The sequence below is a fragment of the Trichophyton verrucosum genome, assembly GCF_000151505.1.
Source record: "Trichophyton verrucosum HKI 0517 chromosome Unknown contig00272_1.f1.exp, whole genome shotgun sequence".
NCBI classification, from domain to species: domain Eukaryota; kingdom Fungi; phylum Ascomycota; class Eurotiomycetes; order Onygenales; family Arthrodermataceae; genus Trichophyton; species Trichophyton verrucosum.
In genome coordinates, this window is record NW_003315473.1 from 1 (window position 1) to 55,978 (window position 55,978).

At 47.9% G+C, this 55,978-nt stretch overlaps 17 protein-coding genes across 17 annotated transcripts; 7 read left to right on the top strand and 10 right to left on the bottom strand.

Annotated features, from left to right (window-relative positions):
- Positions 1 to 1,669: 1,669 nt before the first annotated feature.
- TRV_03184 (uncharacterized protein) lies at positions 1,670 to 14,831 on the bottom strand (the record flags this gene model as incomplete). Its single annotated transcript, XM_003022617.1, has 3 exons — positions 1,670 to 2,125; positions 2,183 to 14,487; positions 14,552 to 14,831. 3 exons carry the CDS (start codon positions 14,829 to 14,831, stop codon positions 1,670 to 1,672), a joined length of 13,041 nt encoding a protein of 4,346 aa, XP_003022663.1.
- A 500-nt stretch (positions 14,832 to 15,331) lies between these two features.
- Positions 15,332 to 20,692, bottom strand: TRV_03185 (uncharacterized protein; the record flags this gene model as incomplete). The annotated part of the gene is made up of 13 exons (XM_003022618.1): positions 15,332 to 15,787; positions 15,847 to 16,032; positions 16,086 to 16,596; positions 16,660 to 17,060; positions 17,112 to 18,182; positions 18,231 to 18,410; positions 18,497 to 18,729; positions 18,868 to 19,532; positions 19,588 to 19,692; positions 19,754 to 19,974; positions 20,073 to 20,176; positions 20,230 to 20,426; positions 20,490 to 20,692. The coding sequence occupies 13 exons, from the start codon at positions 20,690 to 20,692 to the stop codon at positions 15,332 to 15,334; spliced, it is 4,533 nt and encodes a 1,510-aa protein (XP_003022664.1).
- Positions 20,693 to 21,597: 905 nt separating this feature from the next.
- TRV_03186 (uncharacterized protein) lies at positions 21,598 to 22,809 on the top strand (the record flags this gene model as incomplete). The annotated part of the gene is made up of 3 exons (XM_003022619.1): positions 21,598 to 21,812; positions 21,879 to 22,205; positions 22,251 to 22,809. The coding sequence occupies 3 exons, from the start codon at positions 21,598 to 21,600 to the stop codon at positions 22,807 to 22,809; spliced, it is 1,101 nt and encodes a 366-aa protein (XP_003022665.1).
- Positions 22,810 to 22,991: 182 nt separating this feature from the next.
- Positions 22,992 to 23,633, bottom strand: TRV_03187 (uncharacterized protein; the record flags this gene model as incomplete). The annotated part of the gene is made up of 1 exon (XM_003022620.1): positions 22,992 to 23,633. The coding sequence occupies one exon, from the start codon at positions 23,631 to 23,633 to the stop codon at positions 22,992 to 22,994; it is 642 nt and encodes a 213-aa protein (XP_003022666.1).
- A 1,081-nt stretch (positions 23,634 to 24,714) lies between these two features.
- TRV_03188 (porphobilinogen deaminase Hem3, putative) lies at positions 24,715 to 25,798 on the bottom strand (the record flags this gene model as incomplete). The annotated part of the gene is made up of 2 exons (XM_003022621.1): positions 24,715 to 25,454; positions 25,543 to 25,798. The coding sequence occupies 2 exons, from the start codon at positions 25,796 to 25,798 to the stop codon at positions 24,715 to 24,717; spliced, it is 996 nt and encodes a 331-aa protein (XP_003022667.1).
- Positions 25,799 to 26,698: 900 nt separating this feature from the next.
- TRV_03189 (uncharacterized protein) lies at positions 26,699 to 29,513 on the top strand (the record flags this gene model as incomplete). Its single annotated transcript, XM_003022622.1, has 2 exons — positions 26,699 to 27,173; positions 27,250 to 29,513. 2 exons carry the CDS (start codon positions 26,699 to 26,701, stop codon positions 29,511 to 29,513), a joined length of 2,739 nt encoding a protein of 912 aa, XP_003022668.1.
- Positions 29,514 to 30,199: 686 nt separating this feature from the next.
- On the bottom strand, positions 30,200 to 30,691 carry TRV_03190 (uncharacterized protein; the record flags this gene model as incomplete). The annotated part of the gene is made up of 2 exons (XM_003022623.1): positions 30,200 to 30,434; positions 30,492 to 30,691. 2 exons carry the CDS (start codon positions 30,689 to 30,691, stop codon positions 30,200 to 30,202), a joined length of 435 nt encoding a protein of 144 aa, XP_003022669.1.
- A 633-nt stretch (positions 30,692 to 31,324) lies between these two features.
- Positions 31,325 to 32,401, bottom strand: TRV_03191 (uncharacterized protein; the record flags this gene model as incomplete). The annotated part of the gene is made up of 1 exon (XM_003022624.1): positions 31,325 to 32,401. One exon carries the CDS (start codon positions 32,399 to 32,401, stop codon positions 31,325 to 31,327), a length of 1,077 nt encoding a protein of 358 aa, XP_003022670.1.
- Positions 32,402 to 32,911: 510 nt separating this feature from the next.
- On the top strand, positions 32,912 to 34,544 carry TRV_03192 (uncharacterized protein; the record flags this gene model as incomplete). Its single annotated transcript, XM_003022625.1, has 4 exons — positions 32,912 to 32,925; positions 33,097 to 33,650; positions 33,727 to 34,298; positions 34,356 to 34,544. The coding sequence occupies 4 exons, from the start codon at positions 32,912 to 32,914 to the stop codon at positions 34,542 to 34,544; spliced, it is 1,329 nt and encodes a 442-aa protein (XP_003022671.1).
- A 1,202-nt stretch (positions 34,545 to 35,746) lies between these two features.
- TRV_03193 (uncharacterized protein) lies at positions 35,747 to 36,801 on the top strand (the record flags this gene model as incomplete). Its single annotated transcript, XM_003022626.1, has 2 exons — positions 35,747 to 36,075; positions 36,162 to 36,801. The coding sequence occupies 2 exons, from the start codon at positions 35,747 to 35,749 to the stop codon at positions 36,799 to 36,801; spliced, it is 969 nt and encodes a 322-aa protein (XP_003022672.1).
- A 2,537-nt stretch (positions 36,802 to 39,338) lies between these two features.
- Positions 39,339 to 41,390, bottom strand: TRV_03194 (protein kinase, putative; the record flags this gene model as incomplete). Its single annotated transcript, XM_003022627.1, has 1 exon — positions 39,339 to 41,390. One exon carries the CDS (start codon positions 41,388 to 41,390, stop codon positions 39,339 to 39,341), a length of 2,052 nt encoding a protein of 683 aa, XP_003022673.1.
- Positions 41,391 to 41,477: 87 nt separating this feature from the next.
- Positions 41,478 to 41,860, top strand: TRV_03195 (uncharacterized protein; the record flags this gene model as incomplete). The annotated part of the gene is made up of 2 exons (XM_003022628.1): positions 41,478 to 41,584; positions 41,737 to 41,860. The coding sequence occupies 2 exons, from the start codon at positions 41,478 to 41,480 to the stop codon at positions 41,858 to 41,860; spliced, it is 231 nt and encodes a 76-aa protein (XP_003022674.1).
- A 569-nt stretch (positions 41,861 to 42,429) lies between these two features.
- On the bottom strand, positions 42,430 to 42,778 carry TRV_03196 (uncharacterized protein; the record flags this gene model as incomplete). The annotated part of the gene is made up of 2 exons (XM_003022629.1): positions 42,430 to 42,734; positions 42,763 to 42,778. The coding sequence occupies 2 exons, from the start codon at positions 42,776 to 42,778 to the stop codon at positions 42,430 to 42,432; spliced, it is 321 nt and encodes a 106-aa protein (XP_003022675.1).
- Positions 42,779 to 43,116: 338 nt separating this feature from the next.
- Positions 43,117 to 45,817, top strand: TRV_03197 (SH3 domain protein, putative; the record flags this gene model as incomplete). Its single annotated transcript, XM_003022630.1, has 6 exons — positions 43,117 to 43,144; positions 43,228 to 43,617; positions 43,677 to 43,829; positions 43,889 to 43,962; positions 44,035 to 44,440; positions 44,496 to 45,817. 6 exons carry the CDS (start codon positions 43,117 to 43,119, stop codon positions 45,815 to 45,817), a joined length of 2,373 nt encoding a protein of 790 aa, XP_003022676.1.
- Positions 45,818 to 46,696: 879 nt separating this feature from the next.
- Positions 46,697 to 48,715, bottom strand: TRV_03198 (uncharacterized protein; the record flags this gene model as incomplete). The annotated part of the gene is made up of 3 exons (XM_003022631.1): positions 46,697 to 46,839; positions 46,931 to 48,229; positions 48,316 to 48,715. The coding sequence occupies 3 exons, from the start codon at positions 48,713 to 48,715 to the stop codon at positions 46,697 to 46,699; spliced, it is 1,842 nt and encodes a 613-aa protein (XP_003022677.1).
- Positions 48,716 to 51,562: 2,847 nt separating this feature from the next.
- On the top strand, positions 51,563 to 52,813 carry TRV_03199 (PQ loop repeat protein; the record flags this gene model as incomplete). The annotated part of the gene is made up of 1 exon (XM_003022632.1): positions 51,563 to 52,813. One exon carries the CDS (start codon positions 51,563 to 51,565, stop codon positions 52,811 to 52,813), a length of 1,251 nt encoding a protein of 416 aa, XP_003022678.1.
- A 1,981-nt stretch (positions 52,814 to 54,794) lies between these two features.
- Positions 54,795 to 55,903, bottom strand: TRV_03200 (uncharacterized protein; the record flags this gene model as incomplete). The annotated part of the gene is made up of 3 exons (XM_003022633.1): positions 54,795 to 55,199; positions 55,291 to 55,370; positions 55,555 to 55,903. The coding sequence occupies 3 exons, from the start codon at positions 55,901 to 55,903 to the stop codon at positions 54,795 to 54,797; spliced, it is 834 nt and encodes a 277-aa protein (XP_003022679.1).
- Between the last annotated feature and the right edge of the window lie 75 nt (positions 55,904 to 55,978).

The following is a 55,978-nucleotide window of genomic DNA, read 5'->3' on the forward strand; positions in this document are numbered from 1 at the left end:
GGAGAAAAAGAAACGAAGGAAAGAGAACGGCCAAATGGAGTCGAGCGCACCAACCCGATGGTATATATATGGGTATTCGTTATAGAGAGATCCCTTGTTCAGCCTCTCGCTCGCCCGTCAGGTCCCCTCCATGCCATGTCCGGCGAACGGGCTAGCAAGCCCACTCGTACTACTAAGCTCGCTTGGCCGGGATCTTGCAGTTGATGCCAGTAGTGAATTGATAACCGGCATCCGTCCCCATCGTCTAGCGTCAGCAGCAGCCGAATCAGATCCGCTCTGCGTGGACGAGCTATCATCAAACGATGATGACGCTAGGGGGAAGATGTTGGCGTTGTCACTCCACCACCCTTGGGCGCGGAAAAAGCAACAAGCAGCGCAAAACGACAGGGAAGAGAAGAGGGCGAAAAATGCCCGTCCGATGCCACAGGAGGCCTGAAACGCGATCTTGGCTTTCTCCTCCCTTGCGCCTGAGCAGTCGATCAGGAGCTTTTCGTGTTTGAGGTTCGCTTCCTGGTGGTTCTGTGCCGCTGGTGATGACGAAGGGGCGCCGGGATTCCTGCTCGATGGCGGGGGATCAACGCTGACATGACAGAAAGGCAGAGCTGGGCTGAGTGAGTGAGATATGATATCAAGTCGGCACCGCGTAGGCAGTGTCTGAGAAGATGCGATTAGCAACGAGGTGCATTTGCCTCAGACGCAATCAGGCCATCCCATCTCTGTGTACCCCGTAGTTACGCGTCCGACGTACTCTGTTCACAGTCAGTACTCTGGACCCTCCACACCTCCGCGTAGTTAAGCATGTACTCTGGTTCCGCCGGCCACGTCGGGGGCAGGGTGTCTGGGATCTGTTGGACTTGTGTCGAGGCACATTCAACGGTGAAGGAGAAGTCCATATAGGCCTTTCCTGGCAAGCAGACAGCATGCTGTGTGCGAGTGGACAGGCCCCGGGGAAAGAAATTGACAGGCAGGTTGGTCTTGGACACAAGCAGCCAGCCTGGCCGTTTGAGGTGCTGAGCCTCGAAACACGTAACGTCTGGCTTCATCTCGCTCGATCCAGCCTATCAACGGGCAGTTGGGCGCTGCTAAGAGGGTGTAGGGGTGGGAATCTGGAGTGAAGCCATGTATATAGTTTGGGTGGTGGGCTGGACGGCTGCGATACGGAGAATATGGAGCACGGCAGCCCAGAGATGGAGCCGGGATCTGCGGTGGGTAAAAGAAGACAGATAAATTACCACAGCTATCAAGATGGAACGAACTCACTTCAATTAAAGGCGACTTAAAGCAAAAGGTAGCGGGAGACAATTTGGTATTATCTAAAAGGCTGTGTGCGCGCGGTTTCTTGTAATACATGGGGTGAATAAAGAGGAGTAAAAGATTAAAAGAATGATATATGTACCGAGCAATTGGCAGGAAGAAGAGATAATAGAATCAAAGTAGCTCCCATGACAGATATTCTCCCCAGGCCGGACTACCGATAGGAAAATAAACAAGTAAATAGCAAAGGTTCGAAGCAAAGCCATGAGAAGTCATGACGGCTAGTCGAAGAGCATTACAAAGAATAGGATAACATAGGAAAATAGGGGGAAAGGATCAAATCTGCATAGTTGTAAAAGAAGTTTTGAAGGCGGTATCAGATGTGGAGAGAGGAAGGAATGTAGATGATGTCTTTCTAGATGGCAGCTGTTTCGACCATTAGTTGTTCGCCTTCGTCGAGAAGGGTGGTGATCTTTGACAGATTCGAGATCATCCTCTTTCCGTGGCCGACTAGAAGGAGTTTTTCAGCGTTGGCAGGCAGGCCAAGGTATGTAGGTGGCTCTCGCTCGGGTAGTCGATTCACCCATGCAAGGAAATCCTGGATGCCCGTTGATGTTGGTAGGATAAGAGCCTCGTCGTTTTCCACGTCAGGAACAAGTTTATGGTCGTCCTCGAACGCTGCAGGAGTCAGGAAAGTATCGACGAGCTTGGCAAGGAGTGCAAAGTCCCCAGCATCGTCGATCTTTCCGCCATATGTTTCTGTGATCAACGTCCGGATCAGGTCCCAAGGAATCTTCTGTGGGGCGACATTTGAACGGCCCTGGGCGATTGACGCAACCCAGGTATCAATGATAAATGCAGAGCATTCGTACTATAGATTGACGTCAGTTTCTTTTCTCCTCTGCTGTAGAGTTTTGGAAGTACTTACATCGCTATCATTGAACTCCCAGAAGCCCTTCCATCCTAGACTTGGTGCGTACCGCAGTCGTTCTTGAATAACTGCGTGAAGGAACGAGAGCAGGAGGTACAGTCGTGTTTTCTCGACAGGTGGACTGGCTGCCCTCAGGCTCAGAGATGACAGGGAATCCTTCACATTTGCACGAACACCAGCTGGCTGTTCATACATCAACACTCTTGATGCTCGAATCAAGTTAACAGGAATCTTTGGACTTGACTCCATAGACAGGAAGAGTCTGAAGTCCTTATGTGGCTTAAGCGATTCTAGACGCTTTTCGAGACTCTGAAGCCATGAAGGGGCCAGATGGACGTTCTTGACAAGAACCCAGCTTCCTGTTGCTGCTGCGTTGCTAATAGCTTTGTCCGCACTTTCAAGTCCTTCGTTCGAACCCATGGCAATGTTGGCACAGCTCCTGTGTGTTCTTTCAACAAGGCCGTCGACTTTATAACTTGCATCGAAGCCGGGGCTTGAACTAAGGGCAATCGGGGTGGTTGAAGTGACTTGTTCGACAACTTCCTTCAGATCACCGTTGTCATCAAGCAAGCCTTTACCGAATACAGTCACAACAAATCGCTCAGCAGCCGGCACAAATCGATCAAGCCGTAGAAGTTTAACAAGTAGCAAGGATCGTAATTGTTGGTCAAGCTGGCTTGTTCCCTCGTCCCAAACGTTGGGAACGAAGTTCTCTGCAAATTCCTCTGAAAGGAACAACTCCCATTGCTCAGCCGAGATATTTGGCAAACTTGACTTAAATACCGACATCTGGGCGAGTGCTGACATTGCAGATTCTCTGAGGTTGCCATCTGTAGACACATCGCAGCCCTCGACAGTGGTATCTAATATCATATCTATCAATCCCTTGTCCATTGGATATGGAGAGGCCTGGGCAAGAAGAACGGCCAAAGTCACGCGGTCCTTTTGGAGCAATCCAAGTGACGTCCGTTGGAAGGCTGCAATAAAGAGGTCACGAAGTATTATGTTGACTCGCGCAGTATAATCGCGCTCTTGCGCCAGCCTCTTGTTATTGTGAAGGACGTCATTGAAAATATCCACAAAGTACTGAAGAGAAAATTGGTAGAAGTGATTAAGGTGGTGAAGCTGTTCAAGGACTGCAAAAACGGCACTACACGACCTTGCGATGATGTTGTATTGTAGTGTGATATTGTCAACTTCTGCCATCACTCCCTCAGTCTCAACCATCTTGTTGGAAATTTCCCAGGCTTCTTTCTTAAGTGTTTCAAGTGTTTCAATGACATTGTCATCATCAAGAATGTTTCCACGAGATTCGTTTAGCGCCTGGAGCAGTTTCTTTTCTAGTTGGCGAAGATGGATCTTGAACTCGCCCTGTACCTTGATGAGGTTCGTGCGACGTTCGTCAACATCTGGACGTTCAGATTTCAACACTTCATTAAGAGATTGTGTTTGCAAGCTGCTTTGAGTAACTGTAAAGTTTACAAACGTCGTTCGACTGCAGATGTCCGGTGGGAATGAGGCCGAGGGATCACGAGTGGAGAGGAATAATTTGAAAGATGGCGAGAAATCGATTTCTTGCTTGCCTAGTTGGATGAGCACACGACCACCAGTTTTCTGGTACTCCTTATTGAGAACATGGTTGAGAATTGGGTCTAAGTGCTCAGCATCTTGAATAAGTATGGGGTTGCCAAATCGAAGAGCACTCTCGAGCTGTTTGACAAAGGAGTCATCCAAGAAGCTGGTTACGGTAAGTTTTCGATCTCTGTTCTCCTTCTCTAGGAACTCCGTGACACGGCCAGAGGGGTCAATGATAAGAGGGTATCTGTTGAATCGGTTCAGGATAATAGCATTCTCTGTGCACAAATCGTCAACAGGGAGTGAATTGCCCTGCCACGAGAGTCTCTCGTCCGCATTTGACAAGTACTCTGTTACGGGGTTGTGTGGCTTCAAGTCGATGTTCGACTGAGATAAATGATGCATCCAGTCGTCAATCATTGCCTTTCTGAACTGTTGATCGTAAAGACCACCATAGGCAAGGAATGCTGCCGCAATGAGAACATCGCCGACAAGGGTTGATATTTGCGTCTCGAACGTCTTGCTTCCCTCTTCCCACCTAGATCGTTCGGAAGATAAACTGTCAAGCAGACGGACACTTCTGTCAACCTTGAACTCAACTCGGGACATCTCGCTCTTGATGGCTTGTGTCTCACTAATGAGGGCGGCGTATTCGACCTTGTAGGTTGCAATGCTGTTCTCAAGGTCATTTATTGTGTTTTCAATTGCCTGAGCTTCCGCCTTAGTCTGCAATGCCTGTTCCTCCAATTGGCCAACTTCTTCTCTAAGTGGCCCGACACGGTCCAAAATCGAAGAGTAATGAACTTGAGCTTGTACCCATTGTACTAGAGGTCCACAAGCCTTGCTGGCATGGTTGACGCGCTCGAACGAAAATTCTTCTTTGGAAAGGAACTCGTTCAACATCTTTGCCCTCAGCTGACGGGTCATTTGCCTTTCATTGTCATAGTTGACGATGCTTGCAATGAAATCGTCCTTGCGAACGATGCCTTGTATCGTTTTCCAGCTCTCTACTTTATGACCTAGGAGTGCACACACTGATTCAAGCGCCAACCTAACACCGGATGGAGGGTTGCTCATTGACCTCACTTCAGTCAGGTGTTGCTTTTTAATGTTGCTGACGCTCTTCTGTGCCTCAAGAACTGCTGGTTCGGCATTAGCAAGGTCATTAAGCACAATTTCTTTCCGAGTAGCAACCTCCTTCTCTTGCTTCTCCAATGCTGTCTGGATTTCGAGTGATGCCGATTTACGCTGTTCGGCTTCCCGTTGGTCAGCAACCATTCGTTGAAGCTTTTCGTTGGCCTCAGCATCTTTCTTTTCAAGCTGATTCTTCTTTTGAGCCAAGCTAGCCCTTAGATCCCGCACTTTGTCAACGGTGTCCCGAAGTTTTTCAAGACCCACATTGAGATGTCTCTGTTGCTCTTCGAGATCCTCACGTTTTTCGTTAAAGAGCTTAACGTAGTGCGCCACGAAATCAAGATAGTGACGAGGGGTAAGATATGTTGACTTGTCCTGCTGTTTTTGGAGTCGTTGGTTGAACCTATGTAACGAATAGTGAACATAAACCATCGCATTGACCACAGTGTCGCGGTGAGATGCAGGGAGGGAAAGACCACGGTATGCAACCGGTATGCTATCTGGAGCAATGAAGTTCGGCTTGTCAAGATCGACAGACTGCGTGAGTTCGTATCCAACTTGGTATAAAGCTTGATCGGACCAATCTCCCATCCAGTTGAGCACGCATCTGTTGAAGAGAGCGGGACTAGTTGCCGCTTTGGATGATAGACCGTCTTCAGGGGGGTTCATAGTAAAGACGACATGAAGGTTATTGACGATTTGTTGGGTGAACCATTTATAAAGCTCCTCCTGAGAATCAAGGAGTAGGCCTTGTCGTTGGGCGCCCTCTTTACAAGCCGTCATCAGAGAAGCAAATTCGTCACCTTCAAACAGACCAGGGACTTCAGCGTTTGCAAGAAGAGTGTTCATCCGCTCCAAAAACCCGGAGTCCAACACATTTGCTTCGTCCATGATGAAACAAATCTTCTCGCCTTTGCATCCTGCCCTACGAAGGACACTCCTGAGATCCTCGTCGAAGTCCTCACCGGAATATTTCCCGTGCACTTTGATCTGAAAGACTTTGAGGCCATTCATCCAGGCAACAAACCGAGACAATGTAGTTTTGCCACTGCCACTTACTCCGATCAAAATAAGATGTCCCTGGGGCTGACGGAATACTCTGTCGATACGCAGAGCGTGCTCCAAGACGTCATTGAAAAGTACGAGAGGAACGTCGACCTCTTCCTCGCAGAACGTGCGTAATCGCGCCTTGACAAAATCTCGTAGTTGTTCTTGCTCGACAGGAACATAGTTTTTAGATAACCAATTTGAGAATAGAATTGGTGAACTCAAAGCGGCATTTTCATCAATATTGGGGAAATGCTCCAGAGCAATCCGTTTGACCGACTCAGCAGTCCACTGTTGCTCACTTTCGTCCACGAGTCGATCCTGGAATAGTCGCAGGGCTTCATGTGCCCAAATTCGGACCAGACCCTCGATGGAAAGGTTTTCAAGCGGCTTTATTGCTTCATATACACCACGGACCCATCTAGTCAATTCTCGCGGGGAATAAACATAATGTGGTTGAATCTTGGTGGTGAATCTAGCTTGGGATTCTAAGTAGAACTGCACCATAGCTTTTGTAAGGGCCTCAGAGTATCCACGGAGCATTGGTATGATTTTGAGAACTGCAGAGTTGAATGTACCGTAAATCTGCAACAAGGATATTTCGCCGGGATAGTCGACCATAACCAATGGTGCGTGGCGGAGGAACCGCTCGCCCAAAGGCGTTCGGCCTGCATCGGTTGGAGGGTTACAAGCACCGACAAACTGGATTCTATCGAGAGTAATCCATGTCTTGTCCGACGTTCTCCAAAAACCATTCTGTTCTACTAGCTGCCTCAAGAATGAGATTGCACGCTGAGTTCCATATTGGTCACGAGCTGGAAGGTTTATTTCATCACAGAAGATGACAAGCCAGCGACCAATTTGGCTAGGAGACATCACCACGCCATTTAATGTCTTCTTATATTCACAGTATTGTTCGAACGTTTTAATAAGCAAGTCGGGGGTTGTAGCACTGGAAAAGTTGAGGCCAACAACCTCCATATTCGGTAGTTTTCTCAAGGCGGAGAACAAAGTCATTGTCTTTCCAGAACCCGGTGGACCGCAAAGAAGTAGTGGCTTATGCTCAGCAAGCCAAGAATAGAGAACGTCTTCGTGACGAACTGTATCCAGGGTTGGGATGATGACATCTGTTTGTGTGACTGAGTGAGTATTGATCTCAATGGAAGGTACCTGAGACTGCCATGGGATCCATTCAGCCTTGGGTAGTGAAACATCATAATCAATCAATGATGCAGAATCACCTAGCAGAGGGGTATCGGTGGATGAGAAAGCAACCACATATTCACCAAATTGTTTCCGCTCACCAAGAGGACAATCACCAGTCAATGACCACACAAGGGCTAGAAGAAGTTTTTTCGACATGTAAGACTCTGTTTGCTCAAGTTCTAAGGGGAAGTCGACATGTTGGATGTTATACTCTAGGATATTACGACAAGCTTTGTTTAGCAAGCTGAACAAAGTGCCGAGGGCCCGAATATCACTGTATTCCATGATATGTGTATATTTCCTAGCCTCTTGCAGAGCATTGAGTATAACATCGTCCCTTGATAGGAGCTCTCCAAGGAATGTTGCAATGGAGCCTTGAGTTGCCATAGTTTTTGCAGAAGACTGTCCAGCAGGTACACTGTCATCATCCAAGTCTTCAAATATTTTCTCCTTGAGCGACTCAACGTAGTTTGTGATCATCATAGTTGAGGTCACAGTGTCATCATTGAACCATACCATGCCACAGCGACTTACAGTAGCGAGAGTGGCATACTTGAGATTCTCGACCTCGAACATGACTCTAACATTTGGAGGAAGATTTAGTCGCTCGCCATTGGGTAGAGTAAGGAGCTTATTATCGTCCAGAACACTGTTGAGATTTTCAACCCATTCGGGGTCTACATCACCGTCGAACACAATCCAGTGGCGTTTTGAATCTTCACCGCGAAGATTATCCACAACTTTTCGGAGAATCCCGGTGAAAAGACCGTCTGTCCATTCACGAGTGGTATTGTCGAGGTTTCCATATAATGCTTCTTTAGACATAACTTTAGAGTCGATGATATGGGAAACACCTTCTACTCCTTCAACTCGTTGAAGAGCTTGTAGGAGAACTTTCCATGCCGCACTCTTACCAGCTCCGGAGCTTCCTACCATCATCACACCATGATGGATGCCCTGAATCTGGTATAACTGCAGGATTTTGGCGATCCAAATATCTGAGGCAACGTAATGGTTTTCAGCAGCAATATCCTTAATAGCTTGTGTGAGATTCTCAAAGTTTGCTGGCACATATTCAACTCCGGGGAAATCACTAGCCTGAATCTCTAACAGAGTTTCAACGTCTTCCCGAATGAGTTTTGGCGCAATTGTCTCCCGGATACTTTGAACAATAATTTGTGGTTCAATGTATTCATCAGGCCCAATATCTCCATCTGAATTTGCGAGTCTTAGTCGCTTCAGGCCACCCGAGCTGACTAGAACGCTCTTCAAAGCACGGAGGCCGAAATCATAATGGGCTTGCTTTGAAAGGCGGCTGGCGCAGTGATCGAAGAAGGGTACGGTTTGTCTGGAAAGGGGTTTTGCTTGTTTAAAGCCTTGTGAAAAGAGCATGACTTCGGCTATGAGCTCTTTATCAGGCTTTGACATGGCAACACTTCGGAAGAGTTTCTTCAAGTTATCTGGCAAGTTTGAACGCCCAGCATATCCAGGGTTCATAGTAATGAAAATCCCGGTGTTCATGTTGACTCGTAATTGCCGCCCAACAAGATCAATCTGAGCCTTCGTTTCGTCTTCACTATTCTTCAAGCCGATCTGGATATTTTGAATTTGTTGTGAGACTGCGGATAGTATTCGTTCTTCAAGACGATTAAACTCATCGAAACAGCCCCAGGCGCCCACCTGGCAGATACCAAGGAAGATTCTGCCCATTGCCTGGAAATCGAAGGTGTCGTCGCAACAGAACACAAGAGTAAACCGACCAAGCTGCAAACCAAGTGCTTTCACGGATTCCGTCTTACCAGTTCCTGCTGGACCATACGGAGACCCACCTAATCTTTGGCACAATGCTTGTGTAAGGGTCAGGAAACACCGGTCTGTAAGTGGTGTGCGGACAAGGCGTTCCGGAACACCTAGGTACTCAAAGCCATAGCTTAGTTTTGCATTCGCCATATGGATATAGAGTCGCTGTAAGAAATCTCCAGTTGGCTGGTAGACATAGCGCATTTGCAGGAGCCACAGGTAGTGGGTTGGCGAGGAGGCGTTGACACTCATGAGTTTTGCTATGGCATCTCTTTGATGAACGAATTCCGTAATTAGATGTTCACACTTCTTGCGCGTAATCGGGTCTAGGTCGCCAAGGACAGTGAGAGCAAGTATATCGAGGACCCTCACTTCTGCGTCATACAATGCTGATAATCCACCGCCGCCGGCTTCGAGGGCTTTTTGAACAGCATTGGTCCACACAACCTGACTGCCCAGGACCACAATCTGAGCTGGGTAATTTGCGATATAGTCCTGGAAAGCGGTGGAGTCAACTTCTGAAGCGCTGTAGATGGGCTCAAATTGCTCAATTGCCTCTGTCAACAGTTCCGCCAGCGTCAATTTGACGTTGTTGTCTAGTGCAGTAAGCCAATCGTTGATACGAGGCGTCTTCACTAGTGACACTTCACGCTTTAGTATAACTTCTTCCCCTTCCTTAGAGCTAACGCCAATGATGTTACCATCATCGTCAATGAGAAGACCCGAGAGTCCCGCGAACATCTTCTTGAAATGTTTTGCAACTCGGAGGGTATCATTGCTATTACCAATTATCTCAAGGAGATCTTCATCTCCAACAAAATAGAAGCGCGGGAACGACACACGTTCCTTTTCAAGGTATTCACCCAGTGCCTTTTGAATCTTGTGGAGGAGCTCTGCGAGTCTTTCAAGCGACTTCTGGACACCAGTAATGGCGAGGACATCGAGTACCAGAGGGGATTTGTAGACCTTTTTCATGACTGCAAAGAATTCAGAGTTGATATTTTGGAACCTTCCAGACTCAAGGGGAAGGAGGTGCTTGATATCAGCATTCCCAGTAAATACTCCTTCTAGATAAACCCATTGTCTTTGGACATCGATCCAAACATCAAATAGGACATGTACCCTGGTGAGTTTGTCCTCCCAAGTCGTGGCCTCTTCTTCGAATTCCTTGTAATATGGAGAATGTCTCATTGCCTGGAGAGAGTTCAGATTTTCACTACACTTCGCAAAAAGATCATCAAACCCACGAATCAAGCGACACTTGTTTTGGTAGTTCACCAGGTCCAAAGTATAGCTTTGCCAGGTTTCGCGAACGCTTCGCAAAAATTCCTCCAATGCCATCTCTCCCTGAGCTTGTGTAATAATGTCACGAATAACAGATTCACTGGGTCCAAGTTGAAGATCCCAGACGTCTCCTAGGGTCATTGATATCTGTGAGAATCGCTTGCCTGGCTTAAGAGCCTTAAAGATCTTTTGCCAATGACGCTCCCTGACAGCCTCGGATTTCATGTCTGCAAGCAATGGGTTGACTTTTAAGAAGCCACGAAGAACATTTTGTATATGCTCAAAAGCAGCATACTGGCGCATTCGACTTGGCATTTCCTTCGTCATTTTGATCAATCCATCCAGGGACTGGCGAAGTTTTCGTGGTTGGATGCTATTCCAGAGCGTATCGCGCAATTCATTTAAGCTCTTCCAGATTGTAGACAAGGCAGCCCATACAGCCATAAAATCTTGTACTTCCTCAAGAATAGCAGCGAGTGTGGTTTCAGGGCTGCTAGGAAGATCGAGAGCTTCCTTTGCCTTTGACACCATTTCAGATTCAGACTGTAGCTTCTCGAGACGTGATTGGAAATAGCTAAGTGTGGCAGAAGCCTCTTCAGGAGGAGTTGATCCTGAAACAGGCTTTTCTTCATTCCATTGGTTGACAGCTTCTGCAATCTTCTCGTTAATGACTCTGTCTTCTGCAGATATTTTGGCTCTAAGAGCATCTGTCTGATCTTGCACAGTTTTACTTCTGCGCTCCAAGATCTCATTGAGAGCATCCCACTCTCCAGAAACTCGATCAGCAGGAAGCCAGTCGCTAGGTGCCTGATATCTTTGTCGGATAAGTGTTGCTTGACCTTGCAAGAACAGGTCAATCTCAGGTTCCCACAGTTTTGCTTTTCTCTTGCATTGCTGAACAATTGTAATAAATGAAACAGCTTGGGCGGTGGATGAGGCCTCGAGTGACTGTCCTTCCAGGTCCCGTCGTGCCGCTTCAAGTTCAGCATGAACATCTCGCATACGGGCTCCTAGTTTTCCTGCAAACTTAAGCAGAATCTCCCGTTGCCATTGGTCGTACTTTGCGTTGACTTTGGTCTGAACTTGCTCATAATCGATGCGAACATTTCCAAATGAGCGGCGAACCTCGGATGTGTCAAATGTACCACGGCTTTTGCGAATTTCATGCAGTAACTGAAGCCATTGAGATAGGTCCTCTCCGAGTATATCGTAAACATGGGATGATTGCAGGTCCCATAGCGATTGGAACTGAAGCCATTTGTCCACATACTCCGAGATTTCCTCCAATCGAGCTTCTATAAGCGAGTACACTTCGCTCAATTCTTCAGAGCAGTATTGAGGGATGTCGGAGAAGTGGGTTTCAGAATAAGAACCATTATCGGCATGGATTGACATTTTATATCTCGAAGACTTAATCTTCTCCAAGTTACAAAGGACGCCGACCCATTCATCAAAATGAGCAAACCACGAAGCTCTAGCGTACTCCAGCGGTGGATCGAGATGCATGACCTGGTTTTTCATGGAAATTTCGTGGAGAGACTTTGGGAACTGAATATATGATGTGTCTTGTTCCTCTTTGTTGCCGCTCGCCTCGATAGTGTGGCCCGTTCCAGATTGTTCATCTCCGGCATGTTGAAAGGATGCAATCCAGCGTCTAATAGCACCCCGAAGTCGATCTTGAAGAATGGTTTCGATTTTGGTATTGAGGTTTGCAACCCAGTACCCAAGATTAGCATAGTTCTCGAGGTTGAGTTTATCGATCGCAATCTGAATCTGATCAATGCGGTTACGGAATACAGTCACGTCGTAAGGGCAGGTTTTCAAAGCAAGAATTGCCTTCTGAATGTTATCATCCATGGTGGCCAGAGTCGCCGTCTTCGATTGCAATACAGATGTGGAAATTGCAAATTCACGGACAAATTGAACATGCTTGCTCTCACCACGGCCGGAACTGACAGAAGGATCTGCAGATCCATTCGCAAGACCTTGTTTGACATGGATCTCATAAGAATGTATGAAAGACTCCCATCGCAAAGGGAGGCCCTTTACTATTAGGGCTTGGACATCGTTCTGATACCCATTGAGTAAGATGGCAGACTGTGACATGGATGCAATCGCCCTGATTGTTTGATATAGAGTGCGAACACTCTCCATCAAGCTAATCGCAAACGGATAGACGCGTTTGGCTTCCTTCGAAACGCTAGTAATAGCGTGTGGGATTTGGAAGTTCAGCCAAACTAGATTCCGCACTTCCTTAAAAAGAGCAATGATTTGGGCATCAAAGTTGACGGCTAATTCAAGAGAGTTTCCAGCAGCGCGATTTCGAGTAATAACGAACAAGCGGCCAGAGATGGCAATATTCCGTCGTTTGACATCCTGTACCCAAGCTTGGAATACAGGTCGAGTATCTAATTTCTTGCGGAACATATTGCTCTCGGCCTGTAGCTTTTGGCCATCCGCATGAAGATCCCAGTCTTCACCAAGAACATCTTCGACTTTTCGCATATAACCATCTAATTGACGTTCTATTTGTTGAGCCCAGATAATAGCACCCGAGACAGGGGGTAGATCTCGGAGTTGTGCCATTGCATGGGCTTCTGAGTGTCCATACTGCTGCTTAAACCGTTCATGCAAAGCCGCAATATCTTGCTTTACATTATCAATAAGCTTGGTCTGGTACTCGCCAATAGCACTCCTAATCTTTGGTCGAACCAGCAACGCATTGAACTTTGAAAAGACTCGGAATTTCTCATTGGCATTCTGTGCTGTGGCAAGCTTATCACGGAGCCGAGCAATCATCAGATTTTCAACACGAGAAGTACGCTCGTTGTAGGCAGACTCAGCTTGGATCCATGCCTGTGTTCCTTCAGGACTGACGTCAAGAACATCCACATCCTTTAGAGCATTATATGCCTGGGTAACTTGCTCTACAGCATCAACATCACCAAATTCTTCTAAGGCAGTCGAGTTATCCGCTCCGGCAGACAGGGATGCGCCCCCCTGGTTAGATTTCGTGCCGAGAACATTGATGATAGTTCGCTGAAGCTGCTCATGGTTCGTGCGGAAGGTGTTAATGAATTTAAGTCGGTCCTGGGTTTCCGCGTGTTTTGGTTTAACCTTGATCGGGATGAATTTCTCGTTGCGTCTCCTCATAGCATCTCGCGCGACGTTGGTAAATTCTTTGATGTTCTCGTCCCAGGTTCGCCAGACGATCTGGGCAGCACGCATAAGTGAGTGGAACTCGGTGTAGTCGTAATGCATGATACTCCGTCCCGGTATCAGCTTATGAATAGTCAAGTCCAGGTCTCCAGAAATTGCTGCAACGAGAGATAGGGCACGTTTTATTGGGTATGGGCAAATACGCAGTTTCTTGTTCAAATGCGAGAATATCAGATTCAGGGCTTCTTGGACCTTCTGAAGGGAGGTTGCAGACTCCAGTTCATCGAGAGGGAAATCACGGAGTAGTTGGTTATACTTCTGCACTGTTTCCATCGCTTCCTTCAATCCAGTATCGGCAGAGAAGCTGAGAGTGGTGGAAAAGCGCTTTGCATGTCGAAGAACGTCCATAGTAAGTTGCACTCCAGCATCTCGTAACGCAGTCTCAATGCCTTCGAGTGCAGTCTCCATGGATAGCCAGAAATTGATCTCTTGAACCGCGGATCCATTATCAGGGTCTCGAGACATTTTCGTAATCGCTTGAATCGACTTTATCCATCCATTCACATTATTCTGTATACTGTTTATAACTGCATGGTTGTCCAAGACTGCTGCGGGCACCAGCTCGACCGACGGTTCGATACCCCGGCTTTGAGCTTCATCCAAAGCTGCCTGCACAATTTCATGCAACGGAAGGCTAAGCGCAGGTATCTCGATGTTCTGCTGCAAATGTGATAGAGCAAGTTCAAGCTCTGCAAACTTCTGCTTCGCACGAACTTCTCCGGTCTTAGGGTCGGTGTCATTCCTCCCTTTGGATCCTTGAGCACCATCATGCCCACGCGTGCACGCTTCGTAGTACGGTGATAGACCATGATGGACAAAGGAGTATATGATCTCATACGGCGAAATCGGCGGGTCCTGTGGGGTGGTTGAATTATTTAATGAAGCAAATCCAGGCAGTGTGAGGACCTGTATCTGTGAATAGAGAGGAACAGCGGGGTCGATGGGTTGTCCTGGCTTGAAGACTGCCATAGCCGCCGTGGTGGTAGGGGATATGGATAGCTCTGAGCTGAGTGTGTAGACATAGTTACTATGCTCCGCTGCAGTACTGTTAGCCAGCCGAACCGACATCTAAATCCTTCCTCGGACGTCTGTGACACCTACTGTCATCGTCTGATCCATTGGTTTGCTCTGGCACAACGGTATCTTTATGCGCATACAGGGCTATCTGCGACTCAGAGGCAAAGCGTCCGCAACGCTGGAGTGTCTCGGAGTACTTTGCTTGTGAAAGTAAACTTCCACTGCTCTCAAGGTCTCTCCTTAAAGCTCCAAGCGTCCCCTGGATGACTTCAGCTAGATAGTGAAGCACGACTTCAGGGTCGACAGTCATCGAGACCGTCGGTGATGGGACGCCATTCGCCGCCCCTGGAGAGATGACCTCCATGCTCGCAGACTTAGAGTACGCGACCCGTTGCTGTCATCGAGAGTTATGGTAAGAGGAAGAAGGCAAGACTCGTGGGAAGCATCGACCTAATATGCGGTGGCCGTGACGTGTCGTGTATTAAGGGAAAATAAGATAATTACTATGAGCTCGACACCCTTGGGCTCTCGGGTCTTTATCTCGTCCGCCTTCAACTTGATTTTGGGCTCCAAAATATCCAGCTTCACCTTTTTTTTTTCTGGCCTGCAACGCGGCGATGTTTACACGTGTCACATGACTAAGTACAGGGGCCGGGGTCGGGATCAGGGGTAAGATGACTAAGCACAGGCCTTTAATTTTAACATCAGATTCAAGCGTAGGCTTTCTTTCTAGCTTTGTTCCTGGTTTCTAGCTATGCATGGGGGGGGGGGGTAGACATAGATGAATAGGGAAGAGAGTGCAGGAAGAAGTAGTGCATCCACGTTGAATGCCGTGTAGGTGGCTTGGCCGTTCACGTCGGATCTTCACTCTTCCGCTGTCTCTGGCTCCTCTTCCTCGTGCTCCTCCTGTCTCTCGCGGCAGTCGCACTTGTACTTTGCTCGGAAGTCCGCCGCACTCATCTCCTCCAGGATCTGAAGGGCATTCTGGCTCGCCTTCAACTTGGCATGGCGAGGAGATGAGGCGACCCCTTCGGCCACGATGTCGTCGTGGACGCAAACAGCCGCGAGGGCACGCACCGTGGTGCCGTCTACACATGGTATTTCATCTGCTTTCAAGGCGTAGAACGTGCAGCCGAAATCTACGGCGAGTCGAGTGTGAAGGAAGGTGATAGGGTGCTTGTTAGCGAACGTATCGTACACACTCATGTCCTCGAAATAGTGCTGGATGAACTTTCGGAAGAAATCATCCACAACGTCAAAATTGAAATTCGAGTCCACGAATATAGCTCCGAGGTATGCTTCAACAATGTCCGGTAAACACTAAGCAGACGCATAAGAATATCTCCTCATATGATTAATTTGCAGGAGGGTTTACTCACCTTTGGTGGTTCGTTTGTGTACGTCCAGGCCTCAAGGTTTCCTTCCATTTTGATTTTCATAGCCTGCAGTTCTTCAGTGTAGCTAGTTATTTGGCCTTGGAGAGTGTTGCTGATATGGATAAGATGGACATGGAGGTTGAGGCTGACTGCAAGCGAACCAAGGAACTTGTTGGATACCATTGCCATCTAATCACGTCAGTAATGTATAGCTTAGTTAGGGGAGGAAGAGGTGTATTTACTTTGTGCTCCGTGAGCCATTGGGGGTCTTTGTCGGGGTATCTTTCAAAAAGATGATTGACGCAAACCATATCAAGTAAAGAATCACCAAGGAATTCCAGACGTTGGTAACAAGGGACATTTGCCCACTGAGATGGATACGATGGGTGCATGAAAGCCGACCGAAGGAGCTTAGGGTACTTGAAACAATAGCCGAGTTTTGACTGGATTTGGTTGGCGACGTCAATCTCAGATGCACTGGCTGATGCTGTTTGGTAGTTTGGCAAAGAGTACAGTCTTGAGTAGTCTGCCCATTTTTCCACGCGATGGTCATCACTATTGACAAAAACTGTGACTGCCTTTGTAGCCATGTCAAATTTGTGATCAGGACCTCCAGCCAGTAGAGATGCTCCAATTAGAGCCTCGCATACATCAGCAATAGTTTTGTCAGCAAGTGCATGCTCAGGACCGTTTGGACCTTCTTTCTTATCTTTGCCTTTAAGCAGTGTTAAACCCTCAGGATACCATGCTCGTCTAGGGTATAAAAGTTAGTGAGATGTCAAAACCAACAGGGAGTCAATCCCATAGTTAGCGTACCTTGAGAATGATCTGCTGCGGATGAACTTGAAAATCTCCAGAATTATTGCATTGTTGAACAAATTCTGGTTGCAGATGAGTAGCATACGTTTGACATGGTAGTCGTATTCATCATTATCTGGATTCATGGCAAAGAGAGATATGGATGTTGCCATCTTCAAGAAGCAGTCACCAAGGAACTCAAGTCGTTCATAATTCTTGCCCATTCCGCTTTGGAATCGAATTTGTTCCATGCCGTGCTCCTCTGTGTTCTCCGAGTCTTTAGTTAATGCCTCAAGCGCTAGTTCTGGAGGAATCTTCAGCTGAAGCTTTTCACAGGCCTCCAAAGCAATGAGATAAGATTCCATTCTCCAGATCATTGCTGGGAAAACGAATATCTGTGTGGCCAAGGGAACAGAGATCTAGAAGATAGTCAGCGCAGTCTTTTCAACATATCTAGAGAGAGTCCATACTGCAGAAATTTTTAATGCCTCCGCGCAGACATAGTAGTCCACAGGAGGACTTTTCTGGTTCTCATCTATATCCAGGAAGTTTCGGCGAAGCTGTATGAGTTCCGAGCGTAATACTGGCTGGTCCCAGTTGCACCTTTTCATGAATCTAGCTCGCGAGTTTTTGAACAAGCTGAGACAATAGTTCATAATGTTGTCCATGTATCGGCGTCGGGCCACGTTCTCTGGAACTGGGTCCTGAGGCCGCCGAGTTGGATCAACTTTGATTGAAAAATAACGATATCTCCCATCCCACTTGTCTACAAGGAACCTGTTCTCGAGGAATTCGTTAGGCATATCAGGCGACCAGAGAAGTTCCTCATTTTCTTGAATATATTGTAGCATCTGCCAATCGATCAGTTCGACTGGGTTTGACTTTTTGATATCTGTAACACCGTCAAGTTTTGCGGGTGCAATCAAGTAAGACACCAGCGATGAATTTTCTTCATAAATTTTGTGAAAGACATCCTCGAAGACCCTGAAGGTGAATTTGGTCAAAAGCTCCAATTCAGGTGGTATGACTTTGAGTCCTTCCTCAACTCTTATGCTGCAGCTACTGCATTTCTTATTGTGTTCCAGGTATAAGGGGAAAGCGGGGAAGTCAGGCATTGGAACTCTTGTCAACAACACAATTGGGTGGTAAGACTTTTGCAGCTTCTCGCAGTCCGAGAGTGAGAGAACAGTGGCATATAGAACCGTTGGTGACTCTCCCCTAGAGAGTTCCCACGCTGCAGGTTTGGATATCATGCTATATTTGTTGCTTTTCTTCGATGTGATGGCGAGTCGAGCATTTCTCATTACCGGGAGTCGTTTGTGGTAGGTCGAAATGAAATATTCATCGAGTAACCTGTTCTTGCGCAGCAGCAGGCACGTCTCAAAGGCTGCGGATTGCTTTGCAAGGAGCTTCCGCGAGGCCGACTTTCCCATGCATCCTCGTATTGGTGATTTCTCAGGGAGTATGGTCTCACAGATGAAAGCACCATCTTTCGGATGGATGATATAACTGACCTGAGTTGACAGTTCTTTTTCATATTGCTATGTTCGATTAGCATCAATGATTGAACCCAAGGATATAACTCTTACCAAAGTGCTTGCGTAGTGTGCAAGAACAGCTAATGAAGAAGGGTAGGTGAGCTTTGCACCCGTGCTTTTGATAGTGTAAGATTTTTGCTGCCTGTCTTTTTCTATCATCATATCAATGTCACCAGTCCCCTTTAATAATCTGTCTTCTGGAAGGGATTTGCAGAAGCGAGTGAGAACTTCCTATAAATAACGCCATTGAGTTAAATTCATTGTTATGCAAACTCTTTGCTAGGAGAAGTTACTGTTACTACCTCCGAGCGGCGAACTTCCTCGACCGCAGTCTCATGCATTAGGTTATTGCGTTCCACCATGTGTGCAAACTGAGTAAAGATGTTAGTTTGGACTAGAGAAACTTCCAGGTACGTAATGCATACCGTGGACTCCATATGTCGAGCTCTGCCTCTGCTCTGGATATATTGAATGAGTGTAGAGTAAAGATCGAATCTGAGATTGAAGTCAGTTCCAAGGCCCGGTATTAAATACTCGTTGGATTCATTCACTGTTACCTAACAATGAGATTGCAGTCTTGAATATCTAGCCCCTCCTCGGCTACGGACGTAGCAAACTAGCAACACTAGTTAGCTATTGATGAATAAAGAAAAGAAGGGAAGAGCCTATACCAAGCAATTGATCTCACCCTTCCTGAAAGCTATCACATTCAGGAACTGTTCTCTGAAAGAGATGTCTAGTCCAATTTTATCACCACCAGACCGAACACCAACCAGTAGGTTTGGCCGAATATATTGAGATCCGATTTTCTTGAAAAGATCTCTAAGAATTCTTGCTGTATGGCGTTGTGCAGTAAAGACGATGCATCGAGTATCTGGATTTTCTTTGAACCGCCGTAGGAGCTGGTCTCTCAGCAGTAGCACCTTACGGCTGAGAAGCTCCGGGTTAGCAACCGGGTCACCAAACTCATGCTCCTTGATGATGGCTCCCGCCTCCCTGATCCTTTCAGCTTCCGTATCACAAGAGGACTGGTCGGGTATACTTTTCATCAAGGGCCGGTTTGACCTAGCTTCTAGCTTAGGCAGGGTTTCCTCACTCAAACAGTAGCTCCATATCCAGTCAGAGCACCAGCTTCCTAGACTTGAGGATGTCTCACGTGAGAATTTAAATATCTTTTCCAGGACCTTGATATCACCAAACTTCTGTCGAAGCTTGCTATAAAGTGGTGTCTCAAAAGGCAATTCAAGCCTATCATATTCCCAAATCTCTTCTGTTGGCCGAGTCACGCTCTGCCGTAGAAGAGCAGGATTTGATGCCGTGGTTATCTGGCTGTCGAGCATGGCTTCAAGAGTTCTATGTTAAAATTGATTAGCCCAGATGGTTTTCCATATAGGTACAAAGTACATACTTTGCTGCCCCTACAACCTCAACCTTAGCATCCACTGGTGATGCAGTCATGCCAAATATTTTTGGCTTCCTCTCAGGCTCTTTTAGATAAAAGTCCTTGATGATTCTATACAGAGTATTTTAGCTCAATGCACTTAACATTAAAAACATCACAATATCTTACTTACCTTGCATATGGATGCTCCTTTTTAGCATGGTGAGCCTCATCAAAGATCAACAGGTTGATTTGGTCGATCTGAATAAAGGAATGAAGCAGACATTGATGAAGCACTTCTGCAGTACAGACAATAACCATATTTCTCTTGAAGTGGCCTTCCCAGGTTTCCTTGTTCCAGAGATCTGTCTGCATTGCACCACAAAATTTGTCTATCTTCTGAGGTATATTGTTCTGTAGTACAGCTGCTTGTTGATAAACAAGTGTAACACTATCAACCTACCGAAGATTTAGTATATTAGCGTATAGAGGTATTGGGCGAAGTAACCAACCAGGAAGAATGAGATACGAGGCGGCAGTCCAAGGCTACGGTCTGTCAATTCCTGTTCAATGACATGCTTGAGAAGAAGGACAGCAATAAGTGTTTTTCCAGAGCCTATATTACAATTAGTATTAGGTTAATGATGCATATCAAGATTGAATTCATACCAGTCTCGAGTACAGCAATGATATTCTTCTCCTTTGCTTTCTCAAAAAGCTCAAGCTGATATTCACGAGGGTCATGGATAATCGAGGTATAGTCCTGTTTGGCAATTATATTTGTCATTGATAGCTGAGTATCATCAGTTGCCTTGATAACGGCCTTGACATCATCCTCTGTGATGACTTCAGCCCGCCGTGACAGCCTATTGTATAGGATAGATTAGGAGCAAGTAAGATGGTTTATGTTAAGGATTAATATCACGTACAAATCCTTGAATTTACAGTTGAGTGCTCGCCGTTTCTCGCTTGGGTTGGCCGGGTTTGGTTTTTCATCTTCTGTCTCAGACTCAGTAGGAGTCCCTGATCGAGTCTCGGGGGTTGAATCAGCAGCCGGGACATTGGTGTTCTCCTCTTTCAATGTCTGAGGCACATTTGTAGTAGCCTTGTCGATATCAGAGTTATCCTCCATATTGGTATTTTCTGACTTCAGAAGGTCGGAGTTGTTAGTTGTAGAAACGCAGATTGACCAGGAAGAAGTCTGAGAAGATATAAATAGTGTACTCCGTACCCCGACGCAGCAAATTAGTGAAGGGGCCAGTTCACTTATATACTAAAAGCTGCAGAAGTGAAAGGAAATATCACAATCCACGCCAATACCTGCGTTTGATGTCTAGTTGGTGAATGGCTAGCGAGGTTGTAGACTGATGTTTGCCTTAGCTGAAACAAGACCCATTTCTAACCCGATGGATAAGTTACCAGTTAAAGTGAATGTATATAAAGAATCTGCATAGCTCGTTTCATTCATTGTTATATCAGCCCCTTGATATGATTTTCTTCGCACCAGCCATGAAAGGGCATCAACCAAACTGCATACAACATAGTTGTTGCTTGAGGGGAAACTTGACAGGGAAAAAAGGAGGGGCTGTGTGGTTAACTAGTTGTTTGATACTACCAGCATATGACCCTAAATTAGTGCTCTTCAGCTACTCCAGACCAGGCCAGCAAGTCTGAGCCACCAATAGATACCGCCAGAGAGCCATGAAGGGAGCAGAGGGAGCAGACAGGCTTAAAAAGAAGAATCCTGTCAATATTTGATATTTGATGTTTAGAAGCTTCGTATCAAACATTCAAGTTAGAGTTCAGCGAGCGTAGTGACGGTCACGTGGAACAGGCTCGAGGCAGTCTAACTAACTAGTTAGTTAGTTAAACAACCACTCAACTAGTTAAAGTCAGTTTAACTAACTAGCTGGCTGGATGATGGAGCCGGGCAGGTCAACAGGCACAAAGTCGCGGAGTCATTTAGAGCAAAGGCCCTCAAGGAGCAGCTATCAGTAAATTGACGTCAAGAGGCGCTCGAGTTGTCAGTGACTTACCATGAGTAGCTCGTCCCCAAGCCTGCAATCCTGCCTCGCTTCTGCAAAGGCAAAAAAACAAGAGCTCGAGACGGCGGCAGATACAAACAGCCCCGCGTTCCAAGAAGATCTCAGCAAAGCTATATCTGCCTTTGAGCAGTGCCAGAGACTCATACAGCAGCTATCGTTGTTCAGTCCCAATGAATCAGCGGAGGACATAACTACCGGAGATTTACAGTATGCAATATAGCCCCGAGGAAGTTACCAGATGGGAGCTAATGCCAGCTCGACGTGTAACTTTAGATTTTTGACAGTCCCATACCTACTCGCCGAACTGCTCCAACGGTCTTACGGTACGGATCGCCTTAAAACACTCCAGCAGACGCGAGACGAATATGAAAAGTTTCTTGAAGCACTAGACCAGTATGAGCTTCTCTCGCCTTCAAATAAGAAGCTCTACGAACAGTACCTTGAACAGCCAGAGTCATTCAGCCTGACTCCTACCAATGATGCATCAGCTCGCAGACAAGTGAAAATAGCGAGATTCAAGGAAGAGAAGGAGCTTAAGCAGAAATTGGAGGTTGGTTTGTTCTCAGCTATCTGTGTATTATTCAAGGAACACGACAGGCGGTTTGTTGCTAACGGAGGGAAACTGTAGTACCTTTCGCAAAACAGGGATTCGAGTCACAACGACGATGACATAGTACGGCAGGTGTACCTTGCGGAAATCAATTTTTACACGCACCAAACTTTCCAATCCCTGGATATGCTTGCGCAAGAACTATCCATGCTTAAAGCGGCTCAATCACTTCCCGCAGTTCAGAGAACAGACGAACGTAAACCAGGGCTCTCAGACAGGAAGGATACCGGATATTCCGACCGTCTTGACACGGTTGGTTCGCAGATGGGCCGTGGTCGGTATAGCGGGGTGCTGCTGAGCCCAGACGGTAAACCACTGCAGCCGTTTACCTTGACGAGTCGGAGAACCGATATTCAAAGGGGTGTATTCCGACCAGGACATAATCTCCCTACGATGAGCATCGATGAGTACTTGGAAGAGGAGAGGAGACGGGGTGGTATTATTGAAGGCGGCGGTGAAAAGTCGGGTATCCCAAAGGAGATTGACGAGGATGATGTTGAAAAGGCTGATGAGGAGACTCTTAAGGCGAGGGCCTGGGATGAGTTTACAGAGGCTAATCCCAGGGGTTCTGGAAATACTTTGAATCGGGGCTAGGCCATGTCTTATTTATGATCTTTGCTGAGGGAATGTGCCTCAATCCTGGACGCAATGCCATGTTAGCTGTGCTTTCTACCGGCACTGGCAATTGACACAGGCGTACCCGGCGGGGAAAATTTTCCCTTTTCAGCTCTGGCCACTTTGTCAGAGCTAGATCGAGCAACTCACGACCAAGAATTTCATATGCCTGAATGCTGAATTAGTCTTTTTTTTTTGTTGTTGGAAGGGAGGAGAAAGAAAAGAGAGCTGAAACAAAAAGGTATCCTGACCTTGTCTCCAAAGTGGAGTCCATCTGTAAAGTACCCCTTATCAAAGGGCTTTGCACCCGGCATGCCTGAACCCGGAAGCATCTCATCGATGTCAAGATGATAGAATGCATCGTCCTGGGTTGTCCCTTCGATCCTACAGACAGACTTTGTGAGGGAATACCAAAGGTCTAAGACAGCCACTCTGCTGGTCTGGGCTTCATACTCCTTACCAATTTCAACTATTTTCTTTGCATATGTCCGTTTCGACTCCCATGTTCTGTGGCCACGGCTCTGCGATGCCACACTGCGCAGTATAATGGCGGCATCTGGGTTATCCAGGAGAGGCTCCCCTACCGGAACTGGGACATTCACTGGGGGTGGTGAAATGAGGATCACTTTGGTCTCCTGCGTGGCAGGGTCGTCAAGTATGGTATTCAGGTAATGGCGGATATGCTCTTCATACTCTTCAAGGGGGACCATGGCTCCACTCAGCGATAGACATGCATCGTTGGCTCCCAGGAATATGGTGATGAAGAGCGGTGCTGGTGGTCCTCTTGACTTGATAGCTCCCATTAGGTATTCATTAAACTGTCTCCGCAACGACCTTGACGTTTGTCTGATCCAATAAGTCCAATGTTCGTAGACTTGCCACCGAGTGGGAAACGGATACTTAAACATACCCAGAGTAACCTATTCTTCTAGTCAATCTGCGATTCTCCAGTATAGCCGCTCTCATAGCAAGCAATTTAAAATAAAAGTCGGAAGAAGTATGAAAAAATATTCAAGATGAACTGCCTACCTTCGTTCACGACCTCCACTCTATCTGCGTAGTACTTCTGTAGCTGCCAGCCAAAGCCGACGTCTTGCGGGAAGAAACCCCTTTCGGTCAGGGAGTCGCCAAAGAGGTATATCCGTGGATAGTCGTTAGGCGTGACCTTGTCCAGCCTGCTGTCCCGCCGGAAGTATCGATAGGACATGGCTAGTCAGTTAACTAGGAAATTAGTTGAACTAGCCTGTGGGGATATAATTTAAGGTCGAGAGAGTAGGGCGACTATTCTGTCTGGAAAAGAGAGAGACAGCGGACCGTCGACGGCCTCTTCCTGGCTATATGACATGCGCGGGGCAAAGGAAAGCAGAAGAAGACGAGAGAGCTACGGGAAGATGGAAAACGGATGCGAAGGCACGCATCCCGGGGTTGGGATGCTCTTGTTCTAGGCCGGGCTCTGCGGATGCAGCGCCTGCAGGAGCCGTCTAGTTCGTTAGACATACATATAACTACGCATTGGGTTGGCGAGCAGCCTTGGTTGGGCCGACTAGTCACAGCCTCCATGCCGCCGCCCAGTGGGACAAGGGGCGGGAGCAGTTCTGATATAACTCGATAGACACTTGGACTCTTTTTTAGAGCTACGATTTCACTGCCTAGATAGACTAACAGCGCGAACTAGTCAATATCGGGCGCCATCCCCTGAGGCTAACTATGGATCATTATGGACCATGTTGTGCCTAGATCCTGGAGAAAGCAAAGAGACAGGGGCACTTAGTTTAACTATGTAGTACGACTCTCAGACTGAACCAGCCCTCCTAGCAGTCTGACTGGTTGACTATTCCACGGGATGAGGGCGGAAAGAAGGGATGAACGCGAGGTGGTTGGTGTTTACCATGCTTTCTTCTTCTGCTGGATGACTTCGAGGATCTTGCCCGCCCCTTTCTCAACCATTTCGTCTGCAACAGCCTTGCCAAACTCTTCAGCTTGCTCTGGCGCCTGGACATGGCAGTCCTTCTCGATTTCCACGGCCTCCTTGCCGTCTATACTAGTGACGATGCATCGAAGCCTCAGCATCTCACCATTCCCACTCGCATCTGGAACCCATTCAGTCTCAACGCCGAGGGGAGCACTACATCCACCTTCCAGTGTCCGCAGCAAATTTCTCTCGGCCAAACAAGCGAATGTCGTTTTCTGATCTCCAATCTCCCGCAGCATCTCAGCCATTTTCTCGTCGTCAGCCCGAATTTCAACCCCAAGCGCCCCCTGGCCCACAGCATGGAGCATCTTCCCATTTTTGGAGTCGAGATACTGCGCAATGCGATCTCCGTGTCCCGATCTCAGCAGGCCAGCGGCTGCAAGTATGATACACGTAAACGGGCCGTCTTCCGCATCCAGCTTGGCTAAACGTGTGTCGATGTTACCTCGTACATCAATGACCTTGAGATGTGGATAATGGCGGCCGAGCTGTGCTGTACGACGGACGGAGGACGTTCCAACCACCGAGCCTGCCGGCAGTTCTGCAAGTGTCATCTTTGGCTGGCCCTTCTTGACCACCAGCGCATCTCTTGGATCCTCACGTTTCATGATGGCGCTCAGTGTGCAGGCCTCGGGGATTTGCGTGGGGACATCTAGTCAGGTTAGTAACTGATTTCCCATCCGTATTGTTATCTTATAAAACGACCATACTTCAGCAGGCAAGAGGAGAGCATATCACACCTTTCAAAGAGTGCACTACGAGGTCAAGCTGCTTTGCCAGCAGCATCTCCTCGAGCTCCTCTGTCCACAGATTCTTCGACGTGAACTCCCGAAGCGGGGTAACTTTGTTCAGATCACCAGCAGCATCGCGAGTGTGAACATTGAATTCGCAGTCTGGCCATCTCGCTACCAGGGCATCCCGTACGATCTCCGTCTGTAGCACGGCCAGGTTCGATTTGCGCGTTCCGATGGTGAACGTCTTGCGCGGGGCGTCCATCTTATCTGATCGTGGCCCGTGGGGTTCCAAATGTTTAGCAAAAATCGGGTGTGTGAGAGACGCGATGCAGAGTAATCAGGCAATCGTAAAAAATTAAGCTGCGAGTTATAAAACGAATGAATCTGCCGACGGAGGTATGGTACTGCTATTCCAGACGAGAAAGCTGTAGAGATTGGTCCTTGCCGTACTCCGTAGCTCTGGATAGACTGGAGCACTAGGAGATTTTTTTTTTTGGCTTGGTTTCCCCAAAATTAGTTATGGCTCCATGCAAGCCTCCCAGGGCATAGTTTCTCAACCACAGGCCATCACTCCAACATTATTGAGCCATGTCACTTTTGTATGTAAGTACTCCGTAGGTAAGGGCAAAAAAGGACCCTGACTAGCTCTGCAACACGGCCACCAAACTAGATAATTACTCCGTACAATCAATAACAACCGATCGACCGTCGCTTTCCAAAGCGACCTCGAGCTTCAGGACGCAAACTTATGGTGGGCCGCCGCTGACATGTGACATCCAAACTGACTAAGCAATCGACATCACGTGAAGCTGGCGGAACTCTAAGGGCGCTTTCGGCTTGGCGGTAACCTCGGCATCTCGACGAAAGCGCCGCAGGACGAAGAAGGAGAGACGAGAAGAAGAAGCGAGAAGTCGACAAGACGAGAAGAAAACACTGCTGAAGGCGACGGCGGCGACGACACTGCCGAGGGCCGGCTTAGACTCCCCGGACATAAACAGCCTGCGTTGGCCTCACCCACCGGCTTTGACTGCACACCTCAATTATATCCTCCTTCTCACGTCGACAACTGCACCCGGACGACGGAATAACTTGGTGGCGACAGAGCAAACCCCCGGGACTGCCGTTTGACGTGCGGCGCTGTTATAATACCGGGAGATCGAAGATGGCCTCCAGCAGCGGTAAGAGGACCATGAAGGTCCCGCTGATACCTCTTGCCAGAGACCTGGTCCTTCTCCCAAGCGTCAACCTGCGAATCCCGCTCGCAGACCGCCCCGATATCCCGACGCTCCTCACCTCGCTCTTTAGCAGACATGCAAAGCAACGACAGAACAACACTCCGATACTGGTGGGATGCATCCCACTGAACTCGCCCTTTTTGTCCAAGGACGGCCAGTTGCTGCTTACTGATGGGGACAAGGCGAGGGCTCGGTCGATAGACGAAGAGCCCGTCAACCCTGCGGCAGCCGGAGTTAACGACCTCTTCCAGTATGGAACGATCGCTAAAGTGGTCGGAGTCCAGGGAAGAGCAAATGCGGAGCCCTTCCTACTGGTCGAGGGAGCGAAGCGGTTCTCAGTGCAGAAGATCTTGAAGGAGAAACCGTTCTTTGAAGCAGAGGTGCTGGTCTATGACGAGCCAGGTAGGATAGCTTATATTCCGCTAGGGACAGTGTACTCTGCTAACAATGGAATTTTTTTTTTTTTTTTTCTCTACAGTCCCCCACTCTATCGATCCTGAAATCCCGGAATTGTTCCAACAGCTCAAACAGCTATCTCGCGAACTCCTCACTGTTCTACGACTCGCCTCTGTTTTCTCGGCTTCGTCCAGCATGTCTCCTCTGATTGCCCGGCGGTTCGAACTTTTCATCGCGAAACGGGACATATCTCAAGCTGGTGCCTTGGCGGATGTCATTGCTGATCTGATCGATGCCGGCTTCGAGGAGAAACTCCGAGTCCTAGCCTCCGTCGAGTTGAAGGACAGGCTGGAACGTGTCATTGAAATGCTGACCAAGGAGGTCCAGGGTATGAGAAATAACATTAAGGTGACAACATTCACCACAACAATACCTTCCAACATGGGAGTTGATATCAAACAGCTCGACCCTCGACAGCGGGAGCTCTACCTTAAGCGCGGTATGCAGATGAATATGCCTGGTATGCGAGGCAACGGAAACGGAGACGACGGAGAAGACAAAGAGCCAAACGAGATAGACGAACTTCAGCAAAAGCTCCAGGAAGCGCAGCTGAGCCCTGAAGCGCAGAAGGTTGCCGACAGGGAGATTAAGAGACTTCGCAAGATGAACCCTGCGAATGCCGAATATGGAGTTTGCCGCAACTACCTGGAAAATATTGCGGAGATTCCCTGGTCCAAAGCCACCGAAGACCAGTTAGGCCCAGAAACACTAACTCGGGCTAGACAACAGTTAGACAACGACCACTATGGACTCGAGAAGATCAAGAAGCGTCTTTTGGAATACCTCGCCGTCCTGAAACTGAAGCAATCTTTGAACAATGATGTTGAGTCACAGATCACTGAGCTCTCTAACGACCTCACAGCAAAGGAAAACGCCACTGAAGACGATGACTCTTCTTCCATCGCTGAACGGGATGCCATTGAGACAAAACTACAGCTGCTCAAGTCGAAGCGTGTAGTTGATAAATCACCAATTCTCCTTCTGGTTGGCCCTCCAGGTACTGGCAAGACTAGTTTGGCCAAATCCATTGCTACATCACTCGGTCGCAAATTCCACCGCATTTCTCTCGGTGGTGTCAGGGATGAGGCCGAAATTCGCGGCCACCGCAGAACCTATGTCGCAGCCATGCCCGGACTTATTGTCAACGGTCTTAAAAAAGTCGGAGTTTCAAACCCAGTTATGCTCCTTGATGAAATTGACAAGGTTGGCGGCGCAAACTTCCACGGTGATCCATCAGCTGCCATGCTCGAAGTCCTTGATCCTGAGCAGAACCACACCTTCTCCGACCACTATATCAATATCCCCATTGATCTGAGTAAGGTACTATTCATTGCTACTGCAAACTCTCTGGAAACCATTCCTCCACCACTGCTGGATCGTATGGAGACTATCTACTTATCCGGATACACCACTGTGGAAAAGAGGCATATCGCGAAGCAGCACCTCCTCCCGAAGCAAATTCGAACAAATGGTCTATCTGAAGGCCAGGTTATAATTACGGACGAGGTTATGGACAAGATTATAACCTCTTATACCCGTGAGTCGGGTGTACGGAATCTTGAACGCGAAATTGGCGCCGTATGCCGATTTAAAGCAGTTCAATATGCAGACGCCAAAGACTCTTCGCAACTTGACCAGTACAACCCTAACGTATCTGTCGATGACCTTGATGAGATACTAGGCATTGAGCGGTTTGACGAAGAAATCGCTGAGAAGCTGGCCAGGCCAGGTATTGTCACAGGCCTTGTCGCATACTCCTCTGGCGGCCAGGGCAGTATTCTCTTTATAGAAGTGGCTGATATGCCTGGAAGCGGAAGTGTTCAACTCACTGGTACCCTCGGTGATGTTCTCAAGGAGTCTGTCGAGGTGGCCCTTACCTGGGTCAAGGCTCACTCGTATGAACTTGGCTTAACACAAGATCCTAATGAGGATATCATGAAACACCGTAGCTTGCATGTCCACTGTCCTTCTGGGGCGATCCCTAAAGATGGTCCATCCGCCGGACTCGCCCATACCATTGCCTTGATTTCTCTTTTTGCCGGCAAGGCTGTTCCACCTGAGGTTGCCATGACCGGCGAAGTATCTCTACGTGGACGGGTAATGCCCGTTGGAGGAATCAAGGAGAAACTGATCGGTGCTCATCGAGCTGGTGTCAAAACTGTTCTTTTGCCCCAGCAAAACGTCAAGGATGTTCGAGATGTCCCGAAGGAAGTCCAGGAAGGACTTAATATTGTCTACGTTACGTATGTGTCAACTTATTATACTGCAATTGAAACCAGCTGCTAACCATATCCCCAATTTATAGGCACATCTGGGACGCTATCAAACAGATCTGGCCCGATGGCCATTGGCCTGGAGAGCAACGTCACCCAGTATTTGAGAGCCGGTTGTAGTAGTACTCGCTCAACTGGGAGTTTTCCCGTGTGATACGAGTATAATGGAACGTATAATGGAACATGAAACGGTTGTTCATGGACGGAGTTATCACATACGTCAAGGAGTTCAGCAATGAATATTGCATATTTCGGTTGTCTTTTGCTTTCTCCCTCGTTACAGCGTCTAATTAAATTAACTCTATACTTCATTCATTTGTATATTTAGCAATGCATTTTGGAATTAACTGCATGACTTATTAATGCCTATCTCTAATATGCAACTTCTTGTGGGAGATGGAAATCTTCCAATCAACACAGTAACCGGGGAAATATAATAATATAATCTGATAATACATAGCAGTAAAAATATTCTAATGTACAACCAACAACCCATCCACGCTATAGCTGGTCAAACAGTGAAACATAACCCTCCAATAATATATTCGAGGAAATATCCCGGAGACACGCTCTTGTCATAGTAGAGGTCCTCCATTCCTGTCTTCAGATGAAAATTTTTATATCCAACAACTGCACGCGCCTTGCGCCGGATTGACTTCCGCAGTTTTAGCTTTCTGGTGACTGAACTGGTTCCTGTGTCTATGATGCTTCCTTTGGCTCGCGTTCTTCCTTGTTGAATAATGGTCTCTGAGAGCTCAGGCCCAGTGCTTGCCAGGTTGGCTGCCACTGCTCTTCACCTTTTAGAACCTGCTTTGCTTGTTCGGCTAGCAGTTGTCGTTTTCGTGTGGGAGCCTTCATTGGCGCGTCGTGAGCGTGCGCCGCCTGGAAGTCCTCTTGCATCTTCTTGGCTTCGAAGAATGTGTCTCGTTCCCATCTAAATAGCAGTTAGGAAATTATCCAAAGCGATCCCGTTGTCTAAGTTTAAACTTACGGCTCAAAGTCTTTTGGTTCTTCAGGCCACACGAAGGGTTCGGTCATCTCAATCGTCATTTTCTTCTTCGGCATCGGGCGCCGCATTGGGCCAACACCCTGTCTTCCTCGTGGAAGCTCACGCGTAACCTTCTGCTGTTCAACATAGCTTCGTACTTTGATAACGTCGACATTGTATACTCTCTTCATATAGTCTTTCATGTCAAGTTTGTTGAAGGTAAGAGGGACCCAAAAGGAGGCATATCGAGGCGGTAGGAACGGAGTCCTTATGAGCGTGAGCACGAAATCTGGTCTGCATAAGGAATTAACACAAAGTTAGCAATCTGGCAGCATAATCAAACCGAATTGAGGCGTCAAAGATTCAGTAAGTGATCCGGAAAGCTGGTCAGGACTGTTATTCATGGACTGACAGATATATCTGCTTCCGCTGGTCAAGCGGAAGTGGTTTCGGCAGGTTTTTAGGTATCGCCTTGGATATTGTAGATGCCATTGCAATATTTGTCCTCTCGATAAGGATTAGGGAGTTCAAGTGAGGACCTGAAGAGGCGGTAAGTAGTGGAATGTTTAATCGACAGAGAATGGCTGTTGGCTTAGTCCTTGAAGGCACTTTTTTTGAACATTTGAGATTGAAAAAGTCACGGTTGGTCTCTCCCGCGCACCGTACTCGAACTTTATCTGGAAACCTTAATCATCACCAAGAGTTGACAAAGGTTGATTGATGTAAAGAGTCAGAAGGACTTATACAGCCAGTCTAATAATTAGAAATATCGTGGTCTCATATACCGATCCTAGTCTAATTACATGAAATTTTTTAGCATTTGTTTTTCTTAATAATTATGAAGGCCCAGATATGGTGAGCTTTTCCATCTTGATCTTAGCATCGGGTTCAGGTATCTGCGGTTTCTGCTCAAGTTGTTCGTCTGCATCTGAATTTTCGAAGCCATTATTTTCCTCTCCTTGACCTAAGTTGTCATCTTCATTTTCTTCGGTCTCATCGACGTCTAACTCGTTATCGATGTCTTCGTGACCATCTTCAATGCCCTGAGCATCACCATCAACACCAACTTCTTTCATATATGCCTCCAGCTCTTTAGCCATCTTCTTCGAAAAGCCCGATGCCTCGACAGCCACATCCAATCTAGGAGTTCCGTCTGTCCCCACCAGTTTTCGGGCCTCAGAAAAGAAGGGTCCTGGTTCATCACTGACAAACCCAAAACGCCGTTGGAAATAACGTTTGATGCAGTTAACATCTCTGTCAAAGTACATCTCAGCGTTCGCATGATCCACTGAGACCATCTGAGGAAAATCAATCACAACCGGAGTGAGCTTGATATTATCTTCTTTCTTGTCTTTATTTTCTTCGTTAGTTTTCACAGGTATTTCCTCTTCTTTTATTAGAATGTTAAATTCGTTATAATCGCCGTGTATCAAGCCAAATTTGGCCAATTCCATGATAGTGTCGATTAATTCTGCATATAAAGCAGCAGGGTTGGGAACAGACGATATTTGCCGAAGGGGGAATGCATCAATCATACTCATAACGATGGTATGTCGATTTTGTGAAATAGGCTCAGGGACAGAAAACCCATGGTCCCTTAGAGCCTTCATGAATGCAAATTCTTTAATCGCAGCAAGTCTGGACATGTACATCCATGATGCAGAGCTTCGGTGTCGGAGATAGTCTCTGTTATTCTTGATCGAACGGAAAGATATCCGCCCTAATCGATGTATCTTCAAGATTCGTTGCGTTCCAGATGCCTCTGCCACGGCTATAATATCTGATTCTTTCCCGACACCTATTTGGTTTCCCACAGAGTAAACCACTTGCTGCTTTTGGTACGTATTGAGAGCAAGATAGTCAAGCCCTCCGTATGTAAGCCGATAACCATCATCTAATAAAACATCCCGCATCAGTATCTCTAATAGCCGCTGACATTGCTCTCAAATAGTGTATGCGTACATTTGGCATTTTTCACCCGAGCAATTAAATTCAGTTTCGCAAGATTTGATATAGACTTATGAACAGCACTTCCTCCTCGTAGGCCGGAAAGTCGAACGATTAGTGGGGTTGGAACGACCTCATGGTTTCTGCTTCCCGTCTCAACCTGTAGGCACAATTAGCGAGAGATGGAAATTCACAAAGTCGATTTACTTTACCCCAGTGAGTACTCGAAAGTCTTCCCCGGTCAAGTATCTTAAGGCCTTCGCATCCAACTTCATGGTTACAAGTATGCTCAAGCTCAAGTGTGTCTTGTCTATACTCAGAGAAAGTCCATTTTTACTATTTCACATTTGGTGGATGATAAAAAAAAAGTAGCGCGGGTGAGCTTATCATCACGTGATTATTACATGCGGCTGCACTAGCGCTTGATCTATGCAAAAGGGTAGCATCTAAAAATAGTAGAACAAATCCGCAGCAATATGACGAAATCTAGGTAAGGTAGCTAACGGCCAATTCAGGCTTTCTTACTGAATGTACTGCCTTATAGAGACAGGGCAAAGGCTCCAACTTATACTCTGTCGAATTCGAATTCCATATTTCAGGTTGCCTGGGTTGCGACTCTTATATAATCCAGATTAAGCGCTAGTACTAAAATAGGAAAAAGTAAACGCCCAACCTCACTTTTCCATTTTTGGCCAGACCGTGCCAGACATTGGTCTCACCCCAATATCAAGCATCGACATCTGGTCTTTGCCAGCTCTGTGTCCACACATCGCGACTACGCATGGCTTTTTGACCTTTTCGCTCGTTTTTTGGTCACACTGCTACTGGTCACGGATATTTACCCTCCCCTCTTGCTTCAGCTGCACTCTTGGATTGCCGATTGGGACCCCTTTTCAACTTCGACAGTTCAGCGCCCCGCTGCACGCCTTGCTCGTCCGATAGCCGCATTCCCAACTGGTGTGCCAGGCCTGGACGCCATGGGGTTTGGAGATTTTGACGCGATATGCCGGAAGGCGGCGTTGCCGCTATGCTCTCTCGTTGGACCGAAGACGGGATTCGCAGGGACAAGAGGAATACTACCGAACTGTTATGCGAGAAGCATCGAGGTTGCCAACACAATTATTTTCCAGGGCGCGGCAGGAATAATACATATCATGGCTTTGGGAATGGCAGTGGTTATGATCATTCATATCCGATCGAAGTTTACTGCAGTCGGTAAGGATATCTTGCGCGAAAACTCTTTCTCCAAGCCCAGGTGATGGCGACTAATGCGTTCATTCGCTTTTTATAGGCCGAAAGGAAATCATAACGTCCTTCTACCTTTATATGGCTCTCACCGTCTGCTCGCTTGTACTTGATACGGGGGTAACTCCTCCAGGCAGTGCAGCTATGCCTTACTTTGCTGCGGTACAAAATGGTCTGACGTCCGCGATGTGTACGAGTCTTTTGATCAACGGCTTTGTTGGATTCCAGTTATATGAAGATGGCACTGCCCTTTCGGTATGGTTGTTGCGGTTCTCCTCCTTGGGAATGGGCTTAGTGTCTGGAGCGATATCTCTCTTGACCTTCCAAGGATGGGCAGGTCTTTCCCCGACGAATACTGTTGCCATGTTCGTGGTTCTGTATGTGTTGAACGCCTTGTGTTTGGCCATATACGTGATTATGCAGATTATTCTCGTCGTCAATACTCTCCAAGATCGCTGGCCTTTGGGACACATTACGTTTGGTGTCTTCTTCTTCGTTGCTGGACAAGTCATTTTATACGTGTTTAGCGACACGGTCTGCGAGGGTGTTCAACATTACCTAGATGGATTGTTCTTCGTTACTTTCTGCAATCTGCTCTCTGTCATGATGATCTATAAGGTAAGATTTCTGAAATACCCCCCTCCTACACAGTCAATACTAATCAACATCCACTAGTACTGGGACTCCATCACCAAGGAAGATCTCGAGTTCTCTGTTGGTCTCAAACAGAACAACTGGGAAGTGAAAGAGCTTTTACCCGAAGAAGAACGCCGGGCCACCTTTTATGTTGACACCAACTCGGAGTATGCTGGCAGCATGTACCACAACCGAAGCTCGGCACATGGTGGCCATTCAGCTTATTAGACCGTATTCGATTCTTTTGACTGCCACTCACCTTTATGATTCATCTTACTTTTCGAACAGTTTTCCCCCCTTTGGAGTTCTATATACCATATAATTGATGATTACCGCTCCTTGTACCAGCCTATCTTGTCTCCATGTCCCTTGCGGTGGTTATTACTTCACGCCTTTTTTTTTTTTTTTTTTCCCTGACGAGCTCTTCCGTATTTGGCGTTTCTATTTCTGACCCTTGTGTGCGCTGTAGCATATATATGCATGCCTTTGACCTATTGATGTATCATTTCCATTTCCCCCCTGTTATACCTGCTGATACTAGAGCATTACATACCAACCAATACAATTTTGTTCATTACCAATTGCATTAATCTACAACTCATGTTCTGCATATACGTACGTTAGATGCGAAATTAGTCTTGATCGTCCTGCAGGGAAACGCCCATAGAGTGCCCATGTACGTCACTCGAGGATGGTCACTCTTCTCGCCAATTAACCCCTCAGCTTTTTCACATCTCAAAAGAACCCAGAAAGGAGCAATTGGAGCATGCCATGCCAGGAACAATGACTGAATAACACGAGACAGCTCGGAGATCGGCAAAAGGCCTGCGTCACTCACGGTCAGAGGGAGATGAAATATCAGGCATCAACACGGGATGCGGGATAGCATGACATCCTTCAAGAGAACATGCCACCTCCAAGCGGGAAATCTAAATCCCTGTTGCATTATTGTCAGCCACCATCAAGATGAAAAGGCTGCGAGGGTGAGCCGATATGGAGGGAGCATGCAGGTATGGTGTGGTGTTGATGGAGGGATACTGATAAGCAGCTTCTGCACAGTGTCAGCGCGCCAACCGGGTTTCAGAAATAGCCTTCGGAAGAAGCCGGATGCAATCCGGGCCCCTTTCAATATCCATCATACGTTATGGCTGTTAGTTAGTTGTTCATGCTGTAGCACTCATCTTCTCCGACCCCAATATTGGTGATTTATCGGGAGGAAGAGGCCGGGTTTGTTTTGTTGCGTATTGCATGCTTCGTGTGCCTCTTGCTCAATATGTAACTCTGTAGACAGGCACACAAAGCCATTTGGTTGGTCCAATATTGCATCACGTGATATGGCTTTCTCAAGCAAAAAATCTTACCAAAGAGCTTTTTGCAGTTTGACGACGATGTAAAAAGCGACGAAGCAGCGAATAATTCAAGCGACCACGATGCCTCCACGACTGCCGCTGCGGCTTCTGTCGCAATCCGTCTCGTTGATTTCATCCTCCATTCAGTCACATGTCTCACCGTCGTTCCTTTTCCTATTACCGTCCATCCATACCCAGACCCGAGCGGCTTCAATTCTAGCCTCGCTCTCCGACAACCCAGGAGCATACAGCAAGAAGATCCGCCGTGGTCTTGGTCCTGCCTCAGGCAAGGGAAAGACGGCCGGTCGTGGTCACAAGGGTCAGGGCCAGAGGGGAAGCAAGAAGGCATTTTTCAATGGAGGACAGACGCCGGACGAAGTTGTGCACGGCGAGAGGGGCTTTGACAACATGTGAGTTGAAAAAATAACCTTCAATTGGAGACTATTTCACTCATCTGCATTAAACATGCTAATATGGTGTGTGAATTGAACTATAGATTCGCGTTGAAAATATCTCCCGTCAACCTTGATCGCATCCAAGATTGGATTGACCAAGGCCGCCTCGATCCTTCACAGCCCATAACACTCCGAGAACTGGTGAAGTCTAGATGTATACACGGCATAAAGGATGGAGTTAAATTGCTCTCACGCGGAGGAGAAGGGGCCCTTAAACAACCCATCACGATCATTGTCTCACGCGCCTCTGCCAGTGCAATCCAGGCCGTCGAGGCAGCTGGTGGCTCCATCACGACTCGATACTACACCAGACACGCCATCAAGAGGATTTTGAGCGGCAAGACTGACCCTTATGTCTCTCTTGCATGGAAGGATACTTCGGAGAAACTTGCTGAGGCGGCCGCCAAGGGCGAGGACGTTTCCCACATCGACACCGAGCTGATGCAGAAGATTGGCATGGGCGTCGATAAACCGTTGACGAAGGGCAATGGGTTCCAGTACCGTCTTCCTGACCCGACCAGCCGAAGGGATATTGAGTACTACCGAGACCCAGCCCACCGAGGGTACCTGAGCTACCTGGTCAAGGAGGGAGACAGCCCCAGCTTGTTCTTCACACCGCCATCCGCAGAGCAGAAGGCGAAGAAGGCCGTCAAGAAGTCGGCAGAGAACAGAGTCTGGTAGTGTTCTTGATCTTCTTGCCGGCTAATAATTCCCTTGACCGTGACTGTCGGTTTTCTGTGGCCTTCTTTTTTTTTTTTTTTTTTTTTCCTACTAATCTGCCTGCTGTCTTTGTGAAACGGGAATGTATGCTTTTGGATTTTTGGGGATTAGCTCATGTAAGATGTACCAACTGTATATTATAGATAACTTCAAACAATTAAAAGGAAGGGAACATAATCATCTCCATCCTTCCAGCTCCATCGTCTTATCCGTGTGCCCGGTACGTCTCAGGCAAACAATATCTCGGAAGCCCGCCAAAGAGTAACACCACGCTAGTCAGATCTGACACCAAGACCAGCAGCCATGCCAGGTTATCAAATATCATTCCTAATGGAAACTCCTATCACTTTTAAATACAACCAGTCAAGCCACCGCCGAGCAGACTTGTCCTGTTTCCTTTGCTTATTTTATTTCGAGCCCTGGTCACGGTCTGCATGCTACTAGTGAACTGATATGAGTGTACAACCACCGTATGCCGTCTACCGTCCAGCCAGCGTCGTCCTCTCTGCGCGCGCGCTCGCAGTCGAGGCAGCCTGGGATGCAGGAAGTCTAACCTGCAGGCAGCAGAGCCAGGCAAGTCAGAAGATAACACATGCACACATGCGAACAACGGGGTTATACAGCAAGCCAGGGAAGAATGGAGGATTGTGCTCCGCAATCCACAGACGCAAGTTGCTGCGTTTCTCCGTCAAACCTGCAGCCCGTAATATGGGGTAGATAAGAGGCCTTCCAATGAACGACGCCGAGTTACGCTTTAGTTCGCGAAGTGTCAACCGAGCCCTCGCCCAAACGCCGACCGTCCGTCCGCTTCCCCCCCCCCCCCACGTCGAGCAACGCTCGAGTAACAAGAGAGGAGTGAAGTACTTTACTTTCGGCGGCCTTCTTTGCAGACCCACTAATAACTCATAGCTTTATGGTGGTGGTGCCCGCAGAGAGGAGGAGAGGACGGCGACAGTCCTGGTGATGGTGGTGAGGGGCGGGACGGGGCATAAACAAGTTCGCTGCGAGATCGCCGGCGCGAATATCAGGATTTCACCTACACCTTTCCACCTCCTCCTCCCTCCTCATCTTTGCCACAAAAGTAAGTAAGGGAAGACAGCACACACACACTCGCCCATGCCGTTTCGGTCAGCGGTAGGGATCATTGTTTCTCGGAATTAGGAATATAAAGGGACAGACGTGGGATATGCTTTCTTCTCCTGGCTCGGAGGTAGGGACAGCTGGGCAGGGAGACTAAGCGACCAGGACAAGGGAGGGCCCTGTCCTTGCACCAGAGGTGGACATACATTAAGACGGTCGGACAGGGACAGGAGAGCTAGCTTGCTCTGCCGACCAGATTGACTCTGGTGGACAGGAGTGAGATGGGAGTTACTATACGTGTGTGTGAAGTATATATGCAGCATACGAGTGCATGCACAGGGGTTAGGAGCAGATGCAGCCTTCGTCTCCACAGCAGTCGAGTGTAAACAGAGTGCTCTGTACACAGATAGTACATGGAGTCCAGGCCAATGAGATGGATGCCCGTCTCCTGGGAGAGCAAGGGGGGGCCATCTAAGATTAACAGCAGTGTGGAGTCTTGGTCAAGTTAGCTGTCGTTACTCTTACGATAGGAGACGTGGAGAAGAGGCGAATATAGGTAGGATTAGAGGACTATTACTTATGTGGGGGAGGAGTAATGGAGGAGGCCCGAAACCGCTTTGAGATGCCAGGTAGGAGAAAGGGAGGGAAGGGGAGGGAGGGAGATGAAGAGAGGAGCGGACCATGCAGGTTGATAGCTAGGTACACACATATTGCAACACACCACACCACAAACACACCACTTCTCATACCACGCCATCCGCCACGCCGTATCATGCCATGCCATGCCATGCCCATATGTCCGTTCATCATAAGAAGCCAGAGCGAAGAGACATTAACAAATAAGTAGGAGAAGAGACGTGAGACACCGTTAACACCAGTAGCTGAGCAGAGCAGAGAACGCAACACATGAGACCCATGATATCCTACGCAGATGAGGAACGAGTCAAAGAGGAAAAAGAAGATGAGCCAGCCATATCAAGATGTTTCCCGCCAACGAGTACATGAACGAACAAGAAGGAATAAGAAACAAAGCGAGGGATAACTAGCCGAGAAAAATGGAATGGATGCGAATAGGACGGAAGAGGGTACAGGGTATCAGTCATGAGAGCGTAACAAAAAAAAAGGGGACACGAGCAATAATGATAATAGAGACAGGAACATGCATAAGACATGAGGCAGCCATCCCAGCAAGCAATCAACAAGCATGAAAGTAGATGATGTTAACAAGAGGTAAGAAGAACAAGAAAAGAAAAGAAAAGAGAAAAAATAAAAGGAGCAGAAGAAGAAAAGAAGAAGCTAAAACGCTTAACTTTCAAAACGTGGAGAAGTGGAATCAAAGCGAACATCAAATGAATGCCTCCAGATGCTAGTTGGTGATGGTATTGGTAGATGTGATTGTTTTTCCCCATTCACACCTTTCAAGAGGAGAACCCCCATCGATTGAGGCGAGTGGCGAGCTCCGCAGTATCCGCGCAGCTTTGAAACCATCGGCAAGCAAGGACGTCGGAGATCGTCCATCGTTTCATGGGGTCCATCTCAAGACACCCCTCAATCATCTCCAATGCGTCTTCACGGTCTTGCTTCTCGGATTCGTCCGAGGTAGCCAAGACAGCGCTGCGGTCCCATTTGCCAGCCAGAATGTTGCTCGGGATACGTGGCTGGAAAGAACTCTGGAAAGGTCTGGAACCGACTATAAGGGAGTAGGCAACGACGCCAAACGCCCAGACGTCGACAACGGGATCGAGGACCCCGACGTTGGCCATCAGGAGCTCCGGGGAGGCATACTCCAGGCTGCCGGCCACGCTGGTGCTTGTGTCCGACGGTCCGATAGTTCTGGGTGGAGGTCGATCAGCGGCGTTGTCGTAAGGGTCTGGCGAGCTGCATGTGTCGGTGGTCATCCATTCGGCCATGCCAAAGTCACAAAGGATCAAGCGGGGGATATCTCCAGAATCCTCCTGGGGTTGCAGTAGGCAGTTCTCCAGCTTGATATCACGGTGGACAACACGGGCGTCCTCGTGTAGGTATCGAAGAGCACAGGCCAACTGGTAGGAGTACTGCTTTGCATGGGAAAGTGGGATTTCATGGCGCTTCTTCTTGACCAGGTCGAATAGCGAGCCCCCTTCGGTAAGTTTTGTGAAGCAGAATGTAGCGTAGTCAGTTTCGTAGACCGCATCAAGCGGCAGGATATGCGGATGGTTAAGGTATCGCCAGATGCGAACCTCGTGGTCAAATTCGGCCTGGGCTTGGTCGTTTTCTCTCTCACTTTTGCCCGAGAGGTACTTTTTCACAATCTTGACAGCATGACGGATCGTCTGGCCTTCGTCAGTGACTTTGAACGCTTCCTTGACGGTGCTGAAGCCTCCAAACCCGATCTGCTTGCCGATAACGTAGTCCTGCCCGATGACCTGGCCCTCGTCGTCAGGCTTGGGAGCAGGAGCCTCTTCACGGTTCATGGTAGAGAGAAAAGCGCTGGCGGGTGATTTGCCGCTCATGTTGGGCGACTTGCGAGAGTAAGAACGCATGGATTGTCGTAGACTGTTTGTACGTCGACCAAAGGAGTAGCTTTCGGTGAGGCTGCCGTAGAGATGACGGGAGAGACTCGGCCACGAGTCTCCTTCACTGTCGATCGAACCATGGCGGCGGAGGTTTGGTGAAGATAAAAAGGGTGAGGTGAGGCTGCCCTGGCGTGAATCTGGCGGCGTTCTCAGTTCATCAGAGAGGGGAGAAGCCGTCGAAAGTGAGGTCAAAGACGTAGGCCGAGGAAGATCATCATCGGCGGAGAAAACCTCTGATAAGGGGGAAGCCCGTGGAGAGTGACACTGAGAAAAGTCATCTCCCGAGCTATCATTATGACGAGGGCCTTGGTGGTGGTTATGATGAGGATGATGATGATCGTGGTTATGGCGATGGTTGTGGTGGTTATCATGGTGGGAATTGTATCCGTCCCTGTCATTGTTGCTGGCTGCTGCCGTCTGAGCGAGACGCTCAGGAGCGGCATTGGCGTAGAGCTGCTTGAGCTCTGACGATCCAGGACCGGAAGCAGACCTGACGCCAATCTGGCTTCTCCTTCCAAGACTGCCGATGGGCTGCTCCAGGGCGATTTGGTCACCGGTTTCTAGCGTGACCTGGGGATTGAAGCTGATGGAGGGCCTCCGGGTCCTGCCAAAGTGGTGGTCCAGGGGTGACGGGTCCTGGTACCGGTTGGGGTCATATTCGCAGACCTCATCAACGCCGGGAGAGCCATGAAGCTTGTCCTCGGGGTAAGGCACGCTGATGGGCGGCGTTGGTACGTGAGGCGTCCATGACTGCTCCGTCTCCTCCTTTCTGGCAGCCGTATGGGCAGCACCAGCATCAGTACCGGCACCGGCAGAGGCAGAGGGAGAGGCAGAGGGAGACAGGGGCGGAGAGGGAGAGTGGCCGCTGGGGGAAAGGCGACGGTTCAGGCCATTGCTTCCGCCGCGTTGATACATCGGTCCATGCTCTTCGTGGTCTAGCACGGGAGACGAGGTGGTGCAGTCAGCGTCGATGTTCAGTTCTGTAAATGCGAGCGCCTGAGCATGGGCCATACCCTCGGCGAAGGGTATGAGGCGAAGGCGAATAGATCACAGCAGACGGGCAACGTTCTTCCAAACTGCTGCTGCTTCTGGCTTACGGGCGCTCCTGAGTGTGCAGTCTCTTGGTTGAGGTTGGTTGTCCTGGCGAGCCGACGCAAGGGCACATACGCAGGACGCAGCACGTCTTTTTTTTGCGCGAGTCGTGTTTCTTGCTACGCAAGGTAGTTATTAGGTCGGTCGCTTGTCAAGAGTGGGTATGAAGTCTGGAGCAAGAGGCGGGCAGTCAAAAAGCAGTCGAGACAGCAGCAGACTTGGGTGGTGATATATGGGCAGAGGAAGAAGAGGAAGACGAGGAAGAAGAAAAGAAGACGTCGAGGTTGAGATGAGGAATAGGACGCAGGAGAGTGGCCCAGTTAGGCAAGCCTGGGCGTTCGCGCAGCCAGCGCAAAAAACGAAAAAAGAAGGGCGAAAAAGAAGGCCCCGGAAGAACCCGGGAGGTCGGACCAGCTACGATAATACCCCTTTGGGCCTAGGGTAGGGCAGAGATAACGCGCAGGCGCTTATCAGTAGCGCCAAGCCCTTTGCTTTTTTGTGCGTTGTGACTTACGCTTTTCTATTACGAAATGAAGTTCCAGAGTGGGTGCTTGCGGCGACGGCGCCTTGCCGCATGCGGACTGGGGGGCTTGGGGGGGGCGCGGATCGCTGTTGGTGCTTGGTGCTGGTGCTGATGGCTGATGCTGATGCTGGTAGATAAGTAGGTGAAGGTGACGTCAGTGTCATGTGAGTTCATGTGACAGCTGAGTCAGCGAGGACGGGGATACGTCGGGCCGAGAGTCCCGTGACAGCGGCGCCAGGACAGCTTATGTCATCGTGTATGTAAGTTGCTTCTTTCCCTTTTGGGGGCGCTGGGATGTCTGCGATGTCAGCGCTCCCATTGGCTGCAGCGCGTTTAAACTCATTTCAATTCTGCATGCTGATTGGCTGGGGTTCCCTTGCCCGTCCGCCTCCTCCTTTTTTCCACTTTTTGGTCTTTTCGTCGCTTTCCAGCTGCCTGACGATGCGATGGCTTGTTTGAGATCTTCTTCCTGAACTGCGCGACGGTCGGCCTTCCTCGCTCTCTCTCTTCCTCTTCTTCCTCCTCCTCCTCTTCTTCTTCTTCTTCCTCGTTTTGTTTCCTGGTCTCGGTCTTGTTCTCCTTCGCTTCCTTCGTTTTTGTCGTGTTTTTCCCTGCCAACGGGTCTTCCTCTCCCGATCGCTGCTCTGTTCGCGGTAAACGCCTTCGTCAAACGGCCATCTTCCTTCATTTTTTGCATTGGTCAAGACCTGGATGGGTGGTATATTGGACGGATGTTTCAGGCAGTTCGCACGCTTAATACATCGCGCAGACGGAGTACTTGATTCATAGTGCTACAAGGAGGACTGTTTGGTTGGGAGGGTTTTATATTGCCTTTGGATACGGAGTACTTTTAATATATTCCATTCCATGAATGGTTGTCAAGCTCTCACCAACTCCCCGTCCTCTCTCTGTATTCCTCGCAACCCACGACAACTCTTAATATTTTTTTTTTTTTTTTTTTTTTTATCTCTCGCTGTCCCGCCGGTGATCCAGATCGAACAGGACATTGGTCGATAGGTTGCCATCATGACGAGACCCCAGATGATCCGAGCAGGTGAGACACTGAGCGGTTGATTGCATTACCTGCGCTGTACTTGTGAAGGTCTGGTTGCTGACGAACAACAACCCTTCTTATAGATACAATTGACCTTCAGAACCGCCAGTCGCCTTCTACCCAAGACCATGCTAGAAAACTGGGCGGCGCTTCTGCCGTTGATGGACGGAATGGTGCGCACCAGGACCAGTCTCTCCGCAAGGTGGAACAGGAGGCCCAGGATGAGATGTCAAAGGGTCCCCTAGGATCGGATGGAAACTCGCAGGTATACTCTCACCGGGACGGGCTTGAAGTGTACCGGGAGCACGACGAAGCAGACGGCAGCAAGCCCAATGGCGTAGCGAATGGTGACATGTCCCATGAGTCAAGGAATGGAAGCTCGACCGAGGAGGAGATGGAGGGCGATGAGGACGACCAGGACCTGGACGACGACATGATGGACAAAATATCAAGCTCGCCGTCCATTGACGATGGTGTGTACAGCATAATCACTCTCCACTAAGCGTGCCATTAAGACTAACCTATCCTACAGAAAATATTGATTTCGAATTTGTTTATGCTTTGCATACCTTCATTGCCACCGTCGAAGGTCAGGCTAATGCAACAAAGGGCGACACCATGGTCCTCCTTGATGACAGCAACAGCTACTGGTGGCTGGTGCGCGTCGTTAAGGATGGGAGCATAGGTACTTCATTTATACATCTCCCCTACGTCCTAACTGCCCCAATTCTGACTTTGGTATAGGCTACCTGCCGGCTGAACATATCGAAACCCCAACTGAAAGGCTGGCCCGTCTTAATAAACACCGCAACATTGACGTATGGAACACACTCCTATACCCGATTCTACTACTACCTGTCTTTTCTTCTTGCTAATTCATACTTCTACAGTTATCCGCCACCATGCTAGGAGACAATGCGGAAAAGTCAAAGAACCCTCTGAGAATTGCCATGCGCAGAAGACATGGCAAGACTGTCACTTTCAACGAACCGCTCTGCTTCGAAGCCGAAGAGGCTCCAATTGACTACTCGACAGGCTCAGAAGAGGAGGAAGAGCATTTCTTAGAAGACGATGAGGAAGACGAGGAAGAGGATGAGGAAGAAGAAGAGCACGAGGTACATGAGAAGTCCGCACACACTAAGCAGCAACAGCAACAAGATGCCTCAAGGAAGGATGAAGACATGGGAATTGAGCCACTACGGCCCAAGCAACAGCAGAAGGAGACGGCTGCTTTGCAGGAACATCGGTCTGAAAACAAAGATAGTCTGGAGGAACATAATGACGACCTTGACAAGGGTGAGTTTGATTCTCTATTCTTCATTGGAAGGACCACATGCTAACAAGCCACTAGACTTCCAACCCGGACGGTCCAGGAATGGGGTCGTTCGCAATACTGATTCGTTCTTCAAGGATGATACACTCGAGACAAAGAAAATCTCTCTTACTCCCAACCTTTTACGTGACGATTCCCTCACTGCACAGCAACCAGACAAGGATTCGAGAGTCCGTGGAAGCTTTGAATCATATGATAAAGTGTCACCTAGTGACAAAAACAAAGATGACAAGAAACGCAAGGACAAGAAGCCTGGAATGCTCAGTGGCCTATTTAAGAGAAGGGACCGCAAAACCAAGGCCACAGATGACGATGACGACCAAGAAAAGATCTCGGAGGAATCCATCCGATCAAGTACTCCAACCGGTACCATGGGTGACCACGGCAGAGATGGATCTAAACCAGCAGTCGCTTTACAGAGAACTCCCAGCAAGCTTCAAAAAACGCCTCCTGGAGAGCAACAGGGCTCTGGTGCAAGGCATGAAGGTGGACGATCCACCTCACGACAAGAAGTTGCAGCTCCTCAATCGCCGCCAGCAACTAAACAAACGTTTCAATCGCATGGCCAACAGCAACAGCAGCAACCGCACCAGCCCCAACAGCAACTCCAGCAGCATCAACAACATCATCAGCAACGTCCCCAGCCACGATCTTCCTCGGCGCAGGGTACACGGGTACGATCTCCAGAGGTGCTCAGGCCACTCACCAACAAGCAAGATAGATCATTGCAGGAGAGGCCTGAACCAAACCTCTCCCTTGTCAAAGAGCCCCGCGATTCATCAGAATCCACACCAGACGCTTCCACCAACCTACCAGCAAACCAAGCCCAGCACCAATACTCATCCTCCCAAACCTCAACATACTCCACCCACTCAAGCAAGAAACCAGCCAGCGTCTCTCACGCTGCTGACCCAGTGCAGCAGGACCCTGAACTTAACAATCACTACGACGACAACTTCGAAGATCAACACTCATTGTCCCATGACAAAGACCAGTATTCATCGAAACAAACTGGCTCACCTTCCCCAACAGCCTCCCCTGCATTCTCCCAAGATCCCACTCTCGAAGATGACAGAAGCCAGGAGCAATCCGTATCACCATCGACAAGCATCATCCCTGCCTGGAACGACAGCGGGCTGCGCGCATACATGGACGATGGCAGTGATATCCGCGATCTCCTAACCATCGTACACGACAAATCCAATGTCCCTGCTGCCGGGCCAGACCACCCTCTCATCGGAAGCCTCTTCCGGGAGGAAAGCAAGGCGTTGAACGATATGTCCAGCCGCCTAGATGAGATGCTAAATTCATGGCTGAGCAAGAGCTCACTCTCTCCCTAGAGTTCATTCCTCGCTATTTCTTACATCTATCCCTCCTTCATTATTTCAAGCCAAACGATAACTACACCCCATGATTTAACGACCGCACATACAATTACCCTTCTTCACATACAACTCAAAGCAATACAATGCAATGCATCGAGGCCTGCCTTGGATATTGACTATCCTTCTTGTCCAAATCGGACGTCACATCAAACACTACTTGGACTGTCTTTTATTGCTTAAAAAATTTCTCTGGTCAGATTAGCCTTGTACTTATTTGCTCGCTCGCTTCACCATTTTAAAAACCACACGATACCTACGGCGTATTCATTCTTTCCGCTGTTCTCGTTATTTGAACTTTCCCCGTTCCCTCGTTCATTCGTTTGCTTGTTTCCTACCTGTTTTTTCTGCGTTTGCTTTGATGATTTATTACACTTATGAAGCGGGGATTCAGCCTAGCTGGATGCGGGTTTTTCAATATTCTTTTCTCTGGGAGCTATTTCCCATTTATCGCGGCTGCACATTTGTTCAATGTTCAAATGCACCATCTTTTCCATCTTTTCGTGGTTTTATAGCCTTTGTATTTCATGTCCTAGCATTTCTTGTTGGACATTCTCTGGAGTTTTAGGTATGGCGTTGTTCTTTCTGGACGGACTGGTGCCATAGCCTTATCAATACTACTTTTTGCCCTTCTATATTACTTACTTAATGCCACACTGGGGCATTGAGTTTCTTGCAACGCGGGTGATGGCTTGGATATAATCACTATCAGCCAATTCATCAATTTGTGAAGCACAAATAACAACATCTTGTCGTCAAATCTACATCTACCGCAAATATCAAGTCCAGTTAAATGACAAAAGCTATCGCAGAAGACTCTAGCCCGTATTTAGAGCTCTAATCTTGAATGCTACTATTTTCCAATGGAGGTAATCCATAAACCCAGGTATCAAAGTCATACTTGTTAACTTCAATAATTTCTTGAGCATTGGTTTGTAGTGGGGGGTACTTCTGCAGCTCCCATTTGTACCGTGGAGTTTCTATTTCCTTATTAGCCTCTCGTCCAAAGATACGCCTTGCATGGAATTGGGGAAGGAGAAGGGGGATTTCGTTTATCAAGCTTCGACTCACCTTCAGCACCATTACTCTCTTCCACATTGACAAGGTGCTTCCTTCTCACCTTCTCGGCTAGCTCCTTATCAACAAGCACAAGTGCAACGGTTTGCCATCCAGCAGATGCGACACTGAGGGTGAAATATGCACCTAGACCATCTGTATCCTCGGGTTTGACGTCTGGAAGGTTGTCCCAGTTTTCTCCCGCTCTTTCGATACAAGTGCTGTATTTCTCCAGGAGCCCTTGGTCATTCTCTTCGAGGGACGTCAACCAGTCTGAGCCATCGCCCTGAGATCCAGCTCCACTTGCCAAGTACTTGAGCCACTCCCGTTTCTCAGGTTCGAACCAGACATTGTGCCGTTTTTCTTTTGCAAATTCAAAATAGTACACGTCTCTAGAGAAAGACCCGGGCCCAGGCTTCATGAGGCCACGAAGGGGGATGCCTCCTAAGGCACTCCCAAGTCCAAGCGAGCCGCAACCCCTGGGTTCACTTCCATAGCTAGAAACTGTTCCGTTGGCATGGAGGGCAGTGTAATGGTAATCGCCGAATGAGACTGATATCACCTCGCTATGTTGTAATCCAGCTGGAAGTTTTGGAGACAAGACATGGTCAGGATCATCGGCAAAATCAAATGCTGTCCGGATATGTTCGGAGTTCCCTATCATGACCTCGCCTGTTTCGGTAAACACTGCGAAGTTGCGGAAAGCACCCTGGATATCCTTCAAGATTCTTTCGGGTGCAGCAAACTTGGCGAGTTCGACTGTACGCTGGCCATCTCCCTCCGTTGCAAATACCTTGTTCAGGTCTGTAATGAACACTATATACCCTTCAAGCACAATATAGCTAATGACCTCACCCAACCCGGCTTCATCCTCTGCTCGCCCTCTCTCGGAATTTGTCCTCTGGAAACCGGTACCTGGCACGATTTTACCTGGAACAATTAGCAGCACAGACTCATCATTATTCAGGGGAGGATCGTTAATCTTCCAATAAACTATCCCAGTGCCGGCGACAAATGCTGAGTTTGTATCCCAACCAGAAACGACTTTTGTCACGGTGCCTGGGGTGTGGGGATCCCTTGAATTAAGAACCGTTCTGGCACAAGAAAACTCAACAAGTTTGGCACTGTGATCTCTATGGGACCAACTCCATATTATTCCTTCATCAGATAATCCAAGGATATGTCGTCTACCAGAAGAGAATTGCTTGATGGCTGTTGATTTGTTGTAGGAGTCTGCGGAGGTTGCAGGGTATTCAGTGTCAAACTTGAGACGTTGGTACCCGCTTGCAGTGGAATAATCATAAAATACTCCATCTATGCGCCCGGTGAGGTATAATTCACCATCCGAAGTTAGACATGAGGAAGACCAGCCTCTTAGTAGATATCAGCATGCTGTATACAGTGAAGACAGTGACAGAAGGGGAGTTGATTGAGAACAGACCCGCATTGTAAATCAACTATATTCCGTATTCCAGCCACAGCCGAAGACTCATATGGCCAGGTTTTGTTCACTAAAGGTTCGGATGGACGCCCCTCTCCCCCCCATTGATACACCCTCGTCTGTGTCCGAAGGTTTTTATACAGCCAGTACCAACGCGGTCCATTAGCACGTAGAAGCGGTTGAACAGGAACTCGAAAGGTTTTTGTGGTAACCTCCCGCCAGAATTCTGGGTTTGTTAAAAACACTTCGTGGAAATACTTGTTCACTGTACATAGCGCGAGGAAATCTGGGACATCCAGTAAAGGAAATATAAGGACTAGGATGTCCTCGGGGAGATCTTCTAGTTTGGCCAGAGTCATTTTTCGTGGCTATGAAGTTGCAAATAAATTGTATCCCTTGGGGGCCAACTTGATTTTGAAGATGCGGTCCTTTCTACATAGTTAAAGGTGATAACAAACGTAAAAACGAAGTACGGAGTAAAATTGGATCCAATCTTTGGAAGCATCAAAGGAGAGGATGATGTCATCATTGATTACTAATATACTTTCCCGGGATGTATCATAATTAATCCGCAGTCTCGGTGCCAAGACCCACTGCTCCTTCCTAATTTGGTATGCGTATTCACACTCCAAATTCCTATGATGGAAATCATTGAAGAGCCTCCATGAGAAGAACTACCAAGTGACTGCCCAGATAACATAACCTCACACAATGAATGAGCATCAGAAGACACGAAAAGTCGATTCATTCCGTATACCCCATCCAGCTGTGGAGATTCATTCAGAAAGATTCAAATCAAAGAGTGAAAACCCCCAACCCTTCAGATACATATTTCGTTGAAATGGTGAGATATTTCGACATAACGGCCAGCTAATGTATGTCAGTGTTGAGGTGGATGTGACCGTAATCCTACTGGCACTTACGTAAATTATGCGCAGACTGACCCATGCTCGTTACAGTGTCCGCTGCAGCACCACCAATGGGTGAGGCAGTGATCACCGGACTCTATCATAAGTTAGCATGGAATTAATTATGCCAGACGTATTTTGGACTTACTGCCACCACATTGGGATGAACGAGTTCCCATTGTACCCGCTGCTACCGTCGTAGCAAGGAGTGCCGAAATGGCGAAGACAACGACTTTAAACTGCATTATTTAGAGATAATTGGATGAGCCGATCAGAGAGGATATTTCTCAATTGGGTTGATGAAATATTTTATGGGTTTTATGGGTTAAGTTGAGTACTCAGGAGAAAGAAGCACTCCTTTATACCTTGGGTCAGAGATATAGGCGCCCGGATTCAATATTTATATTCTAAGTGTGGCATACAACCAACATATGATGGATCGTTGCAATCGCACTATATGCCTGCCATAGTTAAGCCATATCGCGAATAAATTCATATAATGGGTAATGATCTGACGCGAAGAGAAAATTCATCCCTGTGCGAACCCAATATGGCGGACAATATGCTCAAGTCAGCACCTATCCAACTCAAATGCATATGGGTAAGCTCTTACCAACATCCAGTTATGAAATAACCATTTGCGGGACATTGTTGACATCACCCCAGGCAACATTTAGATCGGCAGGTGGTTGACGTAAATGGCTTTTTTTTGCGGCATTGGCGTGTATCAAAGGAAAAAATAGGCCAGGAGAGTGACAGGGACTAGTGAGTTGTACTCCAGAACAGCCAATGGAGTAACTTGACTTTCTTCTCACCAGTCGCGCCCGTATCACAGGATTTATATTTGTTGTCCTTCTGCACGCTTGTTGTTTCAAAATATGTTACTCTGTTCTTTGAAGACCTGGACCTATCGGTGTCTCAACGACGGCGTGACAAACGACAGGTAAGGGGCCGGAATATGGCTTTGCTTTTATTTATCTGGGAAATGAAGGTGGCATTGGGATTTCGAACTAGTTTAGTTATCATTCAGCAGACATTAATTATCTGCCTATGGCACAGCATATGTAGTAACCATAGAACAACAGCAAGTATACTCGCTGTTCGACAGCCATTTACGGGTGGAACAGATCGTTGGCTAACGGTCAACGGCCCGCGGCGGTTCCATAACTCTGTAGAGTCACTAAGCGATAAATAATCCTTGGGCCGTGGCTCAAGTACCATGGGTGGGCATCCTGAACACAGACGTAAGCCCAACATGAGTTACAAGCTGGGCATAAGGCTTGGTTTTGCTACGTATGAAGTGTGCAACTTCCTGAGATCGACGGGGGGGCAGCCCATTGCGGGCAGGAGCTTCAATGTTGGCTATATTCATTGTTGGACATAGTTACTAGCCGTGTCTTTGTTATCAAGCACTTCATCCCATCAATAATGTATAAGATCGGCAAATGGCTGCCGGACTAGTCCTCCATTCATATCCCCCGGAGTTGGCAGGTTGCTCAGTAGACATCACTTACTCGATACCCAACTGGTATGTATGTTGCCTCCTGGTTCAGGTTAGGGCTGAAAGAGTCACGAGATGATGTACCTTCCACGTGACCACGGGTAGATTCGCAGCCTTATCTTATATAAGGTTCCTTACATAAGGTTATTTGCGTTAAGGTTTTTGGGGTTTCCCTTTCCGCCTGACTCTTTCCTTCTTTGGGTCGGCATGACGGATTTTTGGGAAGGAGCGTGACCTCGTCATGGCGCATTCTCGCTATCTCATCCTCTCTTCGTCTCGCCGTCTCTCAGCCTCTCGTTCGCCTATCGTCTTGCCCGTCGTCGCCTGCACTTCAACTCTCTCCTACACCCACTCACCCGAGGTCTCGTTTTCCCGGCGGTTCGAAGAGCCCACCGCACCCTTGCCCATTAGTTAGTTCTATCTTCTCCGCATACGGAGTAAAGCGACACGTGTGACTCTTCAGCTCCGCTTATATATACTGCCTCCACTCAATAACGCGCCTCAACAACGCAACTTTGGGGTAGAAGGAGTGCGGTCAGATCTGTTTCCTCCAACACACTTCTTGCACTCTAACTATCTATCACGTTCGAATCGGCTGAGGTTTCAGAGCCTTTTCGGTTTGTGTCACCTCAGTGAAATCAGCCACAGAGTGCATTTATACCTGTCAAGCCGCCCATCTCTGCTCCTCGCCACGGAAGTTTTACCACACCCTCATCTGCCCAGCTTCGTCGTCTATCCCCCTATCTACGCTGGGAATGGGAGCAACCGGGCTGCTATAGCCAACAGACAACAGAATCATGCCCTCAGCAGCATGGAACTCCGCACATCGTTCGCTTCCGGAGCATTGTGAACCGGTGTCTCCGTTCTTGCAACTGATCTCATCTACTCTGCAAATATGCCTACCGACCCCTCTCGCCCTAATTTCGTCCACACTTGGGGTGCTAAGTATTATCTCCTGGCTCTTTGCCCAGCTCCCGCAGATATACAAGAACTACAAGATAAAGTCAACGGCAGGCTTGTCAATAGTCTTTATCGTGGAATGGCTCCTGGCTGACACAGCAAATTGCATCGGTGCCATCCTCACCAACCAGGCTGGCTGGCAGATCACGATTGCCGCTTATTATGTGACCGTCGACCTTATTATGACATATCAACACTTCTGGTACACGCACATGAAGCAGCGGCAATCCAACCGTCTTAGATATGCCAACATCGGCGATAGTGAAGACAGCGACACGGATTTCCCACCGTCAGACTGCGACTCGTTCCAGCAGCTACAAGGTTCCCAACGTTCATCCTCTGCTCGACCAGTAGATAAGTTGAAGACGGGAAGAAACCAATCACCTGACGAAAAGGCTCAATCTCAAGCCTCCAACGGGAAGCGATACGTCCAATCAACTGGCCTTGGAAGTTCGTTGACTTCTCCTAAAGCTGTGTTGTTTGTTTCCATGCTCTGTGCAGTCATAGCCAACGCCTCGTCAATCCCGGCATCTGGTCTTTCAAGGCCACACCCAGTCATACCACCACCATCAAACACAAAAGAGTTTGTAGGCCGGATATTTTCTTGGATTTCAACTATCCTTTATCTTGGATCCCGGCTACCACAGCTGTACAAAAACTACACGCGTAAGAGTACTGCTGGCCTGTCGCCGCTGCTCTTCATTGCTGCATTTTGCGGAAATATGTTTTACTCTTCTTCCTTGCTCACCAACCCGAATGGCTGGCACAACTTCCCGCCTTACGGTGGAGGCGGATGGGCCGGTCCAGATGGGAACAATCGAATGAGTTGGATAATGCTTGCAATCCCATTCTGGCTTGGGGCTACTGGTGTCCTCTTGCTAGACGTGTGTGTGGGAATTCAGTTCATGAAATATGGTGAACAACGGAAACAAATAGTTACCCGGGTAGGGAGAGGCCGCCATAAATGGATAAAGGTCACCGGCTTCATGAAGGGCTGGATCCCTTCACTATCTCCCGAGAGAAATGCAGCAAACAATGAAACGCAAGCACTTATTTCCCACGAGGGCGATAGATATGGTAGTGTTTGATTTTGATCATCTACTTTCCCTATTCATGATCTTCCCCTTCTTTCATACATATTTTTTGGCCTTTGTTCAGTTATTAGACGGTTTTGGAACTATGGTTTTTGTCATCTTTTTAGCAATGCTGGTGTTTCATTCGATTCACATTTCAGCAGGCGGATACCCATCTTTCGTTTCTATCAAGATCTACTTACGTTGTTTTTCGATATCCTATTACTTTTGCGTCTCGATAAGAGGGCGCCTAGCCTTTTATACGCACACACACACACATATATATATATGGATCGAATACTGGGTCCTTCGCTTTTCCCATTCACGGCAAGGAGTCCAAGGATAAGCCCACGATATTTCCCATATGAACCTTTGCTCTACGTTGTTCATATTTCCCTTCTGCTGTATTTACTACGTGTCAGCATGTTTCACGGATATATTATGGGGGGGGGGGGGTTTATGATGCACTATAAACATAGATGCGAGGACATGACTATCTTTCGGGTTATTTTTTCATTTATGTTTCTTTCTAAATACCACTACAGATCAATTTCATGGTTCATTACCAAGCTCAGACTCCGCACATTAATTTTCAATAACCTCTTTGGTTAATGATGTGATGAACCTTTTTGATATGGACGAGGAAGCTGGTATTATATAGGATTGTGTCAATTTTAAGTGTTGGAGGTTAACCCATAACCCCTCTTCTATGGAAGTGCTTTTGCCCGTTTCCAACTTCATTCAAAAGCCCCGGGGTTTCAAGGCGGGTCCATATTGAAAGTATCCTTGGGATATATACCCTACGCCATTCTCCTTTTCTAATCTGTCAATCCATTCTTCAGTTGATACCCCGTTGAACGAGAAAAAAATGTTGCCCGCTGATGAGCGAGGAAGGAGTGAACCTTAGCGCCGTCTACAGTTGCGACATGGTCCCCAAGGCACAGGGATTTTGGTAACTCGTGTGCATGGGAAGGATGGGTGCTTTCGACGCCCACAGGAATGGAAACCACCGACTTCTCTATGCCCGCAAGAGCACTGATGGATAACTTGGTGGCACATCGTGTCCTCGTCCCTGGGGCTTTTCAGGCAAGAACATGAAGGGTAACGATAGCGGTCTAGATTCTATACGCGTGAGCAGTCTACCCCTGATAACTTGAGCAACAGCTGTCCTCACCTTGCACACTCCTGTTCTGTAGGAGATACAACGTATCCAGAATGTCAAAGACTGCTATGGTAGTCGGAGACGATGTTGTTGAAGCAGTTTTGATGTGGATGGCGAGATGCTCCTTCGCGGACCCAGATATTTATATCCTTTGTTTAATGCTGACTGTCGAACGACATTTGACTGGATGTGGTGACCAGTGTACTTTCATCAATTAAATAGATTTCAATTGAAGCAAGTGCTCGGATGACTGTTGATTATCACCGATTCGAATCACTCTCCGAAAATCCGAAACCTCTCCTTCATTAAATGCATCTGTTTTACAGATGAGACAGTGAGAAAGCTGAGAGAGATAAATAGTAGTTAGTTTATAATTCTAGTGTAGGGGTTGTATATATAAGTAAACGTTACCTCGTGGCTCGTGGCTGTTAAGGGAAATGAGCATAAGTAGTTAGTATATATAGGGGCCAAACACTCATTGTAGGAGCTGCTGACAGTCCCTTCTGTCTTCATTAATAACACGGTGAAGGCCAAATGACCGATTTTTTGATTCACATATATGGAGATAAGCAGTAAGGCAAAAGTAGTAGATATCCTCGTTATCTAGAAATAGGCAGTGGATATCTGGTACCTAACAGTGATACTCGATATTAACAGCTACGAAAGAGTTCAGTAGCATAACTCCCGAGTGCCTAGATTGCATGCACCCACGATGTACTAGTGTGTGAAGAAAAGCACACTGACAACAGAGCTTGCCATGTCATGCATGTGTAATACTTGCAACATGCAGACACCCAAGTCTGAATAGACCAGAATCGTAGACAACTGGACTGGCTAACTGACGGTGCCCTTGGCCTCCCTGTGTATCCTGCCATTGGTGGCAGAAGGGAAGCTGTCAGAGCATTTCTGTACCCGAATCCCTCCGGGGATGGCTTCCGGGCCATGCATGAAGATCTGTGCAGGCGATAAAAGGGAGGCGGATATGGTTGGCCTGGGACGTATGACAGCTCGTGAAATGATCTGCAGCGTCAGGACGGGATGCTTGTCCATCGACTTCCTTGCAGTTGATGCCAACCGGGTTGTGTGACATTGGAACGGTAAGGAATTGTCTTTGGTTTGGTTATCAATGGAATTGTTTGTCTGCCGGATGCGGATGATAATTGGGCTAGGTATATTGGCCATACACTCGGTTGTGTAAATACCACATCCTGCATAGAGCACTGAATATAATGGTAAATTCTGAAGTTATTTGTAGCATGTCGGGTATAGGTTTGAAGAACTAAGAAGGTATCGACCGTGGCTTTGATAACCAAGGGGCATTCTCACAAACCATGAGATGAGGCAGCAGCATGGAAATGAATTTGGTCCATCCACCAGAAGCATTTCTCTGATGAATATTAAACAAGATATCTGAAGAAGGTAGGCTTTTTTGTAACACAAAACAACTACTGAAGCAGGTTGTAAAACTAGTTAGTCAATGTCAACTGAGAAAGCAGTTCCACGATGCAGGGTCCGAAGGGGACACATATCGATTCTCCAGCATGGGCAGTATTTGCTGCTGGCTTCATAACAAAGCTAGTTATACTCACCTTACCCCGTACAAGGCATTTATTTCGAGTTGCTAGAGAATTAATTATCGAAAGTTGATACTTCACATTTCCGCAGTGAAAGGTGCTGCTGATGGTGGTGGCTGGTCCATGAAAAAATACAGAGAAAAAGTGTCCACTCCGTTCTGCTATGACCAAAGACTTGGAATTGGCCGATCGTTTGCTCAGGCCGGTTGGCTTGCATGATGCGGTTTCTACCTGGATCGACGGGAGGGACAAGGGCATGGTTGGTGCACTGGTGCCTCGAGTGCCAATTGCAATGCGGTGTTCCGGGTGAGATGGAAGTACTTTGCCCGTCAAGATGGTGACGAATTGCGGATGGATGCATATAGGCATTATAGTCGCTCTTCGTGATATAGATATTTGGTAAGATAGTTACCTCACAACGGATACAGTAAATGAGACAGGATT